Source organism: Sceloporus occidentalis, unplaced genomic scaffold (genome assembly GCF_023333645.1).
Source record: "Sceloporus occidentalis isolate IW3139 unplaced genomic scaffold, rSceOcc1.0.p SCAF_44, whole genome shotgun sequence".
NCBI lineage: Eukaryota > Metazoa > Chordata > Lepidosauria > Squamata > Phrynosomatidae > Sceloporus > Sceloporus occidentalis.
In genome coordinates this window covers 3,286,430-3,358,518 of record NW_028317024.1, presented here as the reverse complement: position 1 = coordinate 3,358,518, position 72,089 = coordinate 3,286,430, and the positions used below count along the sequence as shown (strand labels likewise).

The 72,089-nt window shown below is 39.8% G+C and overlaps 1 protein-coding gene across 1 annotated transcript; it reads left to right on the top strand.

The window, feature by feature from the left end:
• Positions 1 to 17,184: 17,184 nt before the first annotated feature.
• On the top strand, positions 17,185 to 66,995 carry LOC149289598 (RNA polymerase II subunit A C-terminal domain phosphatase-like). Its single transcript, XM_089490450.1, has 13 exons — positions 17,185 to 17,495; positions 22,433 to 22,516; positions 23,467 to 23,560; positions 24,430 to 24,558; positions 25,022 to 25,172; positions 27,414 to 27,504; positions 28,868 to 29,034; positions 29,471 to 30,517; positions 34,682 to 34,823; positions 34,940 to 35,170; positions 38,927 to 39,116; positions 46,664 to 46,836; positions 66,866 to 66,995. Exons 1-13 carry the CDS (start codon positions 17,185 to 17,187, stop codon positions 66,993 to 66,995), a joined length of 2,940 nt encoding a protein of 979 aa, XP_089346576.1.
• Positions 66,996 to 72,089: the final 5,094 nt, after the last annotated feature.

Sequence of the window (72,089 nt, the reverse complement as noted above, 5' to 3'; positions counted from 1 at the left end):
CACCTAACCCATGCATTAGGCATGGGTAAACCTACCCTTTGTATAATACAAACTTGCAGCATGGTAGGTCTCCATGTATACTGTAGTGTCAGTTTGTATGTGTGTAACTGTGTAGTGCTGGAGTCAGTATGTGAGTGTATGTATACTATTATGTCAGCGTGTAAGTGTATATATGTATTGTGCTAGAGAAAGTGTGTGTGTGTAAATGTATTGTGCCAAAGTCAATATGTGGCAGGATTCCACCCTGTCAGTCTGGACTCTGTCTTTGTTATCTGTAATGTCTGTTGCAGCCTCTAGAGGTCACCTGTCAGAACAATCATTACCTATATCAGGGGTGTCCAACCTGCGGCAGGACTACATCTCCTATACTCCTCAGCCAGCCCCTTAGCTGAAAGAGCATTATGGGAAATTTAGTCCTGCAGCAGCTGGAGGGCCGCAGGTTGGATACCCCTAACCTATATGCTAATGATCTGACCAGCTGCAACTGCTTACCTGGGTGGAGCCCTCCTCCTCAAATACCTGCTAAATCCACCATTCCGGGCCTTTGCATTGTAGTTTATCTGCCTACTGTCTGGCAACAGTCTTCTGATTCTAGTTAACCCGTTGTGACCCGACTTGATTTTGACTTCATTCCTTGGTTCCTGATTTGGCTCGACTGCCCCAGTTGACCAGGCTTGTACTGATTCTGCTCCTGGATTCTGATTCGGCATTAATAGTCATAATTGGATTGCCTGACTACATCTGCCCTCCATGAGGGCTCCCTGCCGTGTGTCCAGTCTCCGGACTTGCAGCCGCGATGCCCTGTCTGAAGGCTTGCAGCCGCGATGCCCTGTCTGAAGGCTTGCAGCCGCGATGCCCTGTCTGAAGGCTTGCAGCCGCGATGCCCTGTCTGAAGGCTTGCAGCCGCGATGCCCTGTCTGAAGGCTTGCAGCCGCGATGCCCTGTCTGAATACAGACCATATCATATTACTATTCAGCCTGCGGTGTGTTTCATCTTACCTTCCGTCCGGTAATGATGCCTCATGGGGTACAAACTGAGCCTTGGATATCCCCTGCAACTGGGCTCCTTCCTGACCTGCTTAACTGAGCTCTGACAGTATGTCTACTGTATTGTAGTGCCAGATTCCGTGTGTATGCGTGCACAGTGTTAGAGTGTGTATTTTATATAATGTTAGCTAGTGTGTGTATGTTGTTGGATAGTGTGGTGCTAGCATGTATTGTGCTGTGTATGTTAAAGTATGGCGGTAGCATGAGTGTGTATGTCAACATATAGCGTGTATATGAGTGTATGGTCCTAGCATGTGCATACATAAGTGTACAATGTTAGAATGTATGTGTTACTGTAAGTTATTAGTTTTGTGAGCATAACGTTAGTGTGGGTCTGTTACTGTATGGTGTTAGTGTGTGTAGGTGTAAGAATAATGGTTAAACATACAAGCTTGAGTCTCTATAGTATAAAGAAAGGCGTTTTATGTCATATTGTCCCAATAAACATCCTTTAACATCATAACAGGGGGTAATAAATAAAAATAAAAACATTATTGGGGAAGAAAAAAGTTGGCTGCACAACAAATTTGTCAACTCCTGCTTTAAACACATCTAATAATTTTCTAAAATTTAATAACCAGAACAAACCTTTGGAAATTAATTGCTTTTAGTGATAAACATGAAAAAAGGTTTAATATGCAATTCCCTCGGAAAAAAAATGTACACGCACAGATTAGATTTGCTATGTATCTTGTAGGCAACGCCAGTAACTCAATACCTTGCTATGGCTGGGCAGCAGTTTGTCCAATAATTCACTGTAATGAAAATGTCTAGGACTAAGTGTAAGTTTATAGTCTACCCCTTGTGAGCCGAGGGTACCGAAGCTCTCATTACCAATGAATTACTGCACTCTCTGTGGAATATGGACAAGTTCAGTTCAAAAATGACTTACAAATTATTTTTGCATTGAATTTCTGCTTTTTTTATTTTAGCAGCTATCCAATGTTTCTGTAACCTGTAATATAACACAAATAATACCACACTTTCCAAGTGCTTATATTTTAATAGTACACCAGAAAAATAACATTTTTGAGGGTAATTCTTGTATAGCACGGTTAGAATAAACAAACTGGGAACCAACCTTTTTCGGTCTATATCACATCTGTTCAAAATGGAAATTTGGGACGCTACCATTTGCTCTTTTTTATATATTGGGACAAAAACCCTGCAGTTACTGGCCATCAATTCCACTTCCAAGTACAAATGGCTGACTGTATATCATAGAAGCTGTAGTCAACAACAGAAATGTTTTTGTGTAATGTAGGCCCGCCACAAGTCCAGCCTATAGAAACAATTGCTATGAAGTTCAGCTAGCAGTATGGGTAGTTGAATATTATTGTAGCCAACAAAAGTTAGTTAGTCTTTGTACCGTAGACTTACCCACCACAAAGGGCCAATCTACAGTTACCAGTTACTATTTCCATAATAATAAACTAGTAACATTGCTTGCTCAACATCATGGGAGTTGCAGTCAAGAAAAGTTAATGTGTAGTGTGGCTCTGTGATGCACAGCAAACATACTGAGGTATTACAAAAAAGGGGGTAGTTTGAGAGTAGGAAAAAAGGGCATAAAGGTTTGGAACCAAAATAGGAGACTTAGTCGTTTTGCAGCAATTGTGACATTTGGCACACAAAGTGCTCTTATTAGATGTTTAGCCAACCAAATGGATGACTGAGAGTCATGAGATGTGCATTCCATAGCTGTTGCAGCACAATCCATATAGATGTAAAAGCTAACCTTTGGCACGCAAATGTTTGTGCTCACTTTCCCATGATGCTTAACATACTGGGCTGGCTAAAAGTCATGGCAAATGCAGTATTTGCTGGAGTATTAAATAACCCTGGATTCAATAAATGTTTGAAATAAACTACCTTGTACCTGTAGCATGCAAACTGTGTTTCCATCCAGGCGGGGACTCTGTGCCTGTGAAGAAGCAGATGCCAGATTAAAGGGGAGGTGACCAGCTAGAGGGTGAGGGCAGACCCAGCAGTGGGTGTACAGAATTGAATACAACCTTTTTTTGCTGCAATCCCCTGTTTACCAGGTGTTTTATCTGCTATCTGTATCTATTTAACTTACGGTAAATAAGCTACTGTTTCTCCCTACCCTGCTTCTCCAGTGGGCCTCTTTGAATTTCCATATGGGGGGCAGGATACATGCTGCAAAATGTTGCATGCCTAGAGGTCCAAGGGGAAATTATAACTATGTGGTACCTGATAAGAAGCAGTACATCTATGAATCAGTTGCACCTACCTCTGTTTGTGAGAGTGGATGACAGTGATTCTAACACAGCCCATTTCCAGACCCCTTCTTGAAATATATAATATTTTAATTAATAAGGTTGTTGTACTAAAGGGGCACATACAGCCCTACTTTGCTCATTGTGGCCATACCCTCATTCTGACCATGGTCTGGACAGCTGGCCAATGGCAGATATGTGACAGGTGGGATTGTTGGAATGAAAGAATGAAAGAAACCAATAAAAACAAGCTGATGCTCTTCACCTTTGAGTTCGGGGATCAGGTAAGATCAAACTACAGATTTGAAATACTGGCCCTCTGTTAACCAAACACTGTTGCTAATAATAAATCAATGTATATGGCTTGGTGTAGTGCCTCCCTTGGATTCTCATACTGTAATTAAATCAAGTATGAATTTCATCTTACATCCAAATAATACATCGGGAAAGTGAGGAAATGAATGAGTTTGCTGCATAGATACAAGCAAAAAAAAAATCTGAACCATATGGGACCTATATTTCACATTAAAAAAAAATTTTCAACGAAGCAGCTTTCATGACACCTTTCAATTGGCTCACAATAGAATGCAGTGCTCAGCTGCTTTTGATGGCTCCTCTTCAGAAAATGAAACTTGTAAAACCAGAAAGGCATGAGACACTATTGAACATAATCCTAGTGGAATATAACACCCGGAAACTAAAGGAATAACCAAAATAATCAACCATCAGTATGTTTAAAGGGAAATTATTTTTCAATCCATATGGGAAGTTTTCTTAAATATTTTGCATTGACTCCAAGGCATTTTTCTTCATACATTCTTTTGTTATAGGAGTTAGATATATTTCTTATTTTCCTTCTGTCTTCTTATAGTGAAGCAGGACAATTATTTGACTGCACTTCTTTTATATGCACTGTAGTGCGCCAATTTAAATCAATGGGAGCCGGGCTCCCACTAAAGTCAATGTTTAGGCATAATGAAAAACCAATAAAATGTATGCTGAGTGTTTAGCATACAATTCTGTTTGGAGCTAAGAAGAACAAGAATAGAATTAATAGGTGTAGGCAAAGTATTAAGTATTACCACCCACATCTCAGCTGCAAAATTCTGCTTTAGACATGTGTAATAGCCTTCCAGTGAAAGTAGTGCAGACTAAATACCGTATTTGCTCGATTATAAAATATCCCTCGTCTTCTAATCGGGGTCGTCTTCTAATCAGACCTCAAATAGAGGTCTGATAATGAGACTAAGATCCAGATCCCCCGCACCGCTGCAGGGGACCTGGATCCTCCTGTCCCCCCTCCCACTTACCGGTGCTTCCTGCTGTATTGCCGGGGCAGCGGGTTGACGTCTACGCGATCCGGATACCTTCCCCGACTGTCAGAGATCAGAGTTCCCCACACCGGTGCGGGGAACTCTGATCTCTGACAGCCGGGGAAGGTATGCGCGACGGACGCAGACAAACCCCCGCTGCCAACTCCACCTCCTTCCGGCTGCAGCGGAAGGAGACGTCAACCCGCTGCCCCGGCAATACAGCAGGAAATTGGAAGCACCGGTAAGTGTGCGTGTGTGTGTGCGTGTGCGTGTGCGTGTTTATGTACGACATAAACGATGAGCTGAAGCGGCGGAGGGCCTCCACCGCCCGGCGTATGCAGAAGAACGAGGGTACTGCAGCTCGCAGGTGTAGGCTCCCAACAGGTAGGTCAAACAACAAATCTCCTCCGAGGAGCAACACGGGAAGTCAAAGACGACCACGAGAGGCACAGCAAATAGATGGAAAACTGCACAGCAGAGGAGCTTGAATGGAGTCATCATGGCAGGGCGTCGTCCGGGCGTCGTTGGTGCTTTGGTCTCTGAGGTCTCGGGGACCACTCCCTGGCAGGGTCCGAGAGGCTGGCAGGAGGAGTAAAGGAGTACTCCCATGCTGGTACCTCACAGTGCGGAAGACCCAAAGCTTCGGTGAGAGGTGTAACATCCTCGGGCTGACGTACCACGAGCGTTGTAGAGCCCCTCCGTACGAGCAGGGCAAAGGGGAAGCCCCACTGATAGGGGATGTTCGCTGCACGGAGAGCCTTGGTAAGTGGCTGGAGCGCACGTCGGTTCTGCAGCGTGGCAGGCGACAAGTCTTGAAAAACAGATATAGCGTGGGAGTCCCACGCAAAGGTAGGTCGAGCTCGGAACGCCCGCACAATGTCCTCCTTCAAAGGGAAATCCTGCAGACAACAGACCACATCACATGGAGGTAGCGAGTCAGAAGGCCTCTGCCTGAGGGCCCTATGTACTCTATCAAATCCAACGGGTGCGGCAACATCTCGGTTCAGAATCTCGTTAAAAAGAGCTCGAAGAGTGTTAGGGAGATCTTCATGCGCCACTGACTCAGGTAATCCCCGAACCCGAAGGTTGTGTCTGCGGCCCCTATTGTCTAGATCCTCCAATTTGAGAGACAAGTGTCTTATGAGGGTCGACTGCTCCCGGAGATGGAAGGTCAGGGAGTCTACCGTTGCGTGTACTCGCGGTTGGTCGTCCTCAAGCGTCGCCACGCGCTCACCAATATGGCGGATATCCGATTGGATATCGGTAAGACTTGAGCAGATCCCTTTGGTCGCTTGGTCAACAATCTCGGCGATGTCCGATTTAGTCGGGAGCAAATCGAGCCTCTCTTTCCAGGAATGATCAGGCGGACCCGGAGAAGGCAGCCGCAGTCTCCGGGCACTCACACCAGTGGCCTCGCTGTCCAGGCTTGCCGATGGAGATGGCGGCCTATGCTCAGAATCCCGCGAATCCTGATCCGGGGAAGCGGCAAAGTACGAGCGCACCGAGGCAAGTGAACCCCTGTCTCTTGACCCCGAAGCCTTTGGGGTGGAATGCGGCTTATTTGTTTTGCCCATCTTGCGTGTAGAAGCAGAATAGAAGCTTTATTACGGGCCGGGTGTACCACAGCTCCGGACTCACGCGTCCATCTTGTCCGCGAGCAGACCACGCCCCCCCCTCTTTCACATTCTTTAACACTCTCATAATGCCTCCCTACATTCTTCCTGCCGACTGCTTCTCTGTCCATGTCTCCTTGCCGCGCAGCACCGGTCTTTTCTTACATCTTCTTGAAGTGAACAGAGAGGCCAGGAGAATGCAGATAGATTCACAGAGAAAGAGATGTACAGAAACTTCTTTATTCTGGCCTCCTGGTGAACTTCCTCAAAAGGGCAGAGCCTCCAGTGCACCCTCTCCCCCATTCCTCCAATCAGAAAATTCAGAGCTCTTTTTGACATTGGCAAATTTCATTAATATTTAAATTTGTACGAATCCGAGTGCACAAGTCTATTAAATATATATGACCGATATAATTACATTGTTTTAGAACTGGCATGTTTTCAGATCCATAACTTGCATAAAGATATTACCACATTTATGCTCTGTTTTCGCTTGATGAGCACATCCATAATAATCTTAAAATGTTGGCTTTTTAAAAAAGCTCAACATCTATACTAATTTACCCTTCCTAATTTGAAACAACACTGCTGAGTCTAAACAATAACTGATTATATGGGCATGCTTTCAGATTGTTAAACTAACTAACAAGGTATAACTTGCATTATATTATAATTAGAATCTAATACCAAATAGAAATATGCGATGTGTTGTGGGACAGACGATAAAATCTGAATTTTCCATGGAAGACTGGAAATAAATCTGGTCTCAATTGGCCCAAGCATCCAAGTGGATCCAAGTGAGACAAAACACTCTCATAATGGCATTCAAGTGGTAGAGTTACCCCCAGAAAATTGGCAGTCCTAAACCTTCCTACTAATTCCTATGCTTGAGGGACTGTAGACAAGTAGGCTGTTTTATTCACATCTGGTAGGTGTTCCCATCGATCCATCCGTTTTTGGAAAGCTATCCCTACTCAGATTAACACTGCCCTTACCTTGAGATCCAAAAATCAATTTTATTTTGTTTTTTTACTCTCACAATTTACTCTCCAGGGACCAAGGTTGTCTGGGTGTACCTACCATCTTTAACAAAAGCCTGTTAATATATTTGATGACACGACAAGCCATTTTTGATGAATGTGGGTACTTAACCATGTTTGTTGCCTGTTCATCATTAAATCATTATAAATGTTTGTTTTATGCTTGTAACTGTCTTCAGTGTATATCTATGGGAACTGTGTCTCTGAACTCCCTAATATGTCCTGTTTCTCAAGAGCACATGTAATCGCATGCAAAATATAGTTTCTTTTCTTTCTACACCATTCATTCACTGATTTTTACTAGTGTAAGTATGCAGCACCGGTTTTAATTGTGCAACTTTGGTTGAGGTAGCTCTCCATATGATGTACTAACACAACAGGTAGTCTTATGCTGCCACCTTGTGGCCAATAATGTAATATACAGGAATATTTGCCTGATACGTGCATGATTACTGCTAAAGTAAGAGTTTGAACTTTAAAATCAGTTGTGAGCTTCTTGCTTTTAACTTTTTTCCATTTTTCCCTACTTTTTTGATGCTTTGTCCAAACTTTATTTCACAAATTTCATAAATAATGTATAATGTATGAAGCCAAAAAAACAACTTGCACCCAATAACAATTTGCACTAACATTCAGGAAGGGAGATGTAAGTTATTTTGCATGTCCTCACCTAAAACATATTAAATTAAATAGGCACTCACAAACTCGCATTGTAGTGAATACGCAAGTTGTTTTGCTAGTGTTAGCATCCTTGTTTTGCCAGTGTTAGCATTCAAGGGCATTTGACCTCAGTCTGGTCAGTCATGTTAACCCTTAACTCTCTTCACATCTTTAGTGAATAGACTCACAAGAGTCATTTTTGCACACATTTTTGGAGATTAAGGGTGAAAAAAGAAAATCAGTCATCAAGTGAAAAACTTCATCAAGTTTAATCCATCTAAGATAATATTTGCAATGATCCACATAAGAGAAAAAAAACCTATTTGAGTACATGCAAGGCGGTAAAAAACTCAGCGACTTCATAAAGTATTCACTACTATTTCTGGCCGAGAAACATTTGGTTTTTGTAGTTGACGTAAAAATCAGTGACCATCTTTCTTTGAAAAAAATTCAGATTATAGGAAGTTTTAGGATTTTGAATTATGGATTTAAAACATGCTAAGCAGTGTAGGGTACAAAATATAGATAGCAAATGTTATCAATTAACGTGTCAGTTGTATACTCAACACGTATTCAATTAAGATACTTTTATGTGTACTGCCACTATATATTTTCAAGAAAAAATGGGCATTTGGGATGCCAACATTGTATCCCTCCTGAACTTTGTTAAATCTTTTTATTTGTCCAAAATATCCAGCATATGTGGTTTTACATACTGCACATGCAGCTTATGTAGGTAACAGTATATAGGGTAGCCACACATAAGAAGGGACTGATTTCCAGAATTGTAAAAATAAGCAAAATATAGGTAAAAAATACACGACAACCAGTATGCCAACCAATTTGCACCTCTGGTTAACGCAATATTAAGTAATTGTCCACAATCTTTCTTTCATAAGCCTATGGCTTTCTTCAAAACTTGAAGAGAATATAAATAAAGCCTAACGCCACATCAACCTAAATATTAAGCTACTTGCGCCATTGGGCTAACGATAAAGGCAGTGATCACATTTCACTTTTTTATGTAGTTAGAACCATCAGCAACATTTACTTCTCATCGGAGCAAGCCTCCGCCTTTAAACGTAAAAGCGAGACAGTGGGTGTATGTTGCGTCCGCTTGCCCAATCATAACATAAATGGATGGCAATGAAAGGGTTAAAGAATAGCAACAAAGAAATTAATGCAAGTTCTCAGTCTTAAGGACTAACTAATTTCCAAATTGGGCTTGTTTATTAGGAAAGATACCTATGTAGGGCTATGACTACCATACACAAGTATTTTTAAGGACAATACAAAGACCTGTCTGGGGTTCTTTTTATTACTATAGACAACATGTCTCATGGGTTAAAGAGGAAATTAAAGGAAATTAGATTTCATGTGTTTTTTCTCTTTTTAATAATCAGGGCAGTAAAGACATTGAATGCTAGTGAAATGGTTTCTATCAAACATGGTTATTCAGAGTTACAATATTTTGACTTTAGCTAGGGAATTCAGATTACCTCCAGAGTCAAGAATGATTTTTTTTTATCTCTGGGATAATAGTGTATTTTTTCTTTTTTAGGTCAGATTGATAGATTAAAAACTATGCAACAAATATAAACAGACACTGATAGACTGATACACGTACTCTAGGAGTAGACAGTGAACGTACACTGGAAAGCAGCCAGCTAACGTGTATAAAGTGCAGGCCACAGATGGAAAAAACACAACTGTCTCCAGTAGCATATCAGAAAGGCTGGCAAAATGAAGATCTGGTTAACAGCCAGCTACAAGCACATACTGCATGTTCACTGCATGTACGTTCACGCAGCTGGGGCATGTCCTCCTTGTATTTTCTGTGATATTACTAAACCATGTGAGCTATTGCTCTGGTGAAAGACATTTTGTTCTCTCTCTCGCTCATCACACAGCTCATTCTGGGTTGTTTTCTATCTCCGGTTGCTAAATACTCGATCATGGTTGACAATTGAATGATCTACTCCCAAGACCTGCTGTCTTAATGCTATACTCCACTTTTTTCCTTCCTTCACCCCTTACATCAAGTCGCTCCCTATCCTACCGACTTCACCTGCGACACATCTTTCAAATCCATCCTTTCCTCAAACAAGACGCAAGTAAAATACCATTCTGTGTCCTTGTGCTTTATACCACTCCAATACACCCCGAATACCTATGCCAGACTGGTGATCCTTCATATCTTGCCCCACTCTTTCATGCTCCCTTACTTACTGAGCCTTTAACAACACTGCTTACCCTACGTCCCCCCACTTATAAGCACTTCACTTCTAACTGCCCTTTGCATACAACTTGCATCTCTCTTATCACTCCTTCCTAAATGAGTGTCCATGTATCATCCAGGCTGCACCATTCTCTGGAATTCCCTAGATACTATCCTCTACTTATTATAACTTTAAATGATTATTAAAAACTCACTCATTCTGAAAAGAACCCCCACGCACACAAATACAGGTTTTGAGACCTCTAGTCCACTAACTTCTTCACATGACTAGTGATGTCCGGATCATGAACGAATCGTTCATTTGATCCGGTTCGTTTTAGTGATCCGGATGAATCGGTTCAGTAGACTGAACGATTCATTTGTAGCGGTTCAGTCTGTGAATCATTCAGCTGTAACCTGATCCTAGAGCTGTGAGTCATCTGCAGAGACTCTGGGGTCAGGTTACAGCTCATTAATTCATAGAGGAACGATGACTCATAGAGTCAGAGAGTCGTTCAAAGAGTCGAATGATCCGAAGAGTCGAATGATCCGAAGAGTCGAATGATCCGAAGAGTCGAATGATCCGAAGATTCGAATGATCCGAAGATTCAAATGATCCGAAGATTCAAATGATCCGAAGATTCAAATGATCCGAAGATTCAAATGATTCGAATCTTACAGGGATCCGGATCTTACAAGGATCCGAATCTTACAGAGATTCGAATCTTACAGCGAATATTACTGAGACCATACTTTTATAAATAAATACATTAATAATGTTTACACTGCCCCCAGGATTTAGATTCCCCTAAGTTTGCCCCCCTTTACCTATAAGGCACCTACAGTTAACTTTATTAAATTAATTAAATTAACCCTCAGTCATCAGCATAAAATTAACCCTTATACCCCATCAACCATAACTGCCCCTGATATTAACCGTAAAGATCCCATTAACCATAACAGCCCCTGAAATTAACCCTAAAGACCCCATTAACCATAACGGCCCCTGAAAATAACCCTAAATACTCCATTAACCATAACTGCCCCTAAATTAATTGCATGTACTCCAGATAAATGACCTAATAAATTGGTATGGTTGATGGGGTCTTTAGTGTTAATTTAGGGGCAGTTATGCTTAATGGGGTGTTTAGGGTTAATTTAGGGGCAGTTATGCTTAATGAGGTGTTTAGGGTTAATTTGGGGGCAGTTATGCTTAATGGGGTATTTAGGGTTAATTTAGGGGCAGTTATGCTTAATGGGGTCTTTAGTGTTAATTTAGGGGCAGTTATGCTTAATGAGGTGTTTAGGGTTAATTTGGGGGCAGTTATGCTTAATGGGGTGTTTAGGGTTAATTTGGGGGCAGTTATGCTTAATGGGGTGTTAAGGGTTAATTTTAGGGGCAGACATGGTTGATGGGGTGTTTAGGGTTAATTTTAGGGGCAGACATGGTTGATGGGGTGTTTAGGGTTAATTTAATGGTGAGGGTTAATTTAATTAATTTAATAAAGTTAGCTTAAGGTGCAGTTGCAGGTAAAGGGGAATGTAAATCCTGGGGGCAGTGATTATTAATGTATTATTTATAACAGTATGGTGATATTATCTGACTGATTCGAATCCCAATGAAGGCAGAGAGTCGTTCAAAGATCCGGATCGTACAATGATCCAGATCTTACAGTGATCCAGATCACTGTAAGATTCGGATCCCTGTAAGATCCGAATCTTTGAACGACTCTCTGCCTTCATTGACATCACTGGAGGCAGGGGGGAGGATTCATAATGAAAGGGGCGGGGCCAATCGTTAGTGTGCCTGCACGGAGTTACTGGAAAACAGTAACTCCTGTGAGTCACACTGAGTGATCCGAAGATTCGGATCATGAATCGGATCATTTCAGTGAACGAATCGAAATGATCCGAACTTCCCATCACTACACATGACCATCAGATTATCCTTGCCCAAGAAGCCCCTCACACTGTATTCTATACTGTAACAGTATCTTATTCATGTTACGTTGAATTGTGTATTCTCCCGTTATTGGAGTGCTACTATATAATCTGCTTGCGCTCCATAAATTAAATGTTAGAATAATAAAATTGTCAATAGACATTGCATTTCCACATGGATGAGTGCAAGTCCTCCAAGCCTGGCTCAGCTTGTGCTGCACCAGTGCCAGCTAACCCGCCTGTAATACGTAGCTGTAAAACACTGTGTTCATACTGTACCAACCAAACCTTCCAAGAGTGGCCTGGGGTCCCTGGAGGGTCTTAATCCAGCATGTCTACCATATACAGGGACGCTGTTAACAAATAAAATATTTGCATAAATGTGTATGCTATCAAAGTGAAATACGCCTATGGTCTCAAGCATATTTCCCCACAAGGGTTGCTACCTGTCCAGGTTTGACCCAGGTCCTGGATTTACCTTTTTATGTCCTGGGTTGGTGGCCATGCGAATCCAGATTCCAGGAGGAGAGGGGGCACTGCACAAGGAAAGTGGCGGGTTTTCCCACACCTAGCACAGCCCTGGAATGTGCATGGATGTGTTGGGAGCAGTGGCGTCTCCAGGTTTCATATTTAGGGGGGGCACATGGGGGGCCAGGGACCAAAGTAGGGGGGCCAATTATAAAACGGTACATATACACTATATATATATATATATATATATATATATATACACACACACACACACACACACACACACACGTTAGACGTGCATTTTTAACTACATAATATGCACTTATCTCTTTGAAGTAAAGACTGTGATTAAAATATGATTTCAAAATAACAGCTAAAGTGACAGTTATTTTTCATTATTTAATATTAGCCCCTGCTGACAATATATATAAATATTAGACCCTGCTGCAGATATATAGAAATATTAGACCCTGCTGCAGATATATATTAATATTAGCCCCTGCTGCGGATACATACTTATATTATACCCTGCTGCCGATATACATAGAAATTATACCCTGCTGCCAACATATATTAATATTAGCCCCTACTGCCGATATATATTATTAGTCCCTGCAGCCAATATATATAAATATTAGCCCCTGCAGCCAATATTTATTGATAATAGGCCCTGCAGCCGATATATATAAACATTAGTCCCAGCTTCCGATATATATTAATATTAGCCCCTGCAGCCAATATATATTAATATTAGACCCTGCTGCCAATATACCGTATTTGCTCGATTATAAGACGACCCTGATTATAAGACGACCCCCCAAAATCTGAATATTAACGTAGGAAAAAAAGAAAAAGCCTGAATATAAGACGACCCCAAAGGAAAAAAGTTTTACCAGTAAATGTTAATTCATGTAAACTATTTTTTTTAATAAAAGCTATGATTGAGAAAAATATTTTTTTTGTTTTTATTTCTTGTATTTTCCAACCTGTCCCCCAGTTACGCACATCTGCCCCCAGGCTTGCCACACCAATATGGCACTGTGGCCCATGATATGCCTTTTAACCCTCTATATGCCACTGTGCCCCATGGTATGCCTTTTGACCCCCTATGTGCCACTCTGCCTCCAGAAATGCCTTATACCCCTATATCCCATTCTGGCATTTAGGGGGTTAAAATGCATATTATGGGGCAGAGTGGCATATAGGGAGGTATAAGGCATTTCAGGAGGCAGAATGGCATTAAGGGAGTTAAAAGGCATTGTATAGAGCACTCTGCCTCCAGAAATGCCTTATACCCCTATATGCCACTCTGGCATTTAGGGGGTTAAAAGGCATATTATGGGGCAGAGTGGCATATAGGGAGGTATAAGGCATTTCAGGAGGCAGAGTGCTCTATTAAATGCCCCCTTAACGCCACTCCAGAAATGCCCTATGCCCCCATTTAACACACACACACACACCCTATACCCCCATTTAACTAACACACACACACACACACTCTCTCCCCCCTCAGCCCTCTCTTACCGGTGCTTCCAGCCGGGTCAGCGGGTTGACGTCGCCTTCCGCTGCAGCCGGAAGGAGGTGGAGTTGGCAGCGGGGGTTTTTCTGCGTCCGTCGCGGATACCTTCCCCGGCTGTCAGAGATCAGAGTTCCCTGCACCGGTGTGGCACTGATCTCTGACAGTCGGGGAAGGTCTACGCGACGGACGCAGACAACCCCCGCTGCTAGCCACACCTCCTTCCGGCTGCAGCGGACGTTGTCTACGCGGATCGCGTAGACGTCAACCCGCTGCCCCGGCAATACAGCAGGAAGCACCGGTAAGTGTGTGTGTGTGGGGGGGAGACAGGAGGATCCAGGTCCCCTGCAGCGGTGCGGGGGATCTGGATCTTAGTCTCCTAATCAGACCTCTATTTGAGGTCTGATTAGAAGACGACCCCAATTAGAAGACGAGGGGTATTTTTCAGAGCATTTGCTCTGAAAAAAACCTCGTCTTATAATCGAGCAAATACGGTATTTGCCACACTGACTGCAGATCAGGGGAAGACAGTGAGAGTCAGTGCAGTGTTCCCTCCTTCTGACTGCACCGTGACATTGAGAGGTCCTCTCCCCTGTAATCATCCCCAGAGTCCCTTTGTCCCCTCATTCACTAAACCATAGCGCTCTTTTACTTACACCCTGTAGTTCAGGTATAGATCAAATAAACAACACATGGAAACAGCACATGCAACTGAATGAGATTAAAAAAAAACTTGTATTTGCAGGTATACATAAATAATGTATGGAAACATAGCATTGCAGGTATAAACCAACAGAACACACAAACCCAGCATTGCAGGTATATATCAACTGGAAATCACATGTACACTCAGCACTGAAGGTTTAGATCAAATAATCAACACATGGAAACAGCACTCCAGGTATTGATCAACTGAATAAGACATGCAAATCCTATATTTGCAGGTAAACATTAATAATGTATGGAAATATAGCCGATACAGATGAACAGAATGACACAAAACCCAGTTTTGCAGATATAAATCAATTGGAAATTACATATAAACTCTGCATTAAAGGTATAGATAAACCCCCCTAAATTACAGGCATAGATCACTGGTCACACACCCCAAAGCCAGCCCTGGTGTCCACACTGCCCATATAGAACCTGACCAGCACCTAAGTTACACATTATGTCAACTTTGTCCCCAAACAGCTGAACGTACGCCGTTTTTGTCCCATAAAGACCTCTCCCTCCCAATCTATCCTATCTACCCCCCTCTCCCTCCCAATCTATCCTATCTACCCCCCTCTCCCTCCCAATCTATCCCATCTACCCCCTCTCCCTCCCAATGTATCCCATCCACCCCCATCTCCCTCCCAATGTATCCCATCCACCCCCATCTCCCTCCCAATGTATCCCATCCACCCCCATCTCCCTCCCAATGTATCCCATCCACCCCCATCTCCCTCCCAATCTACCCCCTCTCCCTCCCAATCTATCCTTATCTACCCCTTCTCACTTCCTATCTACCTCTTCTCTCTAACCCCCTCCTAACTTTCTAACCCCCCCTTTGAAGTTCACTTACCTTGGGCTTGTCCAGCGGTGAGATCGCGAGGTCTCTGTATCCCTGGTTCTGCCGGCTTCACTGCTGGGCGCCGGATATGACGACATATACCGGCGCTCGGCTTGAAATGCCGGCACTGCGAACCAGGAAGAGGCCTCGCGGTCGCGGAGAAGAGTGAGAGGCGCCGAACGGTTGCTCAGAACTTATTCCTCAGCAACCGCTCGGCGCCTCTCACTCTCTCCTCCTGGTCTATTAAAAAAAAAAAAAAAAAGCCGGCGTTTCAATTGGGGGGGCACAGCATGATGTAGGGGGGGCCATGGCCCCCTCTGGCCCCCCCTGCCGACGCCACTGGTTGGGAGAGAGAGAGTGTTCAGTGTGGATGTGGGGAAGAGTGGACATGCTGTCTCCGACACATAGACGTTGGTTGAGCTACAATATCAAGGTGTGTGTGCGCTGGAGGTTTGTAGACTATGGAGATGAGCCACAACTCTGCGCAGATCCTGTCGTTAGACGACGATGAATGAGACTGTCTGGGGCAATTCTTTCCTTTTGCTCATCTTTCCTCCCATTTAGCATCTACTTCCTCAACATTTCTTCTCCTTTCTTTTTCTCTCTCCACTTTGTTTTTCTTCCCCTCTTTTACCTTCTCATTAATCTGGTCTCCCCTTTTCCTACCTGAATCTCCTGTCTTGACTCCAAAACAGTTTAGCTACCATTGCCCAAGCCTCATCCACATCCTAGACATATCCCCTCAGATTGCCCCGGAAACAGCCTAGCAAAAGGTGGCAGTCCTATGCACCACAAGTTACTTGAAAATCACACATTAGTCAGGATATAAATACATTATACGTATGAAGCCCTTGATTAAAAGGATCGCCACACGGTTTCTCATCAGATTTCCAGAGGCAGTTCAGCACCAACCACCGGCAGTCCGTTTTCCCACGAACAGAACATTAGAAACCACAATAAAAGGTGGAAACTAAGCTTTTTTTAATGTGTTAGGTATGCGAACGGTCGGTATCCGAGTGCCTGTACTTCCCTATTCGCTCACAAATCGTAATCAACCTACGTGTAATATGAGACAGCCACTGCAGGGTTTGAGTCAAGCCACAACCAACATGGCGTCTTGGAGCAGACACCCTTCCCACCTTCACGTGGTACACGCTGTCACGGTGCCGCCTCCTTCTCTGAACGCGAGCTAATTCCGCAAAGCGGGAAGACGGCGAATGGTGTTCTGGTGGCTCAGCCTCTTTCTCCTTGCGCCATCATAGCTGCTGCGCCACTGATGGTGGAGGGTGGAGCTGAAATACTCGCTAGGACACTTCGGTTCCGAGCTCCTCCTCCTTCCGCGCGGCCTGGCTCTGTTTACATGGGGACGACTTCCCAATGCCCTGCCTCTTTGCTCTGAACACTCACCGTGCTGCTTGTTACAACTGAACCCCACGTTCTAGCCCTAAGGGGCGTCTCTGGGAGCTCCTCCTCGGTTGTTACGTCACTGTCGCTCCGCGCTGGGCCGCACCTGTTGCCATAGACACCGCGGCCTGTGGGAGCCCCGTGCTGGCAGTGCGCGGGCGGGGACATGTTAAGCATGCAGCGGAGAGCTCAGGAAGATGCGGAGGGACCCCGGTCCAGCCAGTGCAGTGAAGTGCGGCTCCCGGGGCCCCGGCCTTTGCGCTTATTAGAATGGAAAGTATCTGTGGGTGTGTCGGTACAAATCGGTTCTGTGCTAGCAGTGGGCATCGCTTTGCCGGGGGCCGAAGCCAGAGATCATCGAGGACAGCAGGAAGAAGCGGGGAGGCCGCACAGACCACCGGAGAGAAAAATCAAATCAGACCGGGCCGGTGTAGTGCTGGAGCTATGTCTGCAGCCGGGGCAAGTCATCCCTGCCGGGTAAGGAGCTGGGGAGATGGCGGTTGTGTGCAGGCTGAGGAGAGGGAGGGGAAAATAACACCGTGCAGCTTTACTTCTCACACAGCAAGAATGCGCTGTGTTTACTGCGCTGCACCATGCGTGGGGAACTTAAACACTCCGGCCCTCAGCCTGGGAGCGACAACGCTTTCCCTCCAAATCTTCATGGCAGGGATCCGTGTGTGGCGTTAACGGGGCGCATGGGTCTGTCTTGCTGGCAGTGCAGTTGTTTACCCGAGCACTGAGCACGTCTCAGCGGACGGGGACTGCACAGCCGCATGCAGCACTTGTCACGGTTCGCACACTGCATGCTTATCAGTGTGTATCGGGAAATCTACACAGGCAGCAGGCCTGGGATCCTTCTACAGGTCATTTTAAATGGACAGTAACAGACCCCCCCTTGGAAGATACCATTATGATGGGGGGGCACTAAAATATCAATAAGATAACTTTTATAAACCTTATAACGCGTTCATGCGACAGTTCATCGGTTAGCTGGGGTCAGTGTGTAGTACAGGAGGTCTTTTTCTCTTTGCAGTTATAAGAGACTATAGGCTGGTATGGTCCATTTAGAGGATGGATAAAGCCATTTGTTGGGGGGAGGTGGTCTTGACTGCCCCATAGGTATCTATATAAGGCGCAGATACTCATATAAGTATAAGTGTACTAGATATGTGCTCTTAGGATACTTTAAACCTATCAGTTACTACGTGAAGACATCCAGAGTTTATTGCATTTAAAGTCAAGTTATAACAGTGCTGTGTTTTGTACGTTAAATAGTTTTGGACTGAATTATTTTTTCACTCTCTGTACTGTGCATATTGGTAAGAGAGCTGAAATGTTTGGGTGGAAGGCACCAATATTGTGTCCTTTCGGAGGTTTTGCTTTAAGAACCTGGAGGCTGCAGTTGGTGTCAGCCACATGATGCGTCGTAGGCATGCGCTGACACCATACTGAGCTGATTCTTTCTGGCTATGCTAATGAAGTCCTGCTTGTGTAATGAAATCCTTTCCTCCATATACTCTCAGGAGTCACTGGCAGGCTGGGTGATTAAGACTGATACATTTGATTGCTTACTCAAGGCACTGTGATAGGAGTCAGGGATTTTGTTCAGTAGTTTGGGCTAAGGTAACAGGGCTTTAAAGAGGGAGAAGAAAAACTTTGGAAAACTTCTTTAATCACATACTAGCTAAGCGGAGATCATTGTGTTTGTTGCATATCCCTTGAATAAATTATCTGACAAACATGATTTCTGAGCAAACTTCCTAGATTATTAGACCTCCCAACTTTGGATCGTAATGAAAGAATAAAAGAAAAGATCCTATTGGGGTCCCCCTGTTTTTGTTTTTATAGTGCTTGCTCTCTGTCAATGTCCTACTGCTTCCCTATCTCCTTTTCCGCAGCTCCATCACTTTCCTTGCCTCTTTTTGTTCTTCCTTTTAATACTTTGCTTCTCCCTGGTTATCCATGTTTTTCTGCAAAAGGGGTGGAGCTTCCGTGCACAGCCTCTTCCCTGATTGGAGGAGCTGGGGAGAGGCTGTCCCCATGGTGTGCGCCATGGCTTTAGCTTTTTGCGGAAGTGCTCCAAGTTCCCGGAATCCTGACAGATTAAGCGGTGATTAAAAAACATTGTCCTAAAAGCGAGTAAACGCCGTATATTGGGATTTATGCACTAAATAGCATATAATATTGTTTCAACTGCTTGACTTCACTATTCATAATGAATGGCCGGGCAGCGAGTGCCTGTTGCAGGAAGAGCTTAGCTGGCCCTGTTATGTACAGTAAAACCAGTGAGGTTTCTTCAGTCTCTGTTTGTTATTCCTGGAGATAATTATTCAGTTGGATCGTACATTGAACACTCTATGCACATGTTCACAAATTTATATCTATAACTGCTGAGAGAGTCCAGCAAATAATACCGAGAAGGTAGTAGACGAGTGGAGCAGCATCCCAGAATATATGGTAATCTTAATAAAGCAAGGGAATTTAAAACTTCAGGCGAAAGGCATACAGCTATCCTGAATCAAAGACAAGACCGAGGACTGTTCAAGGTCTGAGTGTTCACCACAGACACAATGCGCAGATGGGCCAACTGTTTCATATTTAATGTCAAATGCAATGCTTCTAACATTTATTAAAGCTACTTGTAGTCGTTATCACCTTTTATGAAATTTCTACATATGAATAAGCCTTACTCCGTTTGCACACCCATCTATTTATCTCCCTCCAGTACCATTTGGCTTTTGAGTAAGCTTTTCATGTTGGCATACAAGACTGCCGTCAGCTAGGTATGTAGTAAAGCTGGGCGCAGATCAAGCACGGCCCCCAGATATCCCCTGAACCTACCGTGTGGCGTGCTCTTTGCTTCACGTCTGTGTGTAAATATCAGTAGCTGTGCAATTATTTACAAATAGGACGCAACTACTGTAAGAATCTTTCATTTTCAACTATATTATCTCCACTTGGAAGATCAGGTTTATTTCATGCTTGCAATACGGCACTTAGATACTTCTGTTTGATCAGATTGAAAGCCAGGCCTGCTTGTTATCCGTTTTATTGTTCTAGTTTGTGTGTCAGACGTTTCTTAGATGGTCAGCAATACCACTTCTATAAAAGCCCCAAGCCCCTGTTGCAGGTCGTGCCTATATGGTTTGCGCAAACGGAACTCTAAAAGCACTTAATTTGTTCTTGTTGAGACAACCGTTCTCACCGTCACAGCGTATTAACAAATAAGGTGTAGATCGAGAGAGAGTAGATGCAAATGATTTGCTGCACCATATATTTAAAAAAAACAAAAAACAAAAACATCTATGGCTTGAGTATATCGAAAGAAGTACGTTAGTCTTGTACTTGCATCAAGGCTTTTTTTTAACAGAGTGCAATTTAAAACTAAAAGTTTCTCTTACTTATTTCAGGTCCTCTCTCCCAGTTTGTCAGTATATCTGAATCACTTGGAGGCTTTGAGAAATCTTACTGATATAACTATTATACATTATACAGGGCCAATCCAGCTCTTCTCATAGAAGCTTGTTTAGTTTGAAGTCAAGGAGTTGAAACCACAACTCTCTTGCAAACTCCCAGCAACTCGGACTAAAACTCCCAGCCACATTGTCTGGTCAGCTAATGCACAAAGTACTCTCAGCCAGGTGACACAATCCACCATACACACAGAGCATTTCAGCCACATGAATCATGTTCTACTACACACTGCTAGAACAATAGACCTCTACACCCCCCAGACTGTTATAGACTGTTCTACTTTGGGGCTAGGGAGCACTCGCTCTGAGTTACTGCTTGAGTTTCCACCTCCATAGGTATTGCTATGAGAGATCCAAGATCACAGATCAGTCTCCCTTTACTAGCTTTAAGTGCAGTCCGCTATAGCGTAGTGCACATATTACGGGTGGTATTGTCGTTTCAGGCCCTGATATATCATAGCTTTTCCGTTAGCATGGGATCCATCCGCATTGCAGATGTCTGCCAGCTGACACCTTGCTCTTTCATCTGTGACATGTTAACATGGAGAAACTAGTGATTGGACCATTTAGAGTCAAATGTGACGGCCACTTGATGGGTGCTCAGGACGTTTCTCCGCATATAATCATCACAAGTACCATTACCTACTTATTGATACAGAAGCGGCCCAGCTATAGTACCAAATATATGGTGGAACAGTCAGAGAACAGGATAAAGAATAATACTCAGGGGGATGATTAGGTATCAAATCTGTATTTCTTAATACTGGAGTCTAGCCATTCTCATCAAGCCTGACCTACCAAACCATCCACAGAGATGTAAAATCGTGGCAGTCATCCAATACCAGACATGGTAGTAATTGCTGTTCAAAATAACCGTTGTACCGCAGGTGTGTGGAGTGAAAAACAAGCTGGTTTAGTAGCTCATTACTATGAAACAAAGCCTTTGGGGTGGTTGGTTGGCACCATACTTATTCCGCGTTACAATTTGTTTCTTAGACTTCATTTCATCAGCTAAGCTATAGTCCATAAAGCTGATGAATGGAATATGCTGACGCTTTAGTCATTAAGTTGGGTCCTCTAACCAAACTTGTTGGCTATCTTGGTCTAAGCAACAATGCAAAAAAAAAAAGAGGCCACCTTAATTGTTTAAGAAGAGTTGTAGTTAATGCTTCTCTGTGTCGGTGTGCTTAGACTTTTACAATTGTTAGAATTTTTAACACGGTTAGAAGCGAATCTGGTTTATTTCAAGAAGAGTATAGTATTTGCTAGATTATAAAATGAGGTGTTTTTCAGAGGAAATGCTCTGAAAAATAACCATCGTCTTATATTCAAAGTTGTCTTATAATCAGACCCCTAATAGAGGTCTGACTAAGATCCAGTTCCCCCGCAGCGCTGCAGGGGACCTGGATCCTCCTTTCTGGTAACCTCTGGAGGCAGAGTGGCATATAGGGGGTTAAAAGGCATATCATCGAGCAGAGTGGCATATAGGAGGGTATAAGGCATATCAGGGAGGCAGAGTGGCAAGCCTGGCGGGCAGATATGCATAACTGGGGGGCAGGTTGGCAAATAAAAGGAAATAAAAACCAAATGATAGGTTTTATTAAATATGAAAAAATAGTTTACATGAAATAATATTTACTAGTAAAACTTTTTTCCTATAGGGTTATCTTATATTCAGGCTTTTTCTTTTTTTTCCTAAACTAATATTCATATTGTGGGGGTCATCTTATAATCGAGCGAATACGTTTTTTCTTAAGAATGCATTCTCCTTTAGAGGGGCTGCCGGTGACCGGAAACGGTCCCTTTTAACATCTGTGGGTTTTGTAGGTGACGGGTCATTGCAGTAGAATTCCCCATCATTTTATGCCTGTCCTTTTCTGTGTGGCTTTTTTTATTTTTTTATTAACTCATTTCTTTCTTGTTTTGATTTTAATATTGCAGAGGCGTTTTGGTAAGGCTATCGAGCTGCGACCACCCCGTGGTTATGAAGGGTTTGTGTGCAGAATGTGGCCAGGACTTGACACAGTAAGTTATTTCTATTTTCCCTGTTTTTCACTTGCTACATTAGTTGTGCGAAAATGTTTTTTTTGTTTTAGCAAATAACCCAAACACGCCTTAGGCTTACCCTGATGTAGAGTGTGCACAGTAGGTCCAAAAGTTTGAAGATCTTCCTTCCCGTTAACCTTATAACCATCATACAGCAATATACTTTAAAACAAACCTTTTCCAGAATCGGTAAAGCACTGGTCTGGCTAGCGCTTCAACACCCTGATCATGCCATATTTTGCACGTGTTGAGTCTATTTTACCCCCCCAAAATGTAGAAAGCCTCTTATAATTTACCTTTTACCAAATATAAACCAGATTTGCTATTTTCCCCCCAAATATTGCATTTTACAGTACAGCATTAAACCTGTGAAATGGTGTTTAGAGACTAACATAAGCCATATATATCCATTAAAAAACCCTACTTTTGCATAACTTAAGCACAGTCTTTAACCCCTTTCTCCCTGGATTTGTGTGACATTGAGCTATTTCTCCTGTCGTTAAATTGCCGATTGTTGGCTCAGGCAGACCCCGTGTAAAGGGTGGATAAACAAACAGATAACTTTAGGGGGCAAAATTGTGTATTTTAGTTTGACGACCTTAAGCCACACGCCTTAGCATCCTTAAGACACGCTTTTAACTAACGATTCATGAACTGAATATTAAAAAGCACAAGCTAGGTTTAGTTACAAATTATTCAGACAGCTTGACTGTTTACATGTAATATCACGTGACACTTTCACATCATTATTTACCTCTGAGTCAATAGATTCCCAGCGCATTTTTTCTTTTAGAAAATAAGTAAGAATTTGCTGTCGTGTAGTAATGAAAGCTTGTAAACTGCATTTTTTTTCCTGCAGTAGCCACTCGATTGTCTTTTTCATGATGAATTTTAATGTTGTGTTTTGTCCATTTTTTTTTTTTTTGCAGGTTGCAAAACAAGAATGGAAAGCAGCAGGTGCCGTTATCAACAGCTACTGTTTCTATGGTACACAGTGTCCCTGAACTCATGGTTAGCTCAGAGGTAGGTTCCCCTGAGTGGAGGTTAATATTTAATTCACTGTTGATGTACATTTTAATATGTCTACTTAAAAACATTTCTTTTGATTCAAGTGATTCCTGGGGGTGTTCATTTTCATTGTCTGGAATTCAATATCCCTCATGGGGAGAACCCCCATCTCATCTTGGGTTTACAAAAGGGAAGCATATCATTCTGCTGAACCAAACATACATACATTTCAACGCACTGTCCACCCTTGACAAAAGGTGCAAACATGTACTGACACATACTCATACTGAACACACTTGGCTCATTCACCTTTCAGCCAAAGAAATGCAAACTAAGACAGAATGACTGCTGCCAGACCCACTGACCCACACACACCCATACTAACCATTCATTGGGACACAGACCCAAACCTACTGACCAAGTTCAGCCTCGCAGATGTACTGTACACTCTAACATCCATACAACTCAAGCTAATCCACACAGAATTCTCAATCAAATCACCCACTCAAATGTACAGATTACTCTTAGCTGCACGTCTCTCTAAACCACAAGCGCTACTCATCCAGGCATCACTCCTCACCTCATACTACTCTCAACCACGCAGAATGCACCAAACTGCACAACCTTCCGATTTCAGCCACGCAAGTCACGTGTTGTTGCACGACATGCCCCTGTTAAGCGCCTGCCTCTGGGGTATTGATAGCGGAGTGATCCGAGACTCGCTGTATCATTATATCCTTGCGATATCCTTGTCATACATGTGTCGTGAGCTAGCCTTTATGTTGTGGGCAATATTAGAGTCAGAATTCTGTCCTTGGGTTTTAATGTTCTTTATTAATGTGCTCACATTTGTGATATCTAGTCCTAAATGTTATTTTTTGTAGCAAGCAGAGCAACTAGGACGCGAAGACCAAAACAGATTACATCGAAACCACAAGCTTGTCCTTATGGTTGATTTAGATCAGACGTTAATCCATACTACAGAACAGCACTGTCAACATATGTCCCGGAAGGTACGTTCAACTAACCAGTCTATCCTGTTGACTGTTAACTGCTTTGGAAATATAATTGCAAACTTGGATCAAGTCATCCAATACAATATATTGCTCAAGTTTTGGGTCTTTTTTCAGTCATTAAACTATCCCATGCGACCCCACAAATGAAGAACGCATATGATAGCTGCGGGGTCCCATTTTGCAAATGCATGGGAGGATTCTCACATGCATCATCCCTTTCCCTGCCTCACAGCTAGGATTATACTTAATATGACGACTGCAGTGTCCCTGTAAAAAGACCAAAGCGTTTGTTTATTACTATTACCAAATATTCTTTGCATTAGAAGTGTGACATAAAATGTTTGAATTTTGCCAGAAAACTGACGTAGCCAGAACTACATCTTAATTGTTAAATCAACAAGGAAGTTTGGTTGTTGGCTGAATTTTAAGGGCAAACTCAACGTGGTTCTCCTTTTTCCAGGGCATCCTTCACTTTCAGCTAGGCAGAGGAGAGCCCATGCTGCACACACGTCTACGGCCGCATTGCAAAGAATTTCTAGAGAAGATTGCCAAGCTCTACGAGCTGCACGTCTTCACTTTTGGAAGCCGCCTGTATGCACACACAATCGCTGGTCAGTCCCTCTATTGTAGCTCTTCAAGTGAAATTAAGAAATATCCTTATTCTTGCAGCTTGAGAAACTTGAATGAAGTCCTGATATGTTGGACAGTATACTTTTTTATTGTAGCATATTGTTTGGTCCCATATTCAGTAAATTCATTTTAGGTTTTGATTTCTGTTACTGAAATATTCTTTGTTTACCACTTTAACCGATGGGAATGATTTTTCATGGGCTGTATGTATGATATAAGTATCGAGGTGCTTGTAAGTAAATAACAACCTACAAATTGTCTTTGCGGGATTACGTTAATGCACAGATTTTTTTTTTTCCTTCTGGTACCCAGAGAGCAGGAGCTGTTCATACCCTGGTGCTTAAATCATAGCTGTCTGTACTATGTATGCTGTCTAACACAAGGGGGCAGTGTTGGCATCTGAATTATTGCTCATTGCAACCCTGTTTGTTGTGGGGGGCGGTTGTGAGAAATGACATAACTATATAAAAACTATCATAGAAGATACATAAATATCTTTTATTGGAGGAAAGTTAAAACTGAATTCATGCTGACATGATGAAAATACTAATTGGGGACAGTGTAAGCCTATAGCTTGGCCTCCCCAGTCTGCCAATCATAACCCATGTTACAAATCTTTACATTGGAAGAACTGGTCATCTGTATTCAAGGTAGAATTTTGGAGGGGGTGCTGAGGTACTGGAAACTGCACGATGACAAACCACTTCATTCACACGTCTTAAATGCTTGAAGATATTAAGTGATCCGGGCCATTCTGGTATATTTACTGTGATGCGTAGGTCCAATTATTATTTTGTTGCTTTGTACCGGAAGCCGGGTACTATGTACGTAAAATGTGAATTAATTTGCCAAAATTACTGATGAAGCCAAGATGTGATGTGTGGTTAAGCCTGGATTTATTGTCCATTTTTAATTTATATTCATGATCAACACAAACATCCCCCTGGCTTCTGGAGTTTATTCAAGCAATGTGTGTATATAAAATAAGTTCTAATTTGTTCTTTCACCGTAAACTTAGTCCCGCAGCCTGAAATAATGCATGATCTCATGGATTAATTTATCATGCAATACCGTTGCTGTCTGCCGTTTTAATGTTGAGATGCAAAGTGTACTGATCTTGCCTCAGAAGTTTTAACAGGAGTCAAGCAATCTGCTGTGCTTGGCAAATGGCTCATGTTGGTTCAGTAGTTAGCAGCTGCATTGTAAAATACTCAATATGTTCATCCCTCACAGCTCTTGTAGGTAGGCATTACTTCTTTTTTGGACATGATTTATCCCTCCTAACAGTGTTTCTCAAATTGAAAACTGCACGTTTCACAGTTTTCAACCAAATAAAAATGCCAGGCGTTCAGAATTAAGAAAGAAAAAATGTCAGTCCAATTAGTCTGTTTCATGCAGGTGTCGCGTTGAGTTGTGTAGCTGGGTTCCACCTGGGATTAGTGTTTGTCCTGTTTAGGATGTGTCTTTGTTGACCAACTTTGTGTTTGGAGAAGGGAGATAACATCTGTAACAGGAACCCGGTGACCCAATTAGCCCCTGGCCGTCGCTTCCGGGCTTCCCTTTCTGATAGCCAGCTACAGGGGTAGCTGCATCAGACTAAATCCGCAATCCTGCACGGAGTTAAAAATGAAAGGCAGATTTCAGGAACACACACACCTTTATTAACCAGGTCTTTGCAGAACAAGAAGGTGATTAAAGAATAGACAGCAATTTAAATGAGGCTTTGGAAGACATTAACCTATAGGCAGAGGGACTGACACAAAAAACAACCAATAAGATTATGGCACGCGCTGGGGATGGGAGTAAGGGGACTTATGGGGGGATTGCCTCCCCTCTACAGGGAGGAAAGCGATCAATAGGAGGAGTGCCTGCTTTCTCTTTCTTTTTGTTTGATGCACATAGGAAGCCACCTTATGGCACAGACCTCGCTTCCAAAAAAAATTCCAAATTTAACAAAATAAATAAAGTTTCTGTTCTCTAAGGTGATTCAAACTACTTTAAAGGGGTTGTCCCCATCACAGCTTTAATAAAAGATTCAAAAAGTGTTTATTTTCTCTGCCTAAACTATCACTTTGTATTTTTTCACTCTTGGAAAGTCTTGCAGAGGTTTGTGATTTTAAAATAGTCTACTGACCACAACAGAGTCGGTATATAAACCTTACCAGGTTTACCTGTCGCACTGCCATTAACTACATTGACGTTTTTACTTTTTTTCATTACAGGCTTTTTAGACCCCGAGAAGAAACTTTTCTCTCACAGGATATTATCTCGGGATGAATGTATTGATCCATTTTCAAAAACAGGAAATCTTCGGTGAGTAGTTCAGTGGGTCAGTTAATCAGAAATGCATTATTTTGTTCTGCCATCTGTTCCTTTCCATACTAGCATCGCTGTAACTCCCTTACAAACACCTCCGAAGGGCTGAAAGAAAGGTAACTGATCAGACCAGTACCTCGGCTAAGCAGGGTGATGCTGCCTTTAAAAGGATGGGTCTGTCTCATGTGTACAAATACCTGTCTTTGTTTAACTGAACTTCAATGGGTGCTTCCCTGTCTGTATTTTGACATCATGTTTCGGTCAGGTATCATTAATAGTTTTTTATACTGTGACATCCAACCCCACTGCAGCCTCAAAAAAGTCACATGACGAAAATTTAGTCTTCAGTTGCCCTGACGGCAATTGACATGTCAGGCACTTCATGGAGTTAAGCGAGTGTAGATGCAATGCCCTGACGTCGAGGCATCACCATAAAAAAAATGCAGGGGGTCCCGTACAATTACTCCTAGGAGCAGTCCTATTCACCATAATGAAAGGCTTTATGCCTTTCAATGATGGCTGTGCCGGCGGTTACCGTATTGGCTCGGATATAGGCCGCCCCCGTATATAGGCCGCACCCTAAAAGTTTGGTGCTTTTTTAAAGAAAATTTTTTTCTTTAAAAAAGCACCAAAAAAACCATGCTGCCACTCTGTCTCCCCCCCCGAGATATGCTACCACTGTCGTCCCCCCCCCCCGAGATATGCTACCACTGTCGCCCCCCCCCCGAGATATGCTGCCACTGTCGTCCTCCTCCCCGAGATATGCTGCCACTGACGTCGTCCTCCCCCCCGAGATATGCTGCCACTGTCCTCCCTCCCCGAGATATGCTGCCACTGTCCTCCCCCCCCCCCCCCCGAGATATTCTGCCACTGTCCTCCTCTGACTGAAAATTACATTACAACATTACATACAGGCTGGTTGTAGAATTTTTTGCACAGAAAGGGTTAAAATACTAGCATTTGAAATACCCTGGAGTGCCAAGCTTTTAAAAATATATGGTTTGATGAGGTAAATTGCACTGGTCGGCTTTAAAGATTTCCCAAATGGCACATGGGGACAGGATGACCGGTTCTTGAAAAAAATGGTTTTAAAATCGCAAAACGCTGCTTGTACTTCTATTTGGCGTAATATCCCATCACAATGTGTCCTAAAGGTGCACAGCACTCTTTAATGCAGTCTATAAAGGCTCTGCTTAGCCGTATAGATTGCAAAAAACATAAAAACATTGAGCATTTTATAGTTAAAAAGTCAATATATATATATATATATATATATATATATATATCTTTTAGTAATTTAAATTATATTCTCAAAATAATGTTATCTAAAGAAAGCTCTTTTCTTGTCCTTCTCCTTTAGAAATCTTTTTCCATGTGGGGATTCTATGGTTTGCATTATTGATGATCGAGAAGATGTTTGGAAATTTGCTCCCAATTTGATTACTGTCAAAAAGTATGTCTACTTTCAAGGCACTGGAGATATCAATGCCCCTCCTGGTTCAAGGGAAGCACAGATTAAAAAACAAGGTTAATGATTAATGCTATCATACTTTTCTTGGGGTAACCATTGATTCAGCTGCATGTTTTTTTTTCCCAGTTTAAAAGTACTTAATTTGCAAGTTTTTAACTGGAATCTATTTTACAGAAATCCAAGGTAAATATAGCTCTTGCCGCTTATAGCATTTTCTGCTAACAGCAGATTTTCTTTTATCTATTTTGCCCATGTGGGTTTTTTTACCCTGAATTGTGTGCGCTTTTATAAGCCTATGCAAATACATAGAATTTTTAGACAGAAAAGAGCCATGTGGGCATCTCATCCATGTTAAGGTCTTAAACTATTAATAATCTACCCTGTCTCTTCCACCACCTTCTCGGTGAGGAAATATTTCTCACATTGCATTTAAGACTATGTTCCCATAAATTAAATATTTTAAATTTTAATAATTTTTGTTTTTATTCACAGTACGTTCTTCCAAAGCAACTGAAGTAGCAAGTAAGCCTGAAGGTACTACACAGGCTGGTGTTCCATCAGATGGGGTCCCCGGTGAGGAGCAGAGCAATGGCTTTGGAAAGTCCAGAAAAGAGCTAAATGGCGGATGCGTTACAAGCAGTGATCATTGTAAAAAGGAGGGCGAATCGAGTGATGGATTACATGAACCGGGTGCACCGGCTGTCACAAACAGCCAGGATGTGACGCAGCCTTCTTTAGAGCAGGATGAGAGGACAGTGGTAGCCAAATCTCTGACCAAAACCGGGGCAGCAAAAGACTTGGACTTTGACTTGTCCAGTGACAGTGATAGTGAATCAGAACTTAAAAAACCCTCATCCCCTTCATCTTCAGCTTCTGGTAGTGAAACTGATTGTAGAAGAAGCTGGAGGAAGTCCAAAAAGCCTGATCAGGAGTCTGTTCCCTCTCAAGAATCTTGTACAGAAAGCAGCTCCAGCAAACCATTGTCGGAGAATCACTCTGATGAGAGGTTGCAAGGATCTGAAACAAAAGAAAAATCTGAAGCAGGAGATGATGAGATGGAAGTACAGAATGTGGAGCAGGATAGCCTTTGTGATTTAGGGAACGGCTGCATAGAAAAGAAGGAAGTGGAAACGGAGTCGCAAAATAGCGAACAATCTGGTATTACTGTGGGAGAGTCTCTTGACCAAAGCATGGAAGATGATGATGATGACAGTGATGACACAGATGAAGATGACCATTTAATATACCTAGAGGAGATCCTCGCTAGAGTACACACAGATTACTATGCAAAGTATGATCTGTATTTGAAGAAGGAGATGGAGGAGATTCCTGACATCCGTAAAATTGTGCCCGAGCTGAAGGGTAAAGTTCTTGAAAATGTTGTAATTGCTTTCAGTGGCCTTCACCCAACAAACTTTCCTGTAGAGAGAACACGAGAATATTACCATGCCAGGGCACTGGGAGCGAAAATCAGCAGAAAACTTGTCTTAAACGGTGATGATCCCAACAGAGTGACCCACCTTATTGCAGCCAAGTCCGGTAAGCAGCATCCTAAACATTAGCAGATACAAGGCACTTGGGTATTCAGCTACGTCTTATAAACACTTCAGATCATTTTCATTCATGCATGTTTAGTTGCACATCAACTTTTTTTATTGCATTGATCCGTTTTGTTTATTGCTATTATCAGATTAAAAATAAGTATTTGAGATTATTCTTTTTTTAAACAGTGCTAGTCTTTGCATATTATCTTCAGGCAGCTGCATATTGGGCATTTTAGGATGTGTTCTGTTATCTTAGCCTAGCCTACTAGCCAAACACCCTGATGCCTTATACTTATCTGGTCAACAATAGAATGTCTCAGTTTTAGTCACCAGTCGGGCACTCTGTCTAATGAAATATATGGAGGGGTGGAGCATTGCCATGAAGAGTCAGCTCAGTGTGGTGTTTGAGCATCGAAAGGCGCCCAAAGTATCACGACTGGCAACAATGGCAGCCTCCAGGTCTGCAGGTAGAGGGAGTTAATTGGAACAAAAGTAAATAAAACAAAAAGTTTTTTTTTGGTCAGTGGTGACCTACATTTCAGTACACCAAGGTTTAACAAATTTGTTTTGAATCTAGGAGCCAGCTAAAAAAGTTAGGAGCCGGGATTTTTTTTAACCCCTTAATGACAATTGATGGTCCGGGCATGTCACCCAAAAACAAAGGGTTAATGACAATTGACGTGCCAGGACCGTCATGACTTAAAATGGGTGCAGAAATCTACATTTGCTTTCTGCACCCAAACGGTGCGATCGGCATCAGGGGCCATATCTGTCCCCTCCCCGGGGCGTCAACATCCGCCAGACACTGTATGGCGACGGACGCCCGTTTTAAAAGAGTTTAAGAGCCGATCAACGTCCAGCGGGCCACACGTTGGACGCCCCTGACCGAGGATTTGTCGAGCCCTGCTGTACACAGCAGTGTATTTATGCGAAGATATTTTTCCCATGGAACTTCCCCTTTAAGTATATGAATCAAATGTAGCTGTACCTTTATTTTGTTTCATGCCAAATTACTCTTGAAATACCCAATGGTTAGGTGTTGTATGGGCCGAACTTAGTGATCCTTGCATTGACTGTAACTTTACTTGTCTCCTGAAACTTTAGGATACAATGTTTTTATAATTGCTTTATGCCCCGGGAGTATTTTGTTTACTTGTGAAATGCTCAGTGGAAGAAATTCTTGTTGTACGATTTCTACCTTACAAGAGCAAATTCTGTGTGCTGACTGGCGGGTAATTATTTATCAACAGAAGAGTCTCCCTGGTGTATGTCTATCTGTAATAAAATGTATTTATTCAACTTTTCTTAAAACCCCTCGGGAGATCCCACAGCTACGGAAAATAGTTTCTTTCAGTAATAAAATGCTGCGAGTAGGTTTTAGAATAAAAAGTATCACCATTGGTATTCAGCCAGGTATTTCCCATCCAAATTGTCTAAAAGTGGGTTTTCTTTAGTAAATCCTGCTAGGCAGATGGTAGATGCATGATGTTTCTGTGTAGAGGCTTTCTCGATGTTTGATCATTTGATTCTGTCCTATGAAACGGTTTCTCTTATTCTGAAGTTTTATAATTCAGATTGTCGCCCATGCAGCGTTCATTACAACAAAGTTTATGTAAATATTATTCATTTCATGTGTTTTAGTAGCAGAAAGTGAGATGTGGTTCTGTCCCTTCATGGATCTCTGGTCAGACCTCACCTAGAACTACACCTATAGTGTACGGGTCTGGAGATGTCTTCTGCAGATCATGTTAGAGAGAGTTCAGAGGGGGCTAACACAATGGTAAATGGTTTGCAAGGCTAAGGGATCTCAGTATTTATATCTTGGAAGAGAGAGGCACCATTGTTAAATCTCTTTTTGTAGTTCGAAGTTGAATTCAAAAGTGGAGAACAAGAGGTCCTAATCTAAAACTCGAGTGTCGGAGGCTTAGATGTAATTCTTTACTGAGAGATTGGTAGATAAATGGAACAGCCTTGCAGCACAAGTGGTAAAGGTTAATGCAGCGAGGGAATATAAACATACATGGTATAAAGCTATCCTGAAGGGAAGACAAGACCAAGGACTGATTAAGGTCTGCGTCTTTACAGCGGGGAAAATGAGCAGACTTTATGGGTTCGTACCAGCCGTCGAATTTTATGTCTCTATAACAAAATCTTTGAAATCTATATGTACTTGAACTCTAGAATGACTGCTGTTTGTCTTTGAAGTATGAGTCGAACTCATTGGTGGCAGTAGGCGCTCGGCTCGCACTCATGCTTTCTCCTTGCGGTTAGAAAAGGTTCTGCATCCTGGTGAGAGAGTCTGTGCATCTTTAGGAATCTTCTCTCTGTTCAGTACAACCCACCCTTTTTCATGCGCAAAACCTTTTTTTCTGCTACAATGAACGATTTAGCGATTTTTGTTTGTCATTTAATGGCTGAAAGTACTTATGAATAGCAATAATTCTGCGTACAGATATGGCTATTCTGAATCTTAGACCAGACCAAGGACTGAGTCTTTATGGCAGGAAAATAGGCAAACTAGGTGAACAGAATGGCTCTTATCTGCCAGCAAATTCTATGATATGCATTAAAGTGGTCATTGTGGCTGTAGTGTCCCTGCACTGGGATGGCTTCTTTCAGAAAAAAGAAAAAAAAAATGTCAAATTGGATACTGACTTGTTTATATCAAGCATTTTATAAAAATCTTTAAATGCCAAAGTCGCCAATAGCGCTAAATATTTGTGGCATAAGTGCTTGTTTGTTTAAAAGTGTCTGGCTAGGCTCATGGGGCCTGTGTCTCCTTGTGTTATGGAATATCATGGTAGGTTAACGGTTTCCAGTGCGAGACAGATTCTTCTGGAACACCAATCCAGTTGGGTTATAACTGCTGGGATTACGTCAGGAGCAGGCATTGAATCACTGCTTGTCTTGGCTGCTAAACCAGGTGGATTCTAACCTTGGTAATGAGAGAGTGCTGGTTTTTTGACATCTACATCCCGGCTAATTAATATATTGGAACCAAAACTGGAATTGTGCCGTGCTCCGCAAAATATATTTCTTTCCACAATTTATTTTTCTGATCAGCCATGAAACCGAAAGGATGTGTGCGATAGAAAACAGAATTGCCTTTTAGCTTTTTGTTAATGTTCATCAATGTATTTTCCAGTTACACATTTAAAATTGTCTCTTATTTGTGGGAGTTTATGGCGTTTACCAGGAGCTTCCTAATGCTGGCCGTATCACACGCTGATTGATGAGTTTGTTTCTGTATCACACTCTCGCTGTTCCTGCTGGCAGCGCTAGGTGTTAATTGCTCCTTCTGTCACTTGGTGATCGTTTCCTCAAGTTCTCCGATCCATTCAGCCATTTTTCATAAAACTCAGAGATGAACACGATTATTATTTTTTTTATTATTTTTTTTTTTTTGTTTGTTTTTGTTTTTTCTTACTGGAAAAAATCCTCACTGATTACTCTCTATGGGTAGGGTTAACAGCGGGCTTTCAGTTCATGTTCTCCCTGGAGGTTGAGGGAGACCGTGATGGCCAACTTGATTATCCTACTGGATTGTCGGGGGGAAAACAGCGACCTTCCACATCAGCCAAAGAAAATTAAACACTGCGTAAAGTTATGCTTGGTTTTCATTGTTTAAAACTGGTTGAATTCCGCTAAAGGTCCATGTTTGTATTGCTACTTAATTATCCAACAGCCTTAATTAAGAGCTGTATATTTCAGGTCATTATATATGTTTTTGCATTAGAAAGCATTTTTCCTTTAGCCTTGTATTAGCCTAGTATTTCTTTTTATGGGTTTCATGAGCCTACATTAACGTTTGCCTTGTATCATGGTGTGATTTCTTTTGATAGGAATACTACAGTTTGGTGGCCACTTTGGCTCTAGATATGTATAACCTATATACAGTGGCATCCAAAAATCATTCCCACCTAGTTATGTAGTTATGTTTTATTAGGCAGACATTGTTTTCAGCTGGAACCACACGGCCTGATGGTATTGGCCATTTACCAAATATACGCCTTCAGTCTAAGTCTTACGCCTGTTCCTATAAGAATGAGATGGTGCTAAAACTTTGTTTATATTTTCATTTTACGTGATTATGGATAGATGTCTATCATTATTGTTGTTTGAGATGCTTAGGTTAAAATTTTTTATTTTTATTATAAAGGGACAGAAAAGGTGAGACAAGCTCAGAACTGTAAACACCTTCACGTTGTCAATCCGGACTGGCTTTGGAGTTGTCTGGAAAGGTGGGAAAAGGTTGAAGAGCAACTGTTTCCATTGAAGGACGATTACTTGAAATCTCAAGGGTAAAGTAGAGAATTTAATGCTTTTCATGATGTCGCTTTTGCCTAGAAATCTGGTTTTCTGAGCAGCCGTAGTGTCCGACTTAAGTTTACATATGTATGTTCTCCCTCCCATACAGAACAATTAGTCCCACCACCTTTCCCGATCTACAAGCTGCGTTTCAGACTCCGCTGTTCCACCCTACACCGATCCACCCGAAGACGCAGCCTGGTCCGGAAGTTCGTCTCTATGACTCTGTAACTGGGAAACTTATTCGAAAAGGTTCAGAGAGTGCCAGTCAGTCACCATACATGCAAGCACCTTGTCCGCCACTGAGTTTACCGGTTCACAGAGAGCATTCCTCCTTCAGGTACATGATGTCCCGGTGTGGAAAATGACCCTCTAGTGGTAACACAGTCTCTAAAACAAATTGGCATCACACTGTGGTCATTCATTATTATTATACTTTGCTTTTGAATAGTATCCAAAGAGCCATTAAGCCGTGCACTCTTAAAATGATGCATTTTATTTTGTAGATTTATAGCAGCTCTTGAAACTTTTGAATAGCCATTTAACATGCCCGTGTGAGAAACCGAATTCATTGGTACATTTTAAATAAGGCATTGTGCTATCGCTGTTCTGAATGCAAACATTGTTTAAGCCTTAAAAAACCCCTACATACACCTTTGTTCTATAAAACTGTGGGAAACTTAATACATACAGTACATAATTTACAGGAATAGTTTAATGCCCCATCCCGCCACAGTGGTAATGCGTATTAAAGTCCTTTGTATTCTTTATTTGGTTGGAAAAAAAAATAGAAAATAGTTTTAAAGGCAACTCTACTACTGCATGCATTAAAGTGCAAAATAACCTTTCATTTAGAACTCTGGCCTCTCCAAAGCTCTTGTATCCTAGCATTGACAGTGTCTGAAAGTTCTTTTAATTAGTTTAAAAGGTCGAAATTAAGACCTAACAGATCAACATTGGTCGGTCTCATCAATCGGGTCTTAATGTGAAGGTTATGACGTAAAACATTTCATAGTGTTTCTTCACCGTGAGATGAGATCATTTAATGTTAGAGGTATTCAGTTGACTTTTTAGACCAATGAGCATGACTGTGTCTTAAAGGAACATTTCACCCCCCCCAATTCATTGAAATTTGTATTGCAGCCCATTATGCATGGGCTCCAATACATTGTAAAGCATGTGCAATTACAAATAAATAGTGTTGTCCCCGAGTATTTTTTTTTTTTTGCCAAGGGTTGTCCTACATTAGACGTGATCACTAGAAATGGAGGATCGCAGTTAACCTCCCATCATATTAATATTTTCCATTTTATAGACAATGATTTCCAGTCCATACTAGGGACAACATGTGGACTTGTGTAAAGCCTGACTTATACTGTGGTATTTTAATGTCTCTTGTCGACACTGTTTTTTTAATTAATTTTTTTTTGCTTGACCTCTGTTCATGAAATATCCAGTTAATCAATAAATCAGATTCAATTGTTTTCAATTGTTTTGTGTTTATGTAAAGGGTGACGTGCTGCTTATTTACGTTGAAATTGGTTCGAACATCAAAATACTTTATTTGCTCCATTGTAAGAAGACCTTCAAAAAGAAAAGGCCTTAATATAAGATAACCCTATGCGGGGGTGGGAGGGGGGAATCACAACCATTGTTTTTGCCATAAGACATTGTAGACTGTTAGGTGTTGTAAAGAGTACAAAGTATAACATCAAAACGTGTTAAAAAAAAAAATAACTACACGTATCAGAGGGAAAACCAATATATTATTTTTTAAGATTTAATCAATGATCGGAATATGTCCTCCACTTCGCACACTCAGACACTCACTCACTCATACATACATTTAAGTACAGTAGTGCAGTGGTGGTAATTTAATCCATATTTCGTATGTACAAAATCTTGTTGTGTCGGTCAGTGGCTCGGAGGTGAGTATCCTGTCTTTTAGGTACAACATGTCCCATGATGCTCAGTCAACCTTAAGGCAGCCTGAGAATCATGGGATGTGTAGTCCACAAAGATTTGCCTCTATTTGAATGAGTTCCTCTCCACAACTTGTGAAGATGAGCACAGACTGATAGGCATGTTGCATTATGCCGCATACACTTTGTGAAGATCATTCCTTGGCAGCGGGATCGCTCGAGCACTGCGTGACTCCCATGACCCGTGTCTGCATCTATCTGCATGTTGGCTTGCAGTTCGGAGTCTGGCAAGTCTTTGGGTCTATAGAAGGCAACGGAAGATTGGAGAGGCTGTGGTGCGGATCTGAGGTCGGAATTAAAAACAACCTCAACTACGCCATAAGAACTTGTTCGCTGTTCCAGAAGCTTCCCTTCTTGGACCAGTCCCTTTTCCCACTTTTTCGCCTTTTTTCTTTCTTTTTCGCCTTGTGAGGTCAGGCAGCACCGCCAGGCTTCTGCACAATAATTTGCATGCTTAGATGTCCTGCACGGCAGAGGGTGTTAGGGGGATCTCTTACTTAAATGGAGCAATAGTGCAAAACAGAGACCATGCCTTTCAATCGCAAACAGTGTTTTGTTTCTGTATAGGTGATACATTTTATTTAAGCAATGCGGTTTTTATTGAGCTGCCTGTGATCAAACTGGGATATCGAAAATTATAGATCTGTTTTCTGGCCAGTAGTCTTAACACCTTTTGGCCTAACGATCTGCAGCACGCAACGCTTCAGAATGGCTCTGCCTTGTGATATTATTATACCAGGCGAGGATGTAAAAGAGCTAGTAAAGAGTTTCCAGGGCTTCTTAACAGTCCGTGAATTTCAGGAATCAATGTTTGCCCTTCTAAGCTGTTTTGTTTTTGGTTTTTTTGAGTACCTTATGGCAAAACTACTCATTGCCATTTTCGATCAATATATTGCTGAAAAGAATATATGCCTATAGAGAATGTGGCATCTGATACCATGTATATACGTCCTGACATCTACAATAAAAATGTGACTATTGGCAACTTTATCTTAAATTACTTTTCTAGACTCTATGTTCATTGATTAGCTAAACAATTACATCTCTGTAGTGTATGTAGCTTAGCAAATGTTTTTTGGTTTAATTTTTCTCCTCTATTTTTAAAGCAAATCTATTGAATTCTCCCAAATTCTATAAACCAAAGAAACCTACATAAGCGTACACAAAACAAATGCGCGACGTTTACCTGTTCCAACCCCTCTTTGTTTATTCCGTAGAGCCAGCAATACCGATTTCCTGTTCTCACGATCCTCTTCATTTCTTCTCTTTTGTTAAGTTGTTTATTCGTTCACGCAGCCTTTTAAATGAGATAGTAGATAACTTCCGCGTAGGGTATTGATTATATAATGCTTGTTTTCTAGGCTTTCCTCAGTTAAAGGTTTTTAAACTAAATATCTCCAAAAATACATTACCTTGATGAACGAAAAGCATAAATAGATTTAATAAATGAATGCTAAAGGCAGTGAACATGGCAGCTTAAATGCTGAGATGTCTGTATGACGAGACTCAAAAAGGCCTCCACAAAGAGACGGGTCTCATAATTAACATAACATGTACCGATGCCAAAGTACTAAACTAAGAATACAATGAGTAGGGTTTTCATAACCCGAGGTTTATTCACTAAAGGGAGAGATGATGGTTTGCAGGAGAGTTGTGTTGAAGCTCCTTTACAACCCTTGTGAACTATTGCTCCGGGAAGAGCATGGCTACCATCAGCGAGATGACTTCAGTGCATCCTCACCCGTTAAATGATGTGATTTAAAGAGCCAGCCCGCCTTGCTTGAGAAACGAGCCAGTTTTGGCCCTTCATAATGAACAATGATGTGGGAGTTAAACTACGACTCTCCATTTAGTGGATAAACCCCTCAGCATGCTGTGTGTCAGACAAGTGTATGTAGATTATGGTCAGATTTTTAGTACATGTAAACCATATTCTTGTTTCATCTTTTGTTGTTAACCATATCTGTGCGTTCTTGTCTCCCGTCGCTAATTAACGTCTTATTTTATGATTGGTAAACAATCGCTTGATTGCAATTAACGTCTACCAGGGCCTCCTCGGCATTTTGTCAGTGTTAGGTTTGATTGATTTCTTGTAAAATGATGTCTTTTGACAGAGTTGTTCAGCCGCATGAAGGGCAGCTGTATGAAGAAGAAGAAGAAGAAGAAGAAGAGCTGCCCACTGAAGGTGCCCAAGCAGAAGAAGAGATACCCGGCCCGATGAAGAGAAAGCGACAACCAAGCATGTCCGAGACCATGCCTCTATACACTCTTTGCAAAGAGGATTTGGAGAGCATGGACAAAGAAGTAAGTTTACTGATTGCATGGAGAGATGGGGGGGGGGGGGGGGTGAAATCAACAGAGCTCTTAATTTAAAAACCAAAGCAGATTTTAAGCGAGTGTTTTGATGCTAGCATACTGGAGCTGCTGCGGTGAACATACCTATTGGGGTTTTTATTTTTATTTTTTATTTGGCTTAGTTCTAATTAGTTCTTACGAATAAGCATATGCGAAGCGATGTGGTTTTAAGTGTAATTTATTGTTGTGTTATTAGAGATCTTGTAATCTTCTGAACACTGAAAGGGAAGTGCAGGTTAAAAAGAGGTTAAACATGGCTGAAAAGTGCACCAATTTTTATGTCCAGGATATAGATGGCATTTTACATTTACTTTTTCTGGAAGGTAACTATTGATGTCTGTGCTGTGGAGCACTTGTAAGTGTCCTTATTAATTTGTATGAGTAATTCTCGTGTATTGATTTAAACCCCCTTCATTCCATCTTCACCATGATGGAGCTGCATGGACCCATTAAAATGCTTAGTTTATATTGTACATTTGGAAAAAATGTGTAGAATTAAATCCATCCTTGCTTTATTTTTTTTTTATTTTATTATTATTATTTTTTTATATAGATAAAACGCAATTTTATTTTGTTTGGCAATGGACTACTGTTTGTTTCCAAACATGTCAGATGCAAGGTGTGCAGATTGTTTTACCTGGATTTTTTTTTTATTATTATTTTTGGCATGGTCTATTAATAATGTCCTGCGAAGTGCGTGTTTGTAACGTGGAACATTGGCAGCCGCTAGGTTTATTCCTTCCAGAAGTCAAGTGCCTGAAAATGCACATGCGATTAGACAGGAGCCAGCCTTGCATGCAGGGAAACCGGTATTCTGAGATCATCTGTGAAACATCTTAGTAAATATGCCCTTTTTATTCCGTACCCAGGGAGCTGTCACTTTTCAGATCATAGGTAATCACAAATGAATCATGCAATGGAAACCATCTATCATTTGTGGTGTTTGTTTTTTAATGTTCATGTTGTTGAGGTTTTCCAGCTGTTCTCATGATGCCGGCCGAGACTGCATCGAAATACTAGTCTTTGGCTGCTATAAGCCCTCTAAGATTTTATTGTGCGTGAATTTAAATGATTTTACTGTCTTTGTTGTAACAGCGCTACGGAATCTCCTGGCGCTATAGAAATAAAGGTAATGTAATGTACGTTAGAGATTGAAGTTGAAAATAAGTGGAACTTTTTAACTAAACGAAATAGAAGTTAGGATTTGGGATAACGTGGCGCTTCTAGGTATAACAAATCTACAAAGAAATGCTTTCAGGGTGTTCTCCGAGATAATTGTGCCCATAGCGTCCCTCAGTGATCCACTCAGCCGTGTGGAGACATTGAAATGAAACATTTAGATTTCTAGACAGATGCTGTTAAGAATGCCAAAGGCATAGAATGATATTCCGAACCAAAAAAAGTGGCACTTCTCAGACAAATCCGATTTTTATTATTATTTTTTTAATTTTTATTACGGTGTGAACAGATTCTGTAGCGCTGTAGAGGGCCGCTTAGAACTTTCTCATATCTGTCCCTATCGGTCCCTTTCAGTACAATTGGAGATGTGAAAGAGAGATTACAGTTGTTAAAGGGTTAATTTACATTGAGGTTTAAGGTGGACTATGTAACTGTGTAGATCTTGGATGTGGGATTTCCTCTTTACTTCACTCGGAGAGCTAGCGGTCACGTTGGCTGCTGCATCGAAGAACTTCCGAGATGCGTCGTCCTTGTTCAAACTTCATTTGTGTCTTGGCGCTTGTTTCCAAATTCTTCCTAAACCGGCTTTGTCGTTTGGGAATTATTCTAGTTTATTCACTCGGAGAATCCAATTTAGGTAACTGAACCTTCCACGGCTTGGAGTGCTTTGGTCTGCTCATAATAAATTACGTTCGCTACTTTTTTCCATCCTTGTTTTCTCAAGTTTGTGTCCTGGGCCTCTCGGTATATAGGTAAGTTTATATAAAACTTGTACAAAATTCTTAAGGAAAAACAAAACATGTGCCTGCTTAGCAAAGAAGTGTTTTGTTTTTTTTTGTTTTTTTTCTTCCATAAGACAAATTTTAGAAACGCTGTTTAAGCTTTTATTACTAATGTGGCAAATTCACATAAGGATTCAGGAGCTGACAAACGACGTCTACTTGTGCATTATTGATGTTCTGCCGCTAAATAGATTAAATAGCAGTGTATTCTTTGTTCCTTTTTGCAGAACATTTTTAAGGAAGCAAAACATAATGATGAAAAATTTACAAAACTTTATATGGAACAGTGTTTTGTAATTTTTTTAAGTATTGTGACCCATGAGATAATAACGAAGGCCACGATTGCGTTTCAACGAGCAGATGAGTAACATTTTCTAGCTTAAGACACTTCGGTTTCCCTAAGCGAGAGTTATTTTTAGTATGTGTCTTGTGTGTTTTTCTCCCATCAGCTGTGGCTGAGCACAAGTAACCTTTTCAATTAAACCTGGCTGTTAAAGGGATAAAAGCCTGTCGGCACGGCAACCGTTTTATGTTGGGAAACACGTCTAGGTGTCAAGGGTAAAGTCCCCCAAAGGACTTGAAACAAATGGCCTCGAGATCTGTTCTAAGACCTTTTTATTTAATTAGGACGGTGGTATATAGGTGGAACAGCCTCCTAACAGAGGTTGTAGAGCTTCATAGAGTAAGATAGGTTCAGTATAGCTGTAGGCATGTTTACACCAAGACCAAGGACTGATTAACATCCAAGCCTTTACAGCAGGAAAAATCGACGGACTAGAAGGACTGAATGACTCTTACCTGCTTTCAAATCTATATAGCAAAGTCTTTGAAATCTATGAACGTACATGCTTGAACTTTGGAAGGACTGCCGTTGAGGTATGCGGGTTGAACTCTCATTTATGGACATGCTTTCTCCTTGTGGCTCGTGCATCCTTTATTTAATTAAAAACAAGGTAGCTTGTCCCGTGTTCATTGCAAACTGCTCTTTTTGCACAAGCTTTGTACCTTGTTACTGCTGCCTTGAACATTTTTTGTGAATTTTAGTTTTGTTCTTTTGTCATTTAATGGCTGAAAGTGCTTTAAATAGCCAAAAAATCCACATACTGTTTTTTTTGCTTTTGAAATACATGCTTTTGTATCATTATGTGACTATATACAGTAATATTTCCCGAATATGCCAGTTATATTCCTTGGCAATTATTCACAGAATGGAAAGGGATTTCTGCGCGGCTGTGATTTTCTGCAATTAGGCGTCCTGATTTTAATGTTTCCCTTCTCTCGTGTCGTTAGTACGGCTGAACTATTTGGGCTTCATAGTGTTTCGCCTCATGATTTCTGGGTACTTTTCTCTGCCGCTCTTGACAGTCCGCCGCTACGTTCCCTGACAAAGGCGAAGCCGCAGGAACAGGTTGTGCGCCGCGTGCTTAGTGCAGAACGTCTGACCGCGCGCGGTGTGGGTAATAATGAGGGCTACTTATGTACCTGCGGTGGCACTTTTGAGCGCCTACATCTTGTACCGTGGCTAAAAATAAATGCAAAAACAGCAGGTTTCATTTTAAAACATAACCTTGTTATTGAAAATTGTTAAATCATTTCTGCCGGCTCTTTTAGAAAATAATTAATGGTTATTGTGCTTCCGTTGGCCTCTCTCTCTCTCTGCAATTCTCCGCACGTCATCCCATTTTAGGCCACTCATTTATTGGGGGGGGGGGGCTGTCACTTGCTTGGCCATGGGAGATGCCTACTGTGGAATTATCAGTGTTCAGGTATGCCAGGGGAGGAAGGTTAGAAGAGAAAACCCACCCAAAGCGCTTCACATGGTCTGTGTGGTATGTATGTGTGATCGTGTTGACACTGTTAGGGATATTAATGAGACAAAATAGGCAAAAGCCAATATTTTATCACATACGCAAAATAACGACGCTATCAAATATTGTAGTACCACACGCACAATATGAATTTAAGGAGATACCCTATATTTTATCTCCGATCCTAAATTCTTTCAGATCGCCGAAAATTATAATTCAAATTAGATAGATATCGCCACGATAGTCAATCAAAAATATTTATTTATTGTGAATACAATTTATAAAATCTATATACGAGTCACACAGTGCATAATATAAAACACAACGTTCTTAAAACATGTCAAAAATTGAATCAATTCAAATACAGTATATCATCGATAGTTATCAATATGAATTAGTATTTTATGAGTCTAACACACAATTAATTTCCAGTCCACTCAGCAACCAAAAATTTATAATAATCAGGGCAGTAATAAAGATATCACTATCTCTCTTATATTAGTTTAACTAATATGACAAATTAAAAATAATTTAATTGTGTCTAAGAGTATTAGTGAAATTCCTAATAGATGCAAATAATGTCAAACTTCATCTATAGGTAAAAATACCTTTTCATTATTGTTATTATCACGGGTTATAAGCTGCAGTCTCACAAGCCGCCATATACAATAATGCAATATAGTACTTCCCAGAAACAGGGAATTCTATACGAAGAAGACAAAATTCATCTCTATTCAGAATAATAAAACAATTATAATTACCACCACTTGTTGCTGTTGTCCCACCGGTCCTTGTAGAAATTAATCCAGGTTCAGTGGCAAGAAATTAAGTAGGAAAGAATATAACTTTCTACCAGTTATATAGGTTAGAACTCAAAGTAACTCTAAGAGTGAAATATGGTGCCAGAATCTTAAGATTCCAATTCTCTGGGGTAAATTTGGTGAATAAGTCCGTCCGGGTCTGTCTGTTTCAGGGTGCGATCTTTTTAAGGTCCCTTCTTTTTTTATTCAAGACATAAGCTTTTAAAGACAGGGCTTATTATCAAAGCCTCCACCTCTTGATTGGAATTCTCCAATCATAACGGTGGGTTTTACCCATTATAATTAGGATTTCTACTCATATTTACACCGTTGTAATTTCTTAATTTACCTGTGAGAGACGCTCTTGTCTAAGAATTAACTTAAAACCATTACATATGTGTTTGGAATTTATCCTTGGTCACCCTAATCGCCAGGTGTTACCTCCTAGATAGTAACTCAGGCCTTGGTAGTCTTCCCATGTATTCCCCATTCCAAGTTACATTTCTAAAGATATGCAGCGTCTACTCCTTAACTTTCTCATGGAAGATAACATTAATTGTATCATACATATGCTGAAACATCTATATACATGAATACTTCTTTGTTCTCAATTATAGAGGGAGCAAGGACAAAAAGAAATCATCACTACATGATTAAGTAAAATAAAATGGATCTGACTCCATTTTGATTTCATGTAAAATACAGAATACATGAAATACATGTTTTCTATCATAAAATATCTGACAACACTTAAACCTAGCCAGCTGGTTATCTGCAGTGTCTGTCTGTATTCATCCTTCAGATAATCTGCTTCTGTAGTCCCTTTAAACGTACCATCAAAATCTTTAACCCATGAAGTGCGTTTAGACTATTCGAGTGGCATTGCTGATAGCAGGCGCTGATACTCTAATAGTTAATACCGTTAACCTGTATGTTGTGTGTTAAGAGCAGCACACAGACTGGGTTTATTTTGCAATATATTGGCTCTGTTTATTTTTATTACTTTTCACTCTGAACGTAAAATATTCAAAGTCTGTAATGTTGACATCAGGAAGCGTCAGGGCGGGCGAAGGGTTAAAGATTTTGGTTGAAGGTATTGATTATATTTCTGGTTCTAGATCTATAGAGACACTTCTATGCTATAAATGTTTCCTGTCCCATGTGCAAAGCTGTCAGGTTTGCTTCCCTTTGACGTCTATGTGGAGACGGTCACCGGCTCCTACTGTCCATCACAATGAACACTGCGACTGCGAAACACGATGACGCTAAATAATGCATAGATAATGTGTGTGTGTGTGTGTGTATGTGTGTATGTATATATATATATATAATAATAATATACCGGTAATATGCTATTAGCGGCCAGTTGTACGTGTTAAAAACTGTCTTGTTTTGTAAATGAATGATAAAAAGCAGCATACGATGGATGTCTCAATCTAAAGCTGGTGATCTCGGAGTAGCTGTCTTAGACATACGGTTTAGTTCGGTAAAAATGCTCACGTTAACTCCAGTCATGTTGGGTTGCACCTGTATTCGCTCTTATGGTGAGACGGCAATGGCCGTGTTATTTGTGTATTCACGTTCTGGTTTTTCCCCCTGTTTTGCTCACATTGACGTAGCCTGCGTTACTGAATCGCGTCCCGCTGATTCAAGGTGATCAAACCCACTTAGGATGCTGAACGTTCCATGTGTCTTATCACATGCAGTAGATAATGTGAAAGAAAATATCGGGAGTGCAAGGTAAAATGAGTCTTGCCATCCCCGACTACACCTCCCCCACGTGATTTACATTTTAAGGGAGATATTGCTTTTGCCTACAATACGGACTTGTTCCGGAGGATGAATTGCCGAACCGTAATGTATTCCGTAAATATGGATGCTGCTGTTTTGTGCATAGTTTGTGTTCTAAGACTCATTTTTCATATGCTAAGTAATGAAAGTGCTTCATTGTTATGTTAAACAGTTTTTCAGCGCATAACAAGGATTAAATCTTCTTTGTGGGCGAAGTAATATGATTCCGCGATCCAAAAACGTCGATACTTGGTTTAAAATGATACGACGGCATCTCAAACAATAAAAGACCCTTAATAATAAATCAAAGCAGAATGTTTAAAAAGTATATATACCGCATATAGTTTAATTGTGCATTTTGGGCTCTTTGTATATTTCTGTATATCTTTCTTTCTGGGACAATTTTAAAGTCGTAAAATGAATTGGTCGTCATGATTTTTACATTCGGAGCCCCGTTAAGGTACAGCTATTGGGCCATTTATTGGGAGTTATAAAAGTACAAGTGTGTGTGAAAGCTATATAATATATATATTATATATGATATCATATATATTATAATATACACTCTACCGTTACATTTGGGGTCACTTCAAAATTTCATTTATTTTTATTATTTTTTTTGTTATTATAGAAAAGCTAATTTTCTCAAAGGACTTTTGTAACAGGAAAAGGGTGACTTGTAATGGAATATGGCGTACTCTGCCCATTTATCACTCCCGTTACTCCTGTGTTTCAATGGCATGTTATGTTCGCTAATTCAAGTTTAAAAGCGTAATTGATCATTAGAAACTCTTTTGCAAGCATATTACACAGCTAGAAATGTCCTTGTTTTCCATGAAAACAGTTAAGTAAATGGTGGGGGATATATTATAAAAAGAGAGTATTGGCCTGTTCCTGGCTATTTATGCACCAAGTCGCATGTTCTGTAGAACTGGAGTTTGTTGAGGAGGCAAGTTTGAGGTGAAAGGGAAATATGTCTGGCCACTGGCTTCGTGATGCCTTTTGTATAACTAGACATTGCAGGCATTCGATCTGCCAGCTTTTTTTGTAAAACTTGTGACACGAACCTAGTTACTGTGTTTTTATGCCATGGCCACAGCTGCTAATTGCATCGTCTACTCCTTAATTCATGACAGGTCGATGACATTTTAGGGGAAGGGAGTGATGACAGCGATGGTGAAAACAAGAAGAAGCCTGTAAAAGAGAAGAAACAGCAGAGCACAGCACAAGAGAACGTAGCCAAGAACCCCGAAGAGAGGACCGAGTCCTCATCGTCGAGTGAACAGAGCCTGTCTGGCAGCGTGACCCGGTGAGTTCATTCACGCCTTACGCTCATTCTGGTCGCAGCAATTAAAATCTCTCGGCATCGTTATTTCTCTTAATTAGCTACAGAGCTACGTGAGTGTGTGTTTGGAGCACCGTCGTTTGCCTTTGCTGATGAAGATCTAGACGGTGACAGTGCCTGCCTTTGATAACAATAGAAGTGATTGCCTCTTCCACATCAATTTTGGTGTTTGCTACAAAAACGTCACATCATGTGACATTTTTTGTAAATATGTACAGATGTCTTATTGAGCTAGAGACCCATTTACACAGCTTTACGTACACCTTGCTGGCACACAGGCAGGCGTTAAGGTGACATCTCTGTAGCCTTAGTTTTTACATGTATCTCCATACAGATGTTTATAAGAAGCAATTGTAGAACACAAATGGAGCCATCCATAGAAATACTGCACTGGCTCACTTGGTGGGCTTTGCCCCAGAAGCTTCACGGATGTGGTCCAGGGTATCCATACATTTCTATCGTTTAATGCAGTGTAGTAGATGCAATGAAAGTAGCGAGAGGCATCGTAAACACCATGAAATTGTAATGGGAAAATGTATGGTAATGCAATGAAATGTCCCAGTAACTGGACAAAATGATTACACATTATTAAATAGTTTCTTTCTGTGGCCTCTCTTTGCCTGGCAACTTAGGGGTATTCTTGCAAAACGAAGCAGTTGAAAAGAGGAATTAGTGTGCATTTCAATTAAGCGCTTAAAATAAAGACTGATGTACCAGTCATAGAGGCAAAGTTTTAAGTCATGTAAAGTATGATTGATTTGCAGCTTGCAAACTGATGCTTGCAAGATAAAGCAAATGATGGCAACCTCGCGTTCTCCATCATATTGATGGCCCTCGTTTCCGCCGATGACTACTTGAATGCACACAATGCGAAATCAAATAGATGAGCGTTGGCGATTATGTGCACATGTCTAACCGCCACATCCGTCTGTGATTAATCTTTTAATAAATAGGCAGGCACTCGGCATCGGTTAGTGACGTTTTTCGCGGTTAATATTCTAAGCTCTAAGAATGCATTCTGCTTCAGCGCAGGTAGAAATCATAATCTTGTGGGGTTTTTTTGACAGTTTACTTTTTTCCAAGATTAATTTTTTGAATATTTTTTTTTTTTTTTTTACAAAGGTTTACATTAGGATTACAAACTGGAGTGTACATAATGTCAGAGCAGGCTTATTAATGTTCTGGGTAATGTTCTTTATATAAAGCAAGGTTTAATAAAGAACACCTTCATAGGACATGTTTAGGTGTTAAGATTTTCATGCTATGGTATTTCTGTGGTCTCTCTTGTCTAATTTGACAAATACCAAGGAATATTGTCATTTTCCTTCCGTTCTGGATATATCTCCTCTGCTGTAATGGTAGGAGCTCCTGAGAGTAATGTTCGTCGCTGCTGCTGCTTCTTCATGTCTACAAAACCATAATGTGGGTAGGTTTTTCTCACGATAAGTATTGTATGTTTGAATAATTATGTCTGTACATGTAATGGTTTAGCTATAACTGCTGGTGAATAAGACATGAAGTTGTAGGGGACATGTTACCACAATCATACACAAACACATACTTTGTATCCAAAAATTGTAATAATAAAACGCAACAACAAAAATTTGGATGAATCAGGCCGTGGACTTTTATTTCGTTTAACAATACATACAAAGACTTCACTCATAACTTGAACTTTATAAACTGATACTATACATTAACCAAAACTTAACTCTTGGCATAAGCCCCAGAGCACATCTTAGACATATCACCTTGCCAACCGCCCTATAAGCCAGCTGGCCCAACTCAAATTAGCAGTTCACCCCGTGTTCATAGGGTAACCATACCCCAATAAAAGCCACGACAATTTATTATACATTATTTCTCTTTTTTTTTTTTTTTATTAACAAAAACAAACTTCAACAATATCAAGGGAGGGTGGGTGGGCGCATCTCCATCAGCTCGTCCATCTTCAGCGCACCGCTTCGCCACTGCTCACCAGTCTCGAGGACAGTGCAGTATCGGCTAGGCGGCACGCCAGGTAAGTAAAAAAGACACCTCAAGGACGCACCTTATATAGATAGCTTTCCCGCCCTTAGCGCAGCGCGAGGCAGGCGCAGCCTATCCAAGCGCAGCGCGAGACACTCGCGAGCCGGCACGCAACACCCGAAAAAAGGCGGCAGGCGCAAAAGCACATTTAGTTATATAACCATTTTTTTTTATATTTTTTTTATATACTGACCTTTTATTGACCCCACTCCTATTAAGTCCTATGCAAAAACACCTTACTTAGTCCCCACACCTTCATGTCACCTTGCCCTATATGGTGCAGGCTTTATCATTTTGTTCAACAAAATTGCATTTTTTAGTGGGGAAAAGAAACGGATAAAAAAAAACTGCTGAGCATAATAGGTTAGCGAATGAGATCATTAATGTTCTTTTTTTGAAATGGCTTTTATATTTTACTTTGGAAGCTTAGAAAGTTCCAGACTGCCCTGCACTTTTCATTTTTTGTGGATGTCATTGCGGTAATGAAGAAGACCCTAAACCACCTCGTGTTTCCAGTTCTTGCTCTTCTACCTGCTGGGTTTTAAATGGTTTTAAATGGTAGGAAAAGTAGCCCAGTGTGTCATGGTATAAAAAAAATAATGATCTCTTTTTGTTTTTTGGAACATCTTAAACCTGCAGAAATCTACAGATGCTGTCTTGTGCAAGTGGCCAAAGCTTTTGTTTGAGAACTTTGAAAAGGCTTCTGTACTAAAAAGGGACGTGCCATCTTCTCATATGTTTGTCCGTTGACAGGATCTACCGTATTTGCTCGATTATAAGACAAGGTTTTTTTCAGAGCAAATGCTCTGAAAAATACCCCTCGTCTTCTAATCGGGGTCGTCTTCTAATCAGACCTCAAATAGAGTCTGATTAGGAGACTAAGATCCAGATCCCCCGCACCGCTGCAGGGGACCTGGATCCTCCTGTCTCACCCCCCCCCCCCCATCCTACACACACTTACCGGTGCTTCCTGCTGTATTGCCGGGGCAGCGGGTTGACGTCTACGCGATCCGCGTAGACAACGTCCGCTGCAGCCGGAAGGAGGTGTGGCTAGCAGCGGGGGTTGTCTGCATCCGTCGCGCAAACCTTCCCCGACTGTCAGAGATCAGAGTTCCCCGCACCGGTGCGGGGAACTCTGATCTCTGACAGCCGGGGAAAGTATACGCGACGGACGCAGACAAACCCCCGCTGCCAACTCCACCTCCTTCCGGCTGCAGCAGAAGGCGACGTCAACCCGCTGCCCCGGCTGGAAGCACCGGTAAGAGAGGGCTGAGAGGGGAGGGGAGGGGAGAGTGTGTGTGTGTGTGTTAGTTAAATGGGGGTATAGGGTGTGTGTGTGTGTGTGTTAAATGGGGGCATAGGGCATTTCTGGAGTGGCGTTAAGGGGGCATTTAATAGAGCACTCTGCCTCCTGAAATGCCTTATACACCTATATGCCACTCTGCCCCATAATATGCATTTTAACCCCCTAAATGCCAGAGTGGCATATAGGGGTATAAGGCATTTCTGGAGGCAGAGTGCTCTATACAATGCCTTTTAACTCCCTTAATGCCACTCTGCCTCCTGAAATGCCTTATACCTCCCTATATGCCACTCTGCCCCATAATATGCATTTTAACCCCCTAAATGCCAGAATGGGATATAGGGGTATAAGGCATTTCTGGAGGCAGAGTGGCATATAGGGGTATAAGGCATTTCTGGAGGCAGAGTGGCACATAGGGGGTCAAAAGGCATACCATGGGGCACAGTGGCATATAGAGGGTTAAAAGGCATATCATGGGCCACAGTGCCATATTGGAGTGGCAAGCCTGGGGGCAGATGTGCGTAACTGGGGGACAGGTTGGAAAATACAAGAAATAAAAACAAAAAAAATATTTTTCTCAATCATAGCTTTTATTAAAAAAAATAGTTTACATGAATTAACATTTACTGGTAAAACTTTTTTCCTTTAGGGTCGTCTTATATTCAGGCTTTTTCTTTTTTTCCTAAGTTAATATTCAGATTTTGGGGGGTCGTCTTATAATCAGGGTCGTCTTATAATCGAGCAAATACGGTAATTATCTATAAAATACCACACTGTCTACATTAGAGTCTGCCATGCGAAGGCATTGGAGAGGTAGCTATGCCCTTTTCAGCCTTCTGTCACTTTGACAAATGGTACAGCGGTTTGATTTCATCATCGCTTACCAAGCCCAGGTGTATGCTTCCTGTACACTTACCTGGGGCTTCAGATTTTCAGGCTTGAAGAGATCTATTACTTTGCTTTCATCAGCTATATTAAGACCAGATAGTTCAACCTATTGGATCGGGGGTGGGGTGTTTTTTTTAATGGCTTTATCTTATCACTGATTGGCTTCACCGAATAATATATATATATGTTTTTATGTATTTTTTTTAAACTAATCCCCTTTTAGTTAAATTCACTAAAGTCTAACTTCAGTAAGCTTCTGCTTCAAGAAGAGCTTTGCTAGCCCTGTAATATGCATAACTAAATGCATGAACTATGCATTATGCTCGGTCAGCATAGCCAGTCCTCTAGGAACAACTTACCAGGAATGGTGCACCGCAGTGTATTATGTGAAATGAAACCATAACAATCGCCAACTTTGCCACCACTTTATACAGGGTATATCAAAAGGAAATGAAAGTCGTTTTGGGGCTATTTATAACTAGTGGTTCTACTTCCGCGCCTGTCCTTTGTAATTATTTTTTCATTGCATACATAGGGCCATGCACAGTGTGCTTCCTACCAGCCAGCTCCAGTACTTCCCTACATAAGATTCACAATCTCTATCTGGTTTTAATGGGATCATATCCAATGCATTCTTCATTGGTGGGTCTTTCTGGGGCATTACATCGTCTCTCTTTTAAATCACTGATCTGTAAACTGATGCAACTCATGGAAATGTTTATTTGACGTCCTATTCAATATTCATAATGTTAAGTGCAGAGATTAATATTTAATTCACGGTTAAAATCATAAATGTTCCATTTGGAAGTAGAAGTTTTGTTTTAAGATATAATTAGCTGGTGTGATAAAGAAAAAAAAAAACAAAAACATTTTTAAATCTTTTCTAAGGGTTTAATTATGGCTCAGTAAAATGTTTAGTTGAAATAAGATGTTTGGTGTGTATCATATTGTGCCCAAAAGGAATTGCTTTTTAAATTAAAACCTGTGGAATCTTAGTGGATAGGTCTTGCTTTCTAATTTATGACCACTGGTTTAAATATAGATAATACGCACATTATATACATTTATACCCCAGTTCATCTTTTATTTGTCTAAAAAGGATTAGGCAGAATAGCTAATTTTCACTTTGCCCACAGTAACAGGATTAAATCAGTTAAACCCATTAAATACACTATTTATATCCATTAAAGAATTGACAAAGTCAACATTAAACACTAAAATCATTAGTCAGTTTCCACTGCCCATGATGGCTCTGTGGTTAATTGCTTCAGATAATATAACTTATCCCAGCACACACCACTGCTTAGTAGGAATGGTCCCAAAAATGTAATGAATGGCAAGTGAGAGGAGTCCCAGGAGCCAACGTGTGTGTGTGTGTGTATATGTGTATATATATATATATATATGTGTGTGTGTATATATACACATTATTATTTAATTTTTTTTGCTATAAATGTATCTAATCCAACCTATTGTGAATTGGGCAGGACACCAATGTATGGAGTCAACCATCAATAGTATGACGATGTAACCAACTCGCCATAACCACAAAAGGATCTTCATAGTGGAACAGCTTTTGTTGGTTTCAGGCAAAATGGTGGTTATTTTCCCCTTCCATTCACCATTACAAAGAGTGGGCCACATACCTTAATGAGCAGGAGGAATAATCATGCAGACCTGAAAGCAGATTGATGGCTGTCCACCATGCGCTATATATATATATATATATATATATATATATAATATGTATGTATGTATTCTAATGTGTATGCATTCGAGCAAGTCGGTTTAGTGTAGTGGTTTGGGGAAAGTGGTTTATCCGCTTGAAGTACTACGCGCTTTGGCTGCATAGCTATTAACACGTCGCATATGGTTCCTTTGACTAAATATATATGTGATGTTGTGAAGTTTGAGTAACCATCGTTTGTTTTTTTTTGTGTGGTTTTTTTTTTTCCCTCCTTTCATTCTGGTGAGATAATCTTGGCCTTTGCTAAGGAAACAACCTGGTGGAAGTAATGATACATTAATCTGTACTTTTTCCACTGAAAAGTTTTTCATATGAAGAACATTTTCATGCAATTATATTTAATTATATACCATCTGCTGAAACGCTTTTGTCGTTTTGACTTCACCCTGTTGCAATTACCAGTTTATAACTCTTTAATTCATTGAACTAATGAAAAAATCAGGACTTTTTCTGGACAGGTAGCAGTGTGAAAGGCTATGGTTAGAATTATTTGCTAGAGCAACTGTATTTAGCGGTGCAAAGGTCCGTTTGTGTTACAAATTAGTCAACAGGAAATGTTTAACTTTTCTCCAGAAATCTTCCAAGAGCTTCTAGTAAACCGAAAGAAACGCAATAATAATAATAATCAGACATCGGTAAATCTGTAAAGCTGCATGCAATATAATAAAAATCAAATAATAAATATAATAATAAATAACCCAGCTTTGTTGGGCCTTTCTTATGGGTACTGATAAGACTGTTTTTCTCAATATGTGGCAGGTTCACTTTGTGTGTCTGCGTATAATAGATTTGAAGAAAGGGGCATTGTAAGGGAATGTATCAATGATTTAATGATATACACCTCGTGATAATCTCTGTGTGGGGATGAACACCATCCAGGACCATATGAATACTCCGTGATGCTAATTACTGGTTTCTTGACCTGTTTACACGACTTGTCAACAGCCCGCAGAATTTCTCAATTGTAGTTGAGGTCGTTTATATATATATATATATATATATATATATAATTTTCAACATGCTCTCATTTAAGAAGTTTGTCATCTTCTCTCTAGGTGGCATGTTAGCCTGCGAAGCAGGTGTACCCACCAGATGTACTATTAACACAGTCCCAACAGGTTTGACTCCTGTAAGAAAGCGGAGTTTACTTTTTCCCTGTCTATCTATGTATGTGAAATAAAGCAAAAGACCTATTTGGATCTTTATCAAAGAGCCATTAAAAATGGTACATGGTCTAACAATGTTCCAGGAAATACTTGTATACAATAGAAAGGAGAAACCTATAAAAGATTCAAATATGTCATGGGATTAAATAAAGTCCAAAAGAGGAGCATTTTCAATAGAGACGAGTGTCTGAACCGTAGGGTTTGATTTAAAGTTAGATGGTAGAAGACTAAATAGCAGTACAACAACTTTCTACTTTACACAACGAGTAGGAGGTATATGGAGTAGACCTTCAGTGGACATAGTGCAGCAAACACCGTAAAGGAATTTAATTTATAGACCTACCCAACTTTCTTAAGAGTAAAAAGTTGTTCAAATGGGGCAGACTAAACGGGCCAATTTGTTTTTCTGCGGTCATTATTTGTATCCGTATCTTTTTGTCAATTTATAGACCTTAAGTAATGGATCATTTGCACATCTTCCAAGAGTTGGTGCCTAGGTTTTTACAGCAATTTATTAAAAATATAGGCTACTATTTGTTCAGCCTTACAGTCCAGATGTCCAGACATTGTAAAAGGCTCATCAACACGATGTCTGGACTGTCGACAGCGAATACATGCAGTGTCGGTAATATTTTATTCAAGAGCAGCAATAAATGTACCTTCTGGATTCCTCGCAATGCCATTAGTCATACAAAACACATTGGGGAAAAGACAGATCTAAACTGCGCTAATATAGAAGTTGAAAAAAAAATTCACAGTTAAAATAAAACTAAATGAAAAAGTTAGAGGATTGATGCATCATCTAAATTCTAATTTAACATTGTTCAACCTCAAGAGATTCACAAAAAAGCTCTGCAAAAAACCAAAACTTAACAAAACGTTGAATATGCAAACCTAGGCGTTCCTACATACCCATACTTTTCACAGTTACCAAGAAGTTTGTGTTGGTTGTGAAGTAAGTAAAGATTGCATTAAACTATATATAATTATATATATATATATATATTATATGCATGCACTTTGTAATTGGCAGTTTCACCAATTTCGGGGAACTTTGTTTTATGAATGTTTAATACAAATAAATGAGTTTTTAAAAGCACAGGGCATAAAAGGGTTGACTTACTAAGACAACGAACGGTTAGCTAGGAGCAGTGAGCTGAATAATTGGCCTCCCACCGAAAATGTTAATTAGATTGGTGATTATTGCATTTATGGCCAGCATCTTGCTTTGAGCAGTCTCTGTAAATAATTCTAAATGTAGGTTTGTTAGTATTAATTAAAAAAAAAAAATTATGTAAACCACCTTAGATAAGATTTGTGTCTCTTACTACATCACCATTACAGGCAGTATGTCAGTACACTTGGGCATTTAGATAAACACACCATTATGAGCGACACTGTCACAACTATAACTACATGCAGTGATGCAGCATTCTGACTCCCTATTCTCTATTCTGTTGTATATTTTCGGCATTCCCGTAACTTAAGGGGTTAAAATTTAACGGTAGTTAAAAATATGTTTTCAGGCAGTGGTTTTAGGCATTGAGGTGAAAAACTCGTAACACTTTTTGGGTCAGAAGTGATGCTTGGTGGTGGAATGGACAATGGGCAAGGTGGAATAATAAACATAATTACTGGTGTTCATTTTGTATATTAATTTTTAAGTTTTAAATGTCCGTTTTGTAATGGTGTTATGGCATCTGCTGGCACGTTATAAAAATGTCCCCCCTCTCCCTTCACTTTTCTAGTGTGTACATAATGTTTTCTAGCTATTTCTTTCTATGGTTTCTTAGGACTGTGTACCATTTTAATGGTCCTTTTGAATTATACACATTATTTTAGATGTTCCCTACTGATACAACTTTTCCTGTTTCATTACAACTGCTTCTTCAGATGTCAGTCTTTTGGTATAGTAAATACCAAATCCCTGTTTTTCTATGTTATTGTCGGCATTGTATAATTAAGTCTGTATTTTGATTTTTGATGTTTGTTGTAAATGCATCATTTTATACTTAGAAAACTAGACGCATTGGCTTTACAGGCTAGACTAACAGACCAAAAGTATTCTACAGCGGTTCTGCATGAGGACCAAATTTGTTTTTGTTTTATGTTTCACCACTTACAAACTGTACTCACCTAGTGTAAATGAGAAATAAAAACCCAAAGTATAATCATATACCAGTCAGTTTGGATACAGCCCATATGCCTAGGATTTGCATTTATTTTGGCAGTAACAGGGCAAAAAGTTTTCTCACCAATCCCATTCAAATTGGGTTGTAGAAATATAATTTTGCTTTTTAAATTTTGCGTTTCCACTTTGGATTTCTTGAGCAGGATCTATCCAACTGCAGAAAATAAAACACTCATTTGTGTTCAGCAACATCCCCCGAGTACAGCAATCAGTTTTAGCATTTCTGGGGAAAGCTACAGTGTCAAAATTGGAACATGTGCAGATTGGTTTTCAAAGTTTAAATTTTGACAGTAGTGGTGAAGACCGGCGGGGGAGGGAGGAGCCATGACGTGAGGATGCACAACGTGATGCTCCGTGAGTGAGGGGGCTGAATCTCGCCGGGACCCGATACGCAACCGTAACACAGCCGCACTACAACGGCTCTATACCGCCGATCCACTGGCCGACTTGACTGCGACTGTTCAGCTACTGCAGCTGTGAAATATCGGCTGCACCATATCGGCAAAGCCGCGATGCTCCGGCTGGGACAGCCGCGACGTAAAGGCCAAATAGCCGTTAGGAAACGGATAATAGAGCTGATTTAAATGCATTAAATGTCGTCTCCATCAGTGTCTGGAGTTCCAATGAATTGATATATTGAAGATCTGCTCTTTAGAAATCACTGGTAGTTTGCTGTATCATATGCTTCCGCTGAGTCTTATGGTGATTGGTAACGAAGCTGATCTTCATAAAGAAGACCGTGCCTAGTCCTCTATAGAAATTTGTTCTTCACGAAACAAAATAAGAATTGTTTAAACAATCTTATGAGATTCAACATAATCTGAACTGGATAATTGTGTTTAATTAATATAGAACAGTTGAAGTTTGAATTGTGACCAGGAAAAAAAAAAATTGGCCGAGTACCTTATTGAGGATTAAATGACAAGCCGTAAGCCACAAGAAATGAAGAAAGAAAAGAGAGTCGTTAAAGATAAAGAACAAAAAAAGAGAGATCATAATGTATCAGCCTTTTTTTCTCCAGTAGCTTCAAGAGATTTTTCTAATCAATCTGGAAGTGATTGGAGTAATGAAATAAATAAATCAACCCAATTAAACATTGACGACTCACAGTTGGATCCTTTAGGAGGCGCAAGCCATCCACCTATTACAGCTGATCAAATGAATAACAGCTTGGCTCAGTTGTTGGATCACCTAAAAACAGAGATTCAGAACAATACGAAAGAAATAAATAAAGACATAAATATCCTGGGAGAGAGAGTGACCAAATTAGAGGAAAAAATTGATACAACCTTATCTCAGGTAAATAAAAATAAAGAGGCTATAGGAACTCTAGAACACAGAATGGCCCATCTTGAAGAAAAAATATCAATATATGAAGATAATACAAGACGTGAGAATCTTAGAATAAGGAATGTACCAGAAGAGATTCCTTCGGGAAATCTAGAAGAATATCTATTTTGAATTTTTGGAGAGCATGGGCTTAAAATTCGAAAGAAAGGATCAAATCTTTGAAAGAATTTATCGCGTTTCAAAACCAAAAGTTTTCTCACCCTCAGTTCCAAGAGATATAATAGTAATATTTAAATTCCTCAAGAACAAAGAGATGGTTTTAAAAACGTCTTTCTCCAATCAACTGAGAATAGAAAAATTTAATAAGTTGATGATATTCCCAGACTTATCAGTGTATACTCGCAAAAAGAGGAAGGAATTCTCTATAATTACTCAAGAACTGAGAGACTATAATATCTCCTACAGATGGGGCTTCCCGGTAAGCCTTATAATACATAAAGACAATTCTAGATGGACATGCAAAACACCCGGAGAAGCTAAAAAAACAACTGGAACAGCTGAAAATGAATGGAGATGGTGCGGTGAAATAACTGACGGGTATCCTATACATATAAACACATTACTCTCGTTCGTAAATCATAGAGGTTATAGATGGGAAATGGATTTATAATTTGTTTTACAGGATTATGGTTTGAAGTTTTGAAGATTTTTATTTTATTTTTTTTTTTTTGCACATATATTTAGGAACATTTTAGATTTATTAGTACACATTAAGGTTAGTAAACATCCATTGTCTTCGGATGATGCACTTACACATTGAAATATTGCATTGAATTAAACTTCACTTATTCACATAATTACGATTGAGAATATATATTTAGTATTTAGGGTATTTTGGAACACATATAGTTTATCCATTTAGATATATCCCTGAGGAAGGGAGACTTTTTTTTTTTTTTTTTTTTTTTTCCTCTTTCCCCCTGTCTATGTATGTGAAGAGGATAGGAGAGTTTTGTCTTTCAAGAGTTAATTTATACTTAATTAATATATATATGGTTGAATATTTTCGTCCTTCAATTGTATGTTTGTTTTTTTTGTTGTAAGTGATAGAGATGTTGGACGATCTGAATTATATATCTTTGAATTTAATTTGGAATTTGTTTTTGCCCTATTTATGAACGGGCCCAGGCAAGCCCAAATCCTCCTCATTTTAGACTTTGATAGAGTCTTTATTCTCGCGCATTGATGAGGGAGAAGGCGCGAACACAGAGGAGTTTGAGAGGCTCTTCTCCTCGTGTATTTATGTTGTATGTCGTCCAATTAATGTGGTGTCTTTTTATTTATGTTTATGATAGGGAGTTTCGCCATACTAAGGTACTAAGAAAATTTGTCCATTTATGGTTAAATGGATGACTATTAACGTCCAAGGGCTAAATACAAACTACAAAAGAGAGATATTATCTAAAACTTTAAGGAAAGAACATATTGATGTGGCCTTGATTCAAGAATCTCATTGGCTTAAAATTAACATTAAGAAAACGAAAATTAGAGGCTACTCTGTAGTGGCAAATGCTTCCTTAGATAATAATAAGAAAAGGGGGGTGGCTATACTAATTTCAGAGGTGGTAAAGTTTGAGAATATTTACCAAGAGATTGATTCAGAAGCCAGATATGTGATCTTGATCTGTTGACTTAATGAGAAATTATTACTATAGTTAATATTTATGCTTCTAATAGAACTCCAGCTCCTTTTTTAAAGAAGGTAGTTAATAAAATTGAAGAAATTAGACAGGGTCAAACGATACTTGCAGGAGATTTTAATATGGTAGTGGACTCAAATGTGGACAAACAGCTTCCTATGGGAGCTAAATGCTCTGCGGACCTAATAAAGCAGGCAAAAAAATTTCAACAGTTATTAAAAGAATATGGTCTTTATGACATTTGGAGGGCATTCAGACCGGGAGAACGAGATTATACATATATTTCCAAAGAATTTACATGTTTTTGGGAGATCAGAATTTTATAAAAGACATGAATAAAAATTTTATTTTTGATATAACGTGGTCGGATCATAATGTGGTAGTAATGTCAACTCATGGAAGGAATTCTAAAATCCCTGGAAGACATTGGAGATTGAATGATAATATTTTACAGAATGAGGCTAATCAGGAATATCTAGCAAATATGACAGATTTGTTCTTCAATGAGAATGACACACCAGAAATTCCGTTAATAAATATTTGGTGTGCTTATAAGTGTGTCATGCGGGCTCACCTAATAATGTTAAGTTCTAGGGAGAAAAATCAATCTTCCCCTTCTTTATCAGAACTTTAGAGTTAAACCGACTTTCAAGGGAAAATAAACAACTTCCAACTACAGAAATCACAGAGAAGTTTACGAATATTACAAATTTAATCAACGCCCACCATATGTCTAAAATAAAAGAAAATCTTAAGTTAAACCAGCTGTGGTATTATAAGAATAATAAGACTGATAGACTCCTTACAGCAAAACTAAAAAAAAAGTAGCGTCTCAACGAATTTATAAAATAACAGAGAAGGATAAGTCCTTTTATAAACCGCAGTATATAGGTTCTGCTTTCCAGAGATTCTATCAAGACCTATATAATATCCCAGATCAGACAGAAGGTCCATCCATACAAAATTATTTAAAGAAATCTAATTTGCCTAAACTTTCTAAAGAACAGATGAATTAAATTCTCCATTTAATCCAGAAGAAGTGAGACTGATAATCGATAAATTGAGGAAGAATGTAGCCCCTGGCCCAGATGGTTTTACGAATTTATTTTTTAAAATATTAAAAGAGAAATTGGCCCAGAGGCTATGTAAGATTTTTAATACAATAGGAAATCAGATACACTTTCCTCTGGAAATGATGCAAGCGAACATAGTCCCTATCTTAAAACAGGATAAGGATCCAGTAAAGATCTCCAATTATAGACCAATTTCTTTGACTAACACAGATACTAAAATATATGCTTCACTGTTAGCCGCAAGATTAAAATAACATAATTCCTTTTCTAGTGAATAAAGATCAGGTAGGCTTTGTTGCGGGAAGATTTTCTAGCAGCAATATTAGTCGTTTGATTCATATTCAGGATATAAGTAAAAAGAGTGGTGAGTCCATGTTGACCCTGTTTCTAGATGCTGAAAAAGCATTCGATAGGGTCAACTGGAAATTTATGAAAGCATCCTTAGAGAAATACGGATTTATTGGTGATATGACATATGTTTCTCCTACTGCTAGGATTATTAGCCAAGGAATATCGTCCCAGTGGTTTCCGATTATGAATGGCACCAGGCAAGGGTGCCCTTTATCTCCTCTTTTATATATTCTTTCTCTGGAACCCATCGCTTAAAACATAAGAAATCATCCCCTTATTGCGGGATGTTTAAACGAGGGTAAGGAAGGTAAAATAATGTTATATGCTGATGATATTGTTATCGCTGTCCAGAACCCAGTCACTTCGGTAGAATATCTACTAAAAGAAATTGAATTATATGGTAATATTTTGAATTATAAATAAATGTATCAAAAGCAAGTGCAATACTGGGAAATCCATCAGATTCTATGATCCAGAGCCTAAGAAAGAAATATACATTTGCGTGGGTATCCAAAGAAATAATGTATTTAGGGATAAAAATAACAGTAAACCCTGATAAATTAATAGAAACTAACTTTAAATTCTTATTAGTTCATACTTCAGAAACTTTGAGGTCTTGGTCAAATTTAGAGATTTCTTGGTGGGGTAGATTGAATAGTGTTAAATCTTATATACTATAAAATGGACCTATCTGTTTAGCTTGGTACCTCTTTTGTTTGCTAAGTCTTGGTTAATGGAGGTACAAAGAATATTTATTAAATACATATGGGGGGGTAAAACCCCAAGAATCTCCATGAAGATACTAAAAAAAAAATTAAATCAGGGTGGAATCACGATGCAGCTATGATTTACCATTGCTCAAGATGGTTAATAGATTCAAATCAGGACGAGATATGGTATAAAATAGAGTCCCTTATATTAAATACGGAAGACCTAAGCTTTTTATTGTCATCTAATTTACAAACTAATAATTTTGGAAATTTAATTTTATCAAATCTGTTAAAATTCTGGGGAGCCTTTAGAAAATTAAAAAAGATAGGATGTGTTATGATACCAACCACTTCCCTAAAATTTCTTCAGATGAATATTAGGGACTTAGATATAAGTAACTGGTGTGTAAAGGGCTTAAAGAAATATTATCAGTTGGTTCAAAACGATAAGGTTAGACCTTTTGCGGAGTTAGCAGATGGGTTTACTTATTTACGTATTAAGAGTTACATAGAGTCCCAGAATAGATTACATAATGGAATTAAATCTAAGATACTAACTTTGATGGAAAAAGACATAAATATTAAGACAGTTTAAAAAGTGGGATATGTGATGAAGAGGGCCCTCCAAACAAACCAAGAGCATTTATAAAATGGCAGATTGATATAGGCCAAGAAATTAATTTGGAGGACTGGTATAGAACGCTTTCTCAGTTAAAAAAAAACAAACATACATTGTTTAAACCTGAATGAATTGCAATTTAAAATAATGAATAGATGGCATTTGGTTCCGGAAAGGTTGAAAAAGATGTTTCTGCGAGTCTCCAATTTATGTTGGAGATGTTACATGGAGAAGGGATCTTATGTCCACATATGGTGAAGTTGTAAAAAACTTGATTAGTTCTGGCTTATGGTCGTCTCCGTTCTAGAGATGCTAGAGATTACTGGAATTCAACACTCAATGGAGAGCTTTCTTTTCCATTTAACATGGAATAATGAAAACAACATACAAAAATATCTAGCCCTCCATACACTGATGGCAGCTAAAATTCTTCTGGCTCGTAATTGGAAAAGTCAAGAGGTTCCACATTGGGAAAAATTAAAAATCCAAATAAGTTTCCAACTACAGATGGAAAAAGGTCTTTTAGAAGGCAAGCATGAAATAACAGCTTGTCAGGCTTTGGAAAAATGGCTCCTTTTGTTCTCTAATGATATACTGGAACAAAAGTAGCCACATGAGGACTAATTCTCTTGTATTTTATGAATGAGAGTAATACATAGCCCTTGGCCATTCTGTAATATTTCTTGTATGTCGACTCCCAATATATTTATTTTTATATATATTTTATTTTTCATGTATGTATTTATTTATTTCTTTTTTGTCTATTTTATGTATTTAAATTTTGTGTTTATTTTTGTATACATTTTTCCTGAGATGTTATGTTGATATGTTGATATGTTTTTGTGATGTGGATTATTGTTAAAAATTCATAAAAAAAAAATTTGACAGTAGTTTTACAGGACCCATGTCCTATTAGGAACGCTCAAGTGGCCCCCAAATCCAATACCCCTTTAAAACTATATATTTAAAAATAGGAGACAACCCAGGGAATAGACTTCTTGCATGGCACATGTGCAACTCAAAAAAAAAAATACCCTCTAATTTCTGTTCAGTAGCATACCCCAAGTTCCTCAAGTTGAGGTCCATGATTTTTTATTTTTTTAAGGGAATGTGTACAGGGTGGAAAAGGTGGTGATCTTTTATATATTTTACTATTTTAAAAGTTTTTAAATATGTTTATAATTTTTTTTTTATATTTTCATTTTTTGTGCACCTTTCTCTGCAGCTAGAGATCCCATATGAGGGTCTTTTCAGGACACCATGGATCTCTTGAAACAGGAAATCCTTGTGATGTCACTAGAAGGGTTTCACCTGTGGTACCAGTTAACTGTGCTCATATGGCACTGTACACTTAGCTTTTTATTGTTTTTATTTCTGTAGAAGGAGAAACTTCTGTTTCTCTCTCTCCTCATACTCCCACAGGCTCCTGTGACAGCCTGGCCCACATCCTGCAGCAATCATTCTGTCTTTAACAACACAGTGATGTGGCAGAGCTGCACACTTCTGCTTTCCTGATCACATTTACAAGTGTGATCAGGAGCAGAAGAACCTGCACGGGAGACCCAATCAAGTTCTCTACGAACCCCTTCAGATCTCCGTGACTGTCCCATAACATTTCACCCCATAATGTGAAAAGGCTTATTTTGAGCACTCTTACATTAGATCGCTGAGCTTAGGACCATACGTTTAGACCCCAACTAGAAGGGGTTGACCAGGCTGTCAGTTGACATTTTCCTTTTATTGAGATACCTGACACACTGTGCTGTGGCTTTCAAAATAGTTTTAGTTGCTCCTGTAATAAATTGTACCCTAACAGAGAACTTGACAACATTTTTCCATGTATATAAAATCATCCTTTCCAAAATATATAATTGCATTATCCAAAATACTAAATTGGTTAAGCTGGATGACCCACAGATCTATCTTTTTGTGACCATCAAATAGCTTTCTCATGAGTTGATTCCTTAATTGGTTGGAACAAGAGGTTTATTTTTTAGCAGTGCTGCATTAGTCCAGTCCTTGAGGGCAGCACATTCCTAAACTTGAGCACAGATATCTCAATTAAAGATTTATTAAGCTAATTGTTTTCAGGCAAAGATGCACAAAGTTAATTGCCTATTTGTGGCCCTCAAGGACTGGAGTTCAGCAGCCCTGATCTGTAATTTCTATAAGCAACAATGGAGTTTCTAATTAACAGTAGAATTATAAATTCCAACTTTCTGCTTTGATATATGCAATTGTCAAAAATATCTTTGAGATGCCTTCAGTTTCATACTCCGTGTCATCCTGGGGACCTCTGCTGGTCTGAACATGGTCTAAAAATGTTTTGTAAACATGCTTATATTACTCACGAAGAAGAAGAGAGTGGTTGTTTTAGGGTTTTTATTTGCAATCGATCATTGTTGTTGTTTTTAAATTAAGAACCTTGAAAATGGCTTATTTAACCCCTTCAGGTCCAGGACGTACCTGGTACTTCCTGGTTACCGGTCACCGGTAGACCGGGACGTACCAGGTACGTCTCCTCCAAAAACCGCCCCCACAATCGTGGTGATCGTGGGGGTGCTGCTGCTGTCTGCCCAGGAGTCTGGGCAGACAGCACAGCCTCTCTAAACCCGCCCCCAAGCCCACGATCACTCCCACGGAGTGACTCTCTATCTGCAATCGCGTTTTCAGCTGCCACAGGCAGCTTCAGGGAAGGGGGTGGTGTGTTGAATGGGTCCCCACACAAGTGTGGGGACCTGACCCAACACCCCCCTGCTGCCTGATCGCTCCATGAAAGCGTCAGTGCAGCGTTAACCCCTTCAATGCCGCGATTCCCGTTTTGTAGGGGGCTCTGCTGCTGGTGGTCTGCTTCCAGGCAGACCAGCAACAGCAAAAACGGGCCCCCAGAAGTCCTTTGATCAGTCCTGTAGGACTGATCAAAGAGACTCCTCCCCTACAATCTCCAGTCTATGGGAGATTGTGTCCCAGCTGCCAAAGGCAGCTTCAGGGACAGGGAGACAGGGTTCTTTGTTCATGTGGAGACCAGCCCCCCCCCACCCCCTCCCTTGCTAAGTTAACCCCTACCCCCCTTTTCCTCAATTAACCCCTTCAATGCTGCGATTGTGTATGACCCCCATCGCATCATTGCAGGGGTTAATATTAGTCCCCACAAGCTTGTGGGGACTAAATATCAGTCAATGCTGTGCTTCAATGGCGCATCAGCATTGAAAGAGTTAAAAAAAAAATGTAAATAATAATAAAAAAAATGAATACATTTAAAAAAAATTTATAAAATAATAATAAAAAAAAAAAAAATAACAGCACTGACCTGAAAGTCCAGGGTGCTTCCAGGTCAAATGCTGGGCTGGGCTGATCAGATTGCTCCTGGCCAATAGGAGTGATCGGATCATTATGGCAGCCCACGGATGATCCTGCTCTACAAAGAGAGAGGGGGTCATCTAGGTTAATTATGAAAAAACACAAATTATTAATAAATTAAAAAAATCATTATTACCTGATCACTTGTCGGTGACATTTTAAGTCGCTGATTATTGATCGGTCTCCCTGATTGATGTCAGCGGCCTAAACCTGTCACTTACAAGTAATCTGATAAAAAAAAAAATTATTTAAAAAAATGTAAATGCACATGTTCCAGTTTTGCCCTCATAGCTTCCTCAAAAAATGCATGAACCATGCATGTGAGGCCTTGTTGGACTCATGGGATGTTGGTGAACAAAATGTGGTGTTTTCTTCCACTGTTGCACTTATGGTGTGCAAGAAATTCAGTGCAACATTGAAATGTATGCGTTAAAAACGCAATAAAATTATTTCCCTGTGAAGTTTGGCAGACATCAGTGAAGAAATGGCTAGCTGAAAACTGTCAAAACTACCCTAGTTGAACACCTTGACTCATCTACTGTTCATAAATATATACTTTTATGGGGTAATTTACAGTGGGGGGGCTTCCCAAATGGGATATGGGCCCAGGAAACCAATTTCTGAAAATTCCAAATTTCAAAACTAAAATGCGCATGTTCCATTTTTGCCCTTTAGCTTCCTCAAAAAATGCATGAACCATGCATGTGAGGCCTTGTTGGAACCGGGGGATGTTGGTGAACACAATTTGGTGTTTTTTTCTGCAGTTGCACATATTCTATACAAAATATAATATAAAATCTAAAGCAACATTGCAACATATGCAAAAAAATATAAAAATACCTCAAAATTTGGCAGCAATTGGCGATAAAATCCCTGTTTGAAAAGTGTCAAAATGACCCTAGTTGTACACCTTGACTTCTACTGTTTATAAACATATAATTTTGGGGGGATAATCAGTATCTGTGACAACTATTGCAGTTATTAGACTACCATGCCAAATTTGAAAAAAATTAATTTCAAAATATTTGCCCTAATAGATAAAAATCCTGGCCATGTTGGGTGGTTTCCAAATCAGGACAACTTAATGAATATATTTGGGATAATTTTTTCCCATTGGTTCAATGTGTGTACAATTTGTATGTATACAAAACTGTAAAAAAAAAAAAAAAGTTTATTTTTTTCATTTTTCCCCACTTTTTCCAGTTTATTTCAAACAAAACAATGTACTACCCAGCTTGATATGGTTTCAAATGAAAGCCCTACTTGTGCTGAAAAAAACAATATATGATTTGTGTGGGTGCACCAAATGATAAGAGAGAAATTACAGTTGAAGAAAGACATGGCAAAAACACAAAAACGGCTCCGGTCCTTTAGCGACACCCTAGTTTTAAAATCCTGGTCCTGAAGGGGTTAATATAGTTTTTCCGCAAACAAAGGAAATTGAGTGTTTGTACACAGAGAATGTGGTGTGGGTAATGCAATCATCTGTAGTTTTTTATGACATCAGGGCTTTTTTTTTTTATACAGTATATAAAAACTCAATTAGTTCACCCTTTGTTTTCTTCAGAGGTCAGAAGAGAAAACTGGATGAGGAGGAAGATGCCAGCGACTCTAGCAATGAGGATGAGGAGGGAAGCAGCTCTGAGGCTGATGAAATGGCAGCAGCAATTGAAGCAGAGCTAAGCGATTTCATGTAATACTCAAACCACTAGAAGACAAATTAATCCTTCATGAACATGCAGACAAAACTGAACTCTTGCCACTTTGAGTGTATAATCTCACTTTCCTTTTCTGTATTTTGTTTTCTTCAGAAACATATATGTATATTTGGTGGATTTAACTTGTTTTTACACATTTTGAGTTAGTCTTTTTAAATAAGCGTTACACATTTGATTATTTCCTTTTTCTATTGGTTTGGTACAGTTGTGATTTTTAAGAAATGGAGAAAAAAAGTATTAGTTGGAAATTATCCCATGCCAAAGACATGTTTATGCTCTTTTTCTGAGTATCGTATAATAGGAAAGTCTGTGTTTATTTTATTTTTTTTATTATTTTGGCTTTTGTTTTTTGCACTCAGTGGTTGGATGTTTCCTGTCCATCCCCGGGCAGAAGCTTATGTAAGAAATCCAATAATTGCGTGCTTACCACATTTATCAGACACAAGACGTTTTTAAAAGAAAAATATATTTGTATAGATGCAGTGAATGTTATACGACACATTGGAAACTTGCTTCTAACAGACAACAACGACTTAAATGTTTTTTACGTGTTCAGTTGTGTGCTAGTTTGGTTTAGAAAAGCTGTGTGTACATTTTTAACCTTGCCTCTGTCAGCTCGTGTTGTAGCTCAGTGTTCTGTACTGCCACAGGGAGCTTTCTTAATTTACTGTGTTCTAGACAGAGAATATCTTCATATAGGATTTTATTCAATTAAGAGGACTAATGTAAAGTTTTTGTATATTCTATTTCATATTTGACCGGCAAAAAAGATTTTCTTTTCAATTAATAAAACAAATTCATTTTTGTAGACTTTTGAGTTTCTCTTTTTATTCTGTAAATCTTAATATGATGAGTAATTCACACATTTTTAAACTTGAAGAAACTGCACATGATTAATTAGATTAGAAATATTATGCAGTATAGTACAAAACTTTTAAGGGAGTTTAATGCTGTCCTTTAACCCCTTCGCGACCTTTGCCGGTTCAGGACCGTCATAACAAGAAGGTCACTAAATGACCTTTGACGGTCCTGAACCGTCAAAAAATTAAATAAGCTTAGAAAGTGATCAAGGATCACTTTCTTCGCTTAAACGGCCTTGCTGCAATGCCTCGATGTCGAGGCATTCAGCAAGGCCGAGATCGGCGTCGGGGGCCATGTCTGGCCCCTCCCCGGGGCGTCAACAGCCGCCATACATTGTATGGCGGCGGACGCCCGTTTTAAAAGCGTTTAGGAGGCGATCAACGATCGCCTCCTAAACTTAAATGGTGTTGCTGGAATGCCTCGATCAGGAGGCATCCAGCGACACCAAACACTTACCTCTGGGTTGGCTGTGACCGCTCCGGAGAGCGGTCACAGCCGCCGCTGCCGGTGATCTTCGCCATCAAGCAAGATGGCGGCGGCCCGGGAAATAAAACAATAAAGACGAAAAAGTTCGCTAGAGGGTCTCCAGACCCTCTAGAGAACTGGCTCCACTTGCTGGTTGAATACAGGTACTGCATTCAACCATGCAAGTCAATGGAGCCCAGCTTTCTAATCACTATGTGATTAGTAAAATATTCAAAAAAAATAAATAAAAAATGGAAAAAAAAAATAAAAATGTGCTAACATTTAAAAATAATTATGCAGTGATGTCACTAGGTGAACCATCCAGTACCAGCAAAATGTGTAAAAAAAAATATAAAAAAAGTATTAAAAAAATAAAATAAAATTAAAAAATAAAGTTTATTATTTTGAGCAAGTGCTAAAATTTCTCAAAAATCTCAACAAAGAGTTAAAATAAAAGCACTTCAAATAACCAAGGGGTGTCTAATATATAAAAAAAATGGCTGATGGGGTAAATTGGAGTGGCCTAGCTCAAAGATAGGGCATAGGTACAGACTGACCAAAATGGAGAAAAAAAGCGCACTTCCCAAATGTAGCATTTTAAATCTGAAACAACCCGACAAACCCATGCATGTCGGGTATCACTGCACTCAGGAGATGTTCCTGAACACACATTGGCGTGTTGTTTGACAGTGGCATATACCAGGACCTGTATATCTATAACTAAAGTACAATTTGTGTGAAAAAAAAATTACTATTACAAAGTTTGACAAAGTGTAGTTCTATAATTGGTGCATGGAAAGGGTTAAAATAACAGCATTTGGAATACCCTGGGGTGTCTAGTTTTCAAAAATATATGGTTTGAATGGGTTAAATTGAGTTAACCGGCTTCAAAGATGTTCCAAAGAGGAGATGGAGGCAGACTGACCAGATTTGTTAAAGATTTGGAAATCATAAAACGCTGCTTGTACTTATTGCCCTATAACTTACAAAAAACAGCAAAAAAACATAAAAACATTGGGTATTTCTAAACTCAGGACAAGTAGTAGAATCTATTTAGCTAGTTTTTTTACTTGCTTTTTTAGGTGAGTAAAAGATTTTTCAAATAAGTCATAAAATGTGTTTTTTTTTTCAATTTTTCACCATGTTTTTTTAATTTTTTTTATAGTAAATACGATGATACGATCAAAATAATGGTATCTGAAGAAAGCCCATCTTGTCCTGAAAAAAAACAATATATAACTTATGTGGGTACACTAAATGGGTGAGGAGAAAATTACAGCTGAACACAAGCACCACAAAAGTGTCAAAACAGCCTCGGTCCCACAGGGTACAAAACGAAAAATGAGCCCGGTCCTTAAGGGGTTAAGTTTCTTGGACACTTACCTCCTACTGCTGCTGTGAGAAAAGTACATAACTAAGAGCATCAAACTAATTTTAATCAAAGACAACATGAGTAAAATGCTTTTAAATATTTAATTTTATTCAAGGCAAAGAGTGAATTAAAACCTTCTTAAAGTCATGCCACAACATCTCAGTCAGATGTAAGTCAAGACTTTGACTTTTGAGTTACTCAGTGGTGGACTTGCATGTGTGCTTCAAATTATTGTCCTTCTGCCTAACCCAACTGTGCTGAAACTTTTGCTCACAAACTGATGTCCAGACATTCTCATTCTAGATTTTTTGGTACCATCAATTATGGCAAATCGCCCAGGTCCTTAACCTGTTGACGACCGAAGGATGTTCCCTAATGTGTTCGATGCGATGCCAACCACATGATGGCATGGAATGTCGTTCGTAAAAGTCTTTAGCGTGATCAACTTTGTGCGACTTCACTGTAATTTTTGTTGCTGGCTGCCTATACACATATATACATACACACATACATATATACATACACACACACACATACATATATTGGGACATCTGACCGTTACACCTCAAACGTTGGTCCAGTTATAACAGCTTCCATTCTTCTGGGACCGCTTTTCAGTGAGATTTCTTTTTTCCATTAATCACACAGGAACATATTAATGTCCATGTATTTAGAAAGCAACGTCATAAAAGTTCCTGTCGGTGTAATGGTCAAGTGTCCCAATACGTTTGACCATATAGTGTAGATGGTCCCCATTTTGCAGCTATAACAGCTTCCACTCTGTTTTTGGAGAGTTTCTGTGGGATTTTTTGTCCATTAATCCAGTAGAGCGTTTTTGAGGTCAGGCACTGATGTTGGATGAGAAGGCCTGGCTCGAAATCACCGTTCCAGTTTAACCCAAAGGTGTTCGATGGGGTTGAGGTAAGGTATTTTTATTTTATTTTTTTACTTTTATTACACCGGTCCAATTGATGTTGAATAGTCATTTTTGAAACCCACACTTTACATCGTAGATGTCCCTCTCATGTACTAATTGTTTGACGTGGAGAATGTGTATAGTTTCCAGTTGCGACTTTAAAGGTACATCCCAGCAATCGTATTCACTTTAATGCAGCTGTGTGGCCTCTTTATATTTACATTTTGTGCATTTTGCAAATAAATGGGAAGTTCTACAGAATTTCACTCCCCTAGGTAAATGTCATGCCTGTAATACACTGCAGCACTGGCTCAGTGAATGCTGTGTGCAAGGCTCTATTCATAGTACTTTAATATACATTTCTATAGGGTGTACCTATAGAATTGTCCCTTTTACTTCTCATATACTGAGGAACTTTAGATGCCATCTATGGTTATCATTCCTAACGCTGGTCTTTCCAAAAACTAGTTAAACTGTGAGAACATAGAATATATCTGATAACAGTGAAAAAATAATTATACAAAACCAAAGAGACTTTTTAAACAGCTTCTGGTGAATTTTACATAACCAATAATAACTTTTTTCCCCTCTGCAAAATAAAGTGTTGTCTGAGCAAGTCTTTATGTGAACACGTACTTGCACTGCTAATTACGTTTTAATTTTAAAAAATAAGACTGGTAAATAAAGAATAAACAAAAAAAGAAACTAAAGTTAGCATGTGCTTAATCGCTCATAGATCATGGGATGGGAGGGCATCCTTAAACATCAGTGATTCTTAATATATTCAGTTTTGTTTTTTTTTTATGAAATTGCACGAATTGAGTTGAAATATGTATTCAAAAGCTATAGAACAGATTGCTATACTTTTTTATTGGCACAGTTAGGAGAACGAGTAGTAAGAAAAAGAAAAGAATAAAGGGGATTAATTCCCTTCTCCTTACCCAATCTCTGCAAACTCTGCGTGAATGAAGAGCAATCGGCGACCTAACTGGGGAGAGTACTGTAGCGGTGTAACATACAGGAAAAGTGATCGGCCATGTTTTTTTTTGTTTTGTTTTTTGCTTTTGAAGAAAAGATCATAAGACAAATGTAAAAGTTAGTAAAGACTGAGCCTGCCAGCAGAGTTCTACGCCAATAACATAACTGATGTTTATATGTAAATTTGGTCACCAATGTCTATGGGGCATTTAGAAGGACAGATGACGAATGACCGTGAAACATAACCTGTGCTGTTCACATTTATGTTTAATGAGCCGGGAGAATGTGAAAAACTACCTTTGCCTTGAGCATGATGTTGGACTTGATTACGTTAGTGTTTGACTAAAGGGTATAAGATCTGTTCGGATGTTGGTTTCTACAAACATAGGTCCTAAGCAATGACGTAAAATTGAGCTTTCTATATAACACACAAATCCCTAAAGAGGCAACTTAATGTGAATTAAGTACTATTTTAAACCAC

Bases quoted from the DNA above. Each gene is read 5' to 3' on its own strand.
- LOC149289598 (XM_089490450.1), top strand. From the start codon at position 17,185: ATGTTAAGCATGCAGCGGAGAGCTCAGGAAGATGCGGAGGGACCCCGG. The intron at 23,561-24,429 runs GTAGGTTCCCCT...TATTTTTTGTAG, and splicing joins AACTCATGGTTAGCTCAGAG to CAAGCAGAGCAACTAGGACG. The intron at 35,171-38,926 runs GTACATGATGTC...GTCTTTTGACAG, and splicing joins AGAGAGCATTCCTCCTTCAG to AGTTGTTCAGCCGCATGAAG.